Source organism: Scomber japonicus, chromosome 13 (genome assembly GCF_027409825.1).
Source record: "Scomber japonicus isolate fScoJap1 chromosome 13, fScoJap1.pri, whole genome shotgun sequence".
In the NCBI taxonomy this organism is placed as follows: Eukaryota; Metazoa; Chordata; class Actinopteri; order Scombriformes; family Scombridae; genus Scomber; species Scomber japonicus.
The window spans coordinates 8,003,315-8,075,403 of NC_070590.1; the positions used below are offsets into that span (position 1 = coordinate 8,003,315).

A 72,089-nucleotide genomic window follows, 5' to 3' on the forward strand; every position below is an offset into this window, starting at 1 on the left:
AAACCTATTAGGCTTCAGTGGAATTCAGTTTCCTTCTTACTCTAGAGTATTTGGACCAGGTTGTCTCTGTGTTGCATGCAGCGATTTAGGTTTTTAGGTTCTTCTCCATTTTTAACACACAAGATAACAACCAGGGTTAAAAGTCAGTAATGGTCATGTTACAAAGTAAGTGTTTTCCACCAAATACCTAAATATTAAAGTTCAGTTTTGTTTATATCTGTTTGCATAATTAGACTGATGAAAGAGTAAAATCTATTATATTTATGTCATTTGCATGATTGTGTAATGTTTGAATGAATATTTGAAAGGGGACATGCAGGGATGGAAAGGATAATTGAAAACACTAGAAAGGTCAGACGCCCACATTGAAATATTAACCCCCCACCCCCACAAAAAAAACTGTTTTTTATCTCTAACATTCAATTGCTTTCCCTCAGTAAATGTTGTGTAAATGCCAATTGCATAACAAGAATTTCCCATCCTGTCTCCTTAACTGCAAAAACGTGTTGCTTTGCATTTTAAATGATGCTGTAGATGTACTGAATCACTGATCAAAGTGAGTGTTTGATCAGTAATGGAAGTGCAGCACTGCAGACTCCACCTCAATTCATTAATTCATTTTCTGGCAATTGGTAGAAAATTAATCAGCAACTATTTTGATATAATAATGATAATCATGTTGGTAATTTATTAAGCAAATATGCCAAACATTTCCTGGTTTCTGCTTCTCATTTGTGATGATGTAATGCTTTCTTTGTCTTACATGATAGGACACTGATCATATTTAGGCTTTGGCAGGGAATGAAATGAAGGGAAATAATTGGCAGATTCATCAAAAACTTTATACTGAATTCTTACAGTGGTTTGTGTGGGGAAAAATAATTCTGCAATCATTTGGGATATGCAAGACCAACCTCCTCTTCCTGTAAATCCTGATATACTGTGTACATGTAAGTGTTTTCATCTCTGTTTCATTATACACTTACTGAGGCTTGTATGCATACGGCATGCATGTCAGATTGTAAAAAAACTGAGATCATGCCATGAAAATGACATTAGCTAGTCTGTTTTAAGGTAGATCATAGCATACTGTATGGAAACATCATTAAAATGTTATTTTTTTCAGTGGGAACTTGTTAGAAGATCTGTTGCGGTTGACCTCACTTGTATAACGTGCCATTAATAAGTAATAGGCTGCTGATACAGGTGTGTTGATCAGTCTATCAGCTCTGTTTTATTAAGGGTAATGTATTTAAACTGAGATTTTGACGTAAGAAAAACAAAAAACAACAAAAGAAGGCTCTGTGATGCAGTGACCTGGGTTCAGTCTGTGGCTGCTTTGCTTCTGGCACAACTAAATTGGGATAAAACATGAAGGAACATTTAGAAAAAGCTGCTCCTCTCTCTCTTATGAAATTATGAATGCTTCAGTGCTGCTTACATGCTTTGGATATTGTGCCATAATCATACATATTGTGCCATGTAAATAGCCCTCTGTGGGCACAGAAGGTTACTGTTGGCAAAGCTGTATTGCAACTGTAAATCACTCATTACTTTATCTGTATGAGACCCAGTGTGACTACAAGAAGATTAAAGTCCAGTGGACATATTACATCGTTCTCTCTGCCTGGCTTTCTCACCACTGCAGTCACAGCTGCTACCCGCTTCCATTCAAGTTAGAGATCACATGAATTAATTGCAAGGCGAAGACTGGGTGACCCATTTTATGGTGGAGCAGTTGAACTGTGAAGTGCAGGGGGGGAGAACAGAGTATTCTGGCGAGCTCCACTGCAACACGTCTAGCTCAGCAAGGGTTTTTTTTTCTTTTAAACCCGTTGAGTTTATTGTTTTAAGGGGAATTGTTACATTATTTTTACAGCCCTTGGAGATTGTTTTGATAGTTTTAGTTTCAGTTATTTTATGGCCCTGTGCTGTTGTCTGACTCACAAACAATGCAAATAAATTTGACATCAGGTCAAATGAAAGATTACATTATCATTTCAAGAGAAGTTTCCTGCCTTTGTGTGGAAAGAGAGACAACACAGTGACGGTGTGTCTGTTGATATTCAGATCAAGTTTGGTGATGAAACATTGCCACAAAGTTGACAGAGTTAAATTGTGGTAAAGAGCTTTTAAATAATAATTCACCTCATAAAAAGATCATAGTTCTGAGGTGGCATCACTTTAAAAAGGTACTAAAAATATGCTCAAAACTTATCTAACACTCACATTTCTGACCTTAAATCCTCTCAAAACATGACTTGCAGAATAAATACCATTCACATGTATTATTTGCTTTTGACCATGAAAATTGGATGTTTAGATAAAATGCTGTCCTCAGTGCAACTGTGCAGCAGTGCATTTAAAACATGCTTATTTGCAAGTGTGGATGGAGAAAATAATGGTTTTAGTAAATTCAGATGATGATAGCTGCTGGCTGAAGTGGTCTGTTCATGTCTAGTAGAGAGGAGTTTCTTTCTATTGTTTTAGGTGTTTTATGTGGATTAACTTAACAATAGGTTGGCTCATTTTTGTCTTCACTGCTTTGGTGAAATTTACATGACTTATATGTATGCAGGTATTAGACTAAATGAAGTGCTCACACTAATCAAAATAGAAAGCGTGTTAGAGATATGGCTCTACTGTCATGTGATCAGAGCTAATCACAAAATTTGCTTTGATCAAACTTCATTTCTACTCCTTAAAAATCCACAAAGTAACTAACACGTACAGTCATGTGACTTGTGAACAGCTTAGTGTTGACAGTTCATCCTTGTGATACTGAGCTGTGTCCATATTTCTCCCTCCAAAATTAGCATCTGTGTTTCAGTATGACGTATTAAGACTAGTTTTGTTTTCGTCCACTGGGTAATGAGCTGCTACACATCCTCCTTCTTAAGCTAATCACGCTATCCTCATTTCAGAAGGTTTTTTTTTCTCTCCTTCTCTTCCCTGTTTTTTTCTCTCTTCCTCAGTCTCTTTCTCTCTCTCTCAGATCACAGAGCTCACAGGAGTCCAGAGAGGTTTTTCTTCTCTTGTTTTTTTTTTCCTATTGGAGTTCAGCCTTTCAGTCTCTTCTTTTGGGGATTTTGCAAAGAGTTGTGGGTTTAATCTGAGCGACCGTGAAAAGAGAGCAGAGCAGAGGAGAGGAGAGTGGAAGGGAAAAAAAAAACACATAAGAGAACGGAGGAGAATAGAGAAATACGAGAGCGAGTAGGTGGAAACGAAACGAACGAGGGATGAGAGGGTGAGGTGGGAAGAAGCAAGGGTGTGGTTGATGTACAGAGTGAGAGATGCTGGAAGGAGAGGCGGGGGTGTGGGAGAGAAAGGTGAGAGGTGTGGTTAGAAAAAAAAAGAGTGGTGCTGAAAGAGGGAGAGAGAGAGAGAGAGAAAAAAAAGGGGAGGTGGGGTGAGGTGATGGAAAGATGAACGGACTAGGAGGGAAAAGGAAGGGAGTTGGTGGGTGGGTGAACGAGTGGAAAACATGGAGTCAGCTGATAGCTCCCAGTTTCCATGGCAACGCTAGGCCTTTCCCACCCACTCTCTTTCTCTCTCATGTCTTTTCTCTCGTCTCTGCCTCACCCACTCCCTCACTTCTTTCACACTTCATTTTCTTTTCAGTTTTTTTTTTTTTTTTCCCCTCTCCCTATAATCATGTTAAGGCCCTCGCCAATCTCCCTTTTTTGTCCTTCCTCGTTCCTCCCTCATCTTCCTCTCCCTGGCTCACTTTTCCTTTTCCTTTTTGCCTATAATAGCTCCTTAAATTCTTCCTTTTCTCAGCCAAGTTTGGTGCAGGTTCTATGTGCTTTTTTTGTGTGTGTGTTGTCAAAGCCTTCCTTGTTCCTCATTTATCTCCTGTGCTCCTTCAATTGCTTTCCTCCTTGCCTCAATCAAGTTTTGGTGCAGGTTCATGGCTTTTCTTTTTCAGTGTTTTCAATGCTAATTAAGCAGCAGAAGCACAATTCAGAATTTTTTTCTTGGGCACCGTTACAAAAGAAGTCAGTCCTTGCACCTGCATTACCACATCAGATTAATGCTTCTGCAGAACTTGAGCTTGCAGAGACTAGTTCCACATCTGCAAATCGACTTTCTCAGGAGCAAAGAAATACACAAGAAGCCACCAGCTAAAAAAAACCCCAAAAACCAACATGATGTGTAGCGACCTGTAATGCATGACTCAGCTTAAATGGTGGTTATTTGCATATGTGCTGTTTGTTAGCTGCAAGGAGGTTGTTGTGAAGCAGCCTTGATATTATTTGCGTCTTCGTTACGACAGCCGCGTGCACGGCCCAGCCTCCAGCTGAACTGCGTGACCCGATAAAAGGGCGTAGCAGAGTCTCCACCCTCTCCTCCTCACCCAGAGCCAAGCTACGCTCAGCTGAACTGGACGGAGGCCAATTCCTTGACTGGGGGCTCGCTGCTGCTCCCTCTCTCATTCCATTTCTCCTGTCTCTCTTTCACTTTTCGTCTCTCTCTCGCTTTCTCTCTCTCAGTCAGTACCAGTCTCTCTCTATACCCGTCCAGCCCTTCTCTCTCTTTCTGTCTCTCTCTCCTTCTCCTCCACCTCCTCTCCCCCCAGTGTCCCACACAGCAGCCATTGTTCCCTGTGCTTTCGAGCTATACGGCAGCTGAACCCTGGGTGGTTGTAGAGGCGAACAGGGAGCTTGGATCCTGGGAGGAGGCTGAGAAAACTAGGGCGTAGTATCAAAAAGCCTGATGCAAGTTATACGAAAGCTTCAATCCAGGATGAAGCGCTTTCTCATAGTGAACTTTGCAATCCAGTCACTCTTTATTCGGATCTGACTAGAAGAATTAAGAATTCACATCATGAACCTGTGTGGAGTTGTGCTCGTTACTATGGTAGTTTATCCCCCTGTACATTTTCCTCATGTTCCACCTATATATAGAAACACATGAATTATGTGTGGGGGGGTCACAAATGAGAATAAACCAATTAATGTGGAAAATCAGAGCAGGTGTAAATTTAAAATTCTTTGTTGTTACAATTATTAACAAATGCTGGTTTCAGCCAACATTGACATTGACAGTCTGAGACTGCGTCATCTTTATCTTACGTACATTTAACTGAATTGTTCTTTGGTTGAGTGTTTTATACATTATTTTCATACCAAAATCCACCATGGAAGTTCCCTTCATGAGTTTTTTTTATTTACACAGGCTTGTTCTTGACTTCCTCATCTTTTATGTTGATGATTGAACAAGGGTGGGATATTCATGTCTATCCATTCTAACAGCCAGTCTCCTAACACTGTCTGTATTTCAGGAACCCTGGAAATAACTACTTCTTACTTTGCACGTCTACAATATATAGCAATATTTCAGTTTTGGCATCACATCCATTGCCACAGTTAGTAACAGCCATGTGACCGTGTAGCCAGCAGAGACAGGATTTTTAACAAACCCTTCCTGCTTTGTTTCCTCCTGTGCTGTGTCTCCCTCTCAGTCTCACAGCACGGAAGAAAAATAATGAAATAATTTCTGGTGGATAGTTTGGCTCCTGCTGGCTTTTCCACACAATAAAGCAGTGTGTATCAGCAGTTTTTGGCATGCTACACTTAACTGTGATTACATCTGTCAAATTAATACATCAGTTTGCCAATAAAATTAGGCCTATGCTGTCCTTCCAAAGTAAGAAATCTGATTATGTTGAGGAGATGGGTTGACTCAGCCAATTTCACAGAGTCGTTGTGTAAAATCTGAAATGAAACCTGCCTCACCCTGACTTACGGAGTTACTAACCAACTGAAGAATTTCATTAGCAAGGTGTCAGTGTGAAAAATATGTAAATGCTTTTTTTAAAGGTTTTTCAATGCTCACAAAAGTCAATAAAGTTGATCTTTCTTTTATTGCCATGGAAATAACATGATCAAATTCCTAACCTGCTACCCCGTCTCCTGCCCCCCCCTTTTCTCTCCATCAGGCGGATATAGGTGAAGACTGCTCACAACCGACAGATCTAAAGGTGAAGACAGAGTTGGCAAGTTGTAAGACGGAGCCCTCTTTGCCCCAGCCGTGCCCTGCAGAGGACCAAACTGAACCTGTTGACTTGTCACTCAACAAGCCCCGCTCCTCTTCGCTCCCCACTTCTACGACAAACACCACAGTCAATCCGGCACCCAGTGGTATTGTGACCCAGCCCAGCCTGTCGGCCACACCGGTTCCCTCCACGGTACAATCGATAGGCTCCATGGTAACCACAACTTTCTTCTCCATTTTTAAAGTGAATCTGTATTAAAATGTTCTCAGCAGGGATAAAGCAACCTATCATATTTCTTTCCAGGTCCTCTCTCCAGGTTCCATTTTGGCCACGCAGGGCGCCGGCGGCCAGCAGATCCTCCACGTCATCCACACCATCCCCTCTGTCAGCATGCCCAGCAAGGTGGGCCAGCTACAGACCATCCCGGTGGTGGTGCAATCTCTACCTGTTGTGTACACAACCATGCCAACAGACGGCGTCGCAACAGCAGCCATTACAGTACCGCTCATTGGCAGCGACGGGCGCTCAGAAGGATCTGGTGAGTGTTTGCAGGATGATACTATAATGGAGGACAGCTGTATTATTGATATATTAAGACTACTACCACAGTATAATGACTACTTTTCAACCACATTAGCTGCTGCAGCATGGGATGTTGTCATTTTTCTGGGTGTGACACACAAGCACGACATCCCCATTCTTAATTCAGCCCACAAAGCTTGATTAGTTTGGTTGTTTGTCCAACAAAACAACACCAGTCCGAGCTGAATCACTGAAATAGTGTGGGCAGAGAATCAGAAGTCTGGGGCCAGGTTGGCTTCTTCACATATTAGCACACACCAACAGCACTGAGTCATGTAGTGTGACAGAACAGGCAACAGTGCTATTTTCAAACTTGTTCCCTCAGTTAGATACTGCACCTTGATTTCTACTCTTGTCAAAGTGATGACATGTTTGTGGCCCTCAGTCCCAGCTATATAAAGATAACATTTTGAAAAATTTCTATTGAGTCAGAGCTGGAGAGGTGAATAAATAACACAAACGACCCCATTACATCACTTTGACCTTACTTTATGTTATATATTATGTTTCATATGTTGTAAGCCTCCAATGCGCAATATGGGTGTCAATTGATGAACATGATATGAATGGGAGAACACTACTACAACTGGATGTTCTTCTGTGTTGCTACCACAGTTTTTTAGGCTAGTATGACCACTAAAAATCATATAGCAAATTAAAACTTGATGGGAAGGTATTGGAAGTCAAAATGGGACAGTGTTTTTAAAGCATCTTTCTTCCTTAAATAGGATATCTCATGCTTTTTAGGACTTCCTGTCATTTATATACTGTTATAATATGGGATGTCTTTGTTAAACATGGTTAAACATCCAAGAATTGAGGTGAAAGTATTTAAAAAGTCTCCCTGAAAGTCAAAAGCTAGGGCTTCAGCTTGCTCTGAATGCTTCGATTGCAATGTTATCTCTATTTCCCCATCGAACAGACATCAGATTGTTCACTCATGTCCACTGAGGCTTTTTTGTCCACTTGCATATTCCAGACCGGATTTTGGCTCGAACATGTATGGATGTATTTGAGAAGACACAAGAGGAAAAAAAAAGAGGCATGAGCTCAAATGACCTGTTTAAAACAGAGGCAGGACTGAGTAGCTTCATAAAGTATAGCCAGTATAAGATAAGTAAGAAGTTTTGAACTGTAACTCCTGCAAAGATATTCCGGTAGATTCCCAGAACCTCAATATAGACCCGGACGTGCAAATGTCACGTGTATCATGTTAAAACAAAATGATTGGGCAGTAACAGTTCATAGCACGGTCAGGATTTGTTTTTAAAATGTACAAAGCAATAATAGTTAAGTTAAATTGTAATTAGATTACTAGAGCTCCTCTCTCCTCTGTCATTCTGTCATATCTTTGACTGTCACACCCAGCATTGTTCTTCTATGGTTCTGTCCCTCTTGCTCACACAGTCGTTTATGGGGAGCGCTCGGTCTCTCAGAGGAGTACAGCGTGTCTCCCGAGGGAGATGGTGTGTGTTTGTGGTTAGTGCTATCTTAGACTTGCCATCTGTCTGCCTGTCTATCTTTGACTTTCTGGAAGCTCTCCATATGTGCCAGATGATTGATATTCCCACTTAAACGACTAAACCTGTGGAAAAGAAATGTTACATATGTTGGAGGGAAATGTTCTGTCTGTCATTCTGTCAACATTTCTTCAGCTGATTCTGTCTTTTGATATTTTGTAACATACATGCTCATAGAAGCTTCCAGTGTGGTTTTTCTGTGAAGGTAGGGTCACACAGGGCTGCTGAATAATTATTATCATGTTATTTTTAACTTACTTAATCATGTTGACCTTTTACTGAGACTGATGAGATGAATTAGTGTGTGTGATATGATGATCAATACTGACGAATCAGTAAGAGGAAAGCCTTCATATCAAACCACTCACTAAAGAAAATTTTTCATGATGTCAGCTGTTTAGTCAGGAGCGCCTTAAACACTCCAAGCAATTTGGTCAAATCATGTTAAACGGACAAGGAGCAGAGAGGTTGAAGGAGGTGTAATCCATCACTGAGTAAACACAAGGGGGAAGCTCGACAAGCTGGCAAAACAGGCCTCCACCCTTTTGACAAACTGCAGTAAAGTCCCTCCGTAAATTCAGTATAGTTCACCTTGGTCTCTAATCCAAACCAGCGTCCTCCACTCAGGAATGTAAACAGGGGATGCAGTGACTCAAAAAGAACTTCTAGGAGAAACTCAGGCATACAAACTGGCCTGAAGATGCTCTCACATTCTTCAACCTTAACAGTCTTTTGATATTTAACATATGGTCACAAGTTCTGTTATTTACTTCTTGGATTTTTGTGTGTGACTTGAACAAATTCATCACAGCCTCCCTCTTCTACTTTTCTTCATTTCACAGCATGGATTTCAAAAATCATTGTACAGTAGTTTTTAGGGTGTCCAGGTCCATGTGAGGACATAATATCATTTCCATCATTTAATACAAGAATCTAGTCTTCAAAAGCTTGTATCATCATCAGCTTCACAAATACTGCAAGCTGCTGGTTAATTGTATGGGATTGCTTTACACAGCTGTTCATATAATTGTATTCACCTCCTGCAGGCAGAGAAACAGTGATAAGAACAGCAATATATAGTAACACAGAAACAATAACATGTTCACACTGATGTACTCTTGATGTTCAGTTGGTAAAATGCAGCACAAAGTCTAATGTCTTCTATTTGCATCAGCACTTTAAAGCGGCTTCAATCAATATTTTGACAGTGTGTAATGTGAGATGCGTCACTCCCAGTGATGAACCTACATCAGTGACTCTGAGTTTCGGCTCATTGTTTAGCTGTCTGGCTGCAACTTTACCGCTTTGGTTAGCTCTCAGTGCTCTCATAGAGTCATTATCAGCCGCAGCAGGCAGCTATTTTCAGGACAAAGCTCTAAAAAGCCACTGTACACTACCTGCTCAGCACCAAACAGCAGACACCATTAGCTGTAGACTAGCTGATGAATATAGTGGAGCATTATACCATTAGTTAGAGAGATATTTCCCTCTAAATGAGCTTAAAGAGAGTGGATATTGAACTTGCGTGCAACAGGTGGGCAGAAACATGCCTCCAAATGACTTATAATGCTGCACATCACGACTGTTAGATGTGATAAATAAGCTGCTGTATGCTAACAGGTTCAACATATCAACTTAAAAAGTGATGATGTTAAATTTTCAGTTCCCAACTTGTTTCCAGTGACCCTACAAAATGCAATTATTGCAGATTTAAACATCCCGTTAGACAGGCATGTTGGAACTTCTTAGAAAACAGTGTATATTCAGTGGTGACCTCATGCTGTACTAGTAGGTGTAACTAAAGCGTCTAGCTATTAAAGCATCACAAATTTTCCAACACCACCCATCTGAACACACTAAAACTTTCTTTCTGTCTATAGTTTATAGCCCACTAGTTAATACGATTTATCTCTCACTGTTTAATGTACCACCCTAACATCATGTTTCGCAAGGAATTACATCACTTTAAGTAAGTACTGATATCATTTAATGGGGCATTTAAAACAGCAGCTTTGCTCATTTCAATGGTTATAAATGTCACCACATGCAAACAGTGATCTCTCGCTAGTGAACATAACACTAGGTTGGGTTTCACAGTGTCCACCTGTAACCACACCTAACAGTGTTGTCATGGTTTGCTGACACACCCTGCAATTCAGTGCAGCAAGCTGAATAATGAAAACATTTGAAGTCAACAAAAATAAGACTTTTAGCTGTTGTGGTATGAGTTTGGTTCTCTTGTGGTTCATTTGTGAAGTTTTGAACATCATTTCTATGAAATATGATGAGAACATTGCTACAACAAAGTCCATCAGGACAAGATGAAACAGGTTGTAAGCAAGCCAATAGTTTATTTACCTTATCTAAACCACCTTATTTAGGAGATTTAACTGAAAGTGAACACACCCAAAACTTTGGTTGTAATTTCTCATTGTGCAAGAAACTGTGTGCAGCACAGAAGGTCAAAGAGAAGCAAAATGGACTGTTTGGATAATCATTGTTGTTGTGTGCCTTTGTTTTCTCAGAAAAATACGTCATGCTAACTTTAATATAGTTTAAAACCTGATTGTATTTCTTGCCTGTCTGACTTCTTTTCAGTAACATACCCATATCTCAGAAATTAACTTTAATTACAGTGATAGGAATGACAGGCGAAACTATGAAAATAAGAACCAATATGTAATAAATAGGGCTCTGTAAGTGAACTGCACACAGTACACTAAAGTTAACCAACTTGGCCGGTCTGCGTCCTATATAACCAAGAATATGATCTCACCTTGCTAAGACTGGAGGTTTGAGTACTATGATACAGTAGCTGAAAAGTAGTAAAGTGACTGCTTACATAATTTCCTCACAGGGATCATTCAAGCTTCTCCAAAAGTGATGTAATCTAATATCATCTTATCTTGTGAGCAGGGCTGGGTGGATTCTGAGGGGCTCAGTTGTCAGCAAAGGAGCTGCATGGCAGTGTTGAGGAGTACAACACTAAAAAAAAAAAAGAGAGAAGATGTGAACCAGATGAGAGCAGAGAGGGAGAAGGAGAGAGGAGAGATGGGAGCTTTGATATTTTCTTCTGGTACCTGCAAAGAGAACAAGCAGGAGACGGTTGACATTTGCTGTACTGTTGCGCTGTGTGGGTGGGAAAGGAGAGGGAGGGAGGGTTGGATAGGTAGACACAGAGGGAGAAAGGAAGTGAGACTGGGTGGGTGAGGTAGAGGTGGGGGTGGGGTCGAGTATGTTGCAGGGGTGAGATAGGATGAGGAGGATAGGGTGTAGGGGTCGAGAGGAGAGGAGATGGGTCGTTTTGCCTTTGAAAGAGGAAGGCTGCAATGGCGTAGGGGTGGGGGCTGCTTAATTGTCTCCAGAGACAAAGAACACTTCTTTTGGTGTGTGACCCCCCCCCCCCCCCCCCCCCCACCCACCACCACCACCACCACACACACACAGACACACACACACACACACAGACACACACACACACAAATACTCCACCCAAATTCCTTGCGTCACCCTTCCAACCGCTCCACCCCTCCTCGCCCTCTCCAGGCTGGGTGGACTTTGAACAGTATGGCTACCACATTCCAGCACGGATGAGAAAGGGGAGGGCGGGGACACTTGTGATTTTATTCATTATGTTTCCCGACCAAGTTTTTGACATAATTCTTTGTTGCCTTAAGTCTTGTTTTTCACTTTTTTTTAAAATAGTGTTTCACGTAAAGCAGCAGCCAGAGAGCCAAGAGGTAGTGATGGAGGAGAGAAAGGGGAAATGTGAGAGAGAGAGAGAGGGAGAGAGCGAGCTTAATGGCTCCAATAGATTAAATGAATGACTGCTACTGTCTGACCCAGACCCAGATAATCTGACCACAGAGAAAATGATATCGACAGTAATGGTAGTGTAAGGGTAAGAATACATATTTTCATTTGACAGATTGCTGGTAATTAAAAAGTGATAATTATCATGTTATCATGCCAATCATTCTGTCCCAACGCCAGACATTTCACAGACATGTTTGGATGTTTATGATCTATCATAATATATTGTAATTATATGTAATAGAAGATGACACCACATGGTATAATGTTCATTGTTAGCAGGACGTCAGACACAATAACTACCAACACAGTAGGACACTTCTTCTATGTATACATGCAACCACATTTAACTAGATTCATTTGTTTGTGTTCATATGATTGCATGTAGATTGTCACCACTTAATATAAAGCTGAAATGTTACTTCCACTGCACTAAACGCTCATGTCCTTGAGGGTCTGCATGGATCATGTGTGGACTAATGCAGTATAAACAGGTGGGCGTGCACATTATAATACATTATACAGTTTGTTTTAAGATATATTAACCATACCCATACATTTAAAAAATAACAGTGCTGAAGACTTACTTGCCATTACACCAAAACCGGATTTCTATTAATTTGATTAAAAATTAAACTACTACAATTTGTTACTAAATAAATATAAAACTATAAACTTGTTTTGACATGCAAAGGAGGACCCAAAAATTCCCAGTCATTATAAATCTTTCAGTAGCGCCTCTCCCATTCCTAGAAACATTTCCTGTAGTCATCTTTTGTCATTAATTTATTCATCCTGCAGAAATGGCGGACATTAGCACATTCATTTGGAGTCTTTCTGACCACCTGATCAATGCCCTGGTTTTGGTCTCCACCGATTCCTGGAGGAGACATCTGGCTCTTAAGCAGTTCAATGCTTCAATGCTTCAATGCAGCTGCTGCTATGCAGCTCATTATATCAGCTGCAACATAGCTGAAGTGAAAATGAATTTACACAGAAATGTCTTGCCAGCAATTACTCCCAACTATCAAGGATTCAAAAAGTAAGAGCACAGCCGCACAGTGACGGTCCTCCCTGGTGAAAAAACCTCAATGCGTTAGAAAATTATACCAGCTTGCCAAAAACTTGAGGACGACCAGCGGAGACTTGAGATAGCCTCGAGAGATTTGTCTTTCAGTTAATTGCTAATTAGCATTGTCTGTGAGTACTGCCGAATATTTTTCATTAGCATCTGTTCACATTGTTTTCCTTGTGCTTTTGACATTGTGAAAGGTTCTTGAAATTGGAGAGAAAGAAGGAAAGAGGGACTGCTGAAATACTTTCTTAAAAAAAAAAAGAAGAAGAAATTTGACACTAGAACAGGATTAGATACTTTGACAAAGATGGAGAGGAGACGAAGTTTGGCCTTAAATTTGATCTATCAGTTCTGGAGCCTAGCAGACCACATCTAACTGCACACAGACACACACAGACACACACACACACACACACACACACACACACACACACACACACACACACACACACGGAGCAAGTCTTTGTCTTGCTAAGTTGCTGGAATCCAGGCATCGTTGTTAAGAAGTTATTAAACCCCTGCTGTTCTCTTCTGTCTGTTTCCACTCGGCTTCTCCTTCTTTTATTCTCTTGCTTTTCCCATTTCACGGATTTATCTCTTTCTTTGGACCTTATGTTCTCCATCATCCTCTTCCCCAATTTCTTTTCCGTTTCACCATCTTCCACTGGTTCTGTCCCTCCTTTCCGTCCATCGTTCTATCATCATTCCCTCATCCTGTCCTTTCACATTGAGTGCAGTATCTGTAGAGGGAGTGTATCTTCACCCCATCTGTCACCAGTGCTGTGGCCATTATTCTCTCATCTTATCATTTCAATATTGATATAAATTGTCACTTTCAACCTGTCACTGACACATCCATGTCTCTAGCTGCAATGTGTAAATATTTTTTATTCTATTTTTATTTTTGGGGCATCATATATCGATTTAATGAAAAATGTCCTTCTCTATGCTGCTTTTCTGTTGCATTGAGCATGTTGTGGCACTAGAATTTCATTTCTTTCTTATCTTCTTCTCATCTTTTTATCTCTGCAGTTCGTATTAAGCCAGGTTCAACGTCTCCGGTGGAGTATCAGAGTGAAAGCGACGCAGAGAGCGGTACGGAGTCCGGATCGGCCTCCCTCAGCGCCCAGAGCCTCTACTCAGGGTGAGTCCACGCCACAGATGGACACAACAAACAGCTCAATATCACATATTTAGAGAAAAAATGCAGACATGAAAGTGGTACACTCTAGTATGTAAAGCTTGGTTCACTGTGACATCTTGTTCTTATATGTCTCAGACAATTTGAACTGGAGGTCTTTGTATTAGTAGATAGTGAAGGTGGAGCAGAGATACAGAGGACTGTCTTACTCCTACTTGAAACATTTGATTGTATTTGTTAGTTGGGCCTTGATATCAGCTTACTTCACTTTATTTTGTGGCCTTATCTACCAAAAGTTAAGCAAACGCTGTATCCTTCAGTTTCCTGAAGTTGCACATATGGACAGCTGGTGGCAGTAATGTGTCATAAACAGTAGCAGCACATTATTAAAAGACCAGAAGAAGACAAGGTTTACAACATTAATTAATACTTTTTTTATGAGATGGGATGTACAATTGTCTTAAAGGAGCAATTTAACATTTTGGGAAATACAATGAAAAGATGAGAAGAGTTTAAAACAATTACCTATCAATACTTCCAAAGCTTAGTAGTTAACTCTGTTTAACTTTGACAAAAACAGGAATGCAACCATGACAGTTTTTTAGCTACACATATGTATTGGATTAATATTTTAGGAATAACAGTTTATCCATCTGCCCAGCACATCTGTGCAGCATCTTTAGCAGGAGCAGGAGCAGGAGCACCTGATTTGGTTTTGGACTCAGTAAAAGTGTGATAATGTCAAACATGATCATATCACTGGGATGAGAAGACTCCAGGACGTTGAGTACATTCACTGCTCCTAGCAACTCCATTTGTCAGAAAATAGTTATAGTATGCAACTCCCCCCTAAAACTACTAATTGTCATTTTACATTTCTGTTTACTTATGGATTAAACAATTATAATGTTAATGTTAAACTACACTAAAGACATTCTGACTTCCGCTCCATAAGACTGTAAGACTGATATTGTACTTCTCACTTGGAAACAATGTGAATAATTCCTTTAAGGACAGACAGTGTATTTGGGTGAGAAACAGTAAATGAAAACAAAGCTATCTTTGTTAGAGTGGAATATGGCATTGAGAAAGAATTTTCTCTCCACAGAGTGCCAACATAAAACAAATGCAAAACTGTTGACATCATATAAGAACCATAAACCATGTGTGATGTCATCTCAGCATGAAGCCCATGATACGAGTCGTCAGGGCCAGGGAGAGAGAGACATTAATGCACAGCAGGGTTTATGGGAAATGCGGTCTTTTTAGTGGATCACCTCCCTCGCCTGCAGCCTCCGGACTAATTACATTACTGCAGTGCTACCATGACTGGACACTTATATAACCTTATATAACCCACTGTACAGCACTGGAGACGCCCTGGCTGTTTCACAAGGAGACAAGTGTGTGCATGTGTTGGTGTGCACACATGTGTATACATGCTAACTGCACACTTCACAAATGAGGACATTTGGTCCTCTTAAGGAAGGTGTAGACATTTGAGAGGTTGTTAAGACTTAAGGCTACAGAGTGAAGGTTAGGATTCCACAGAAGGAACAACAATACTTAAGTGTGTGTGTGTGTGTCCGGTGTGTTTATTAGTAAATCAGGACGGAGCTCCTGCCACACCCAGAGGGCGAGGCTGCCTGGCTATGACTTAAAATCAGGGTGTGGACACTGACGGTTGGCCTAATGCTGTAATCTTGCTTGTGTGTGCGTGTGTGAGGGATAAAGAAAGAAAGAGTGAGAGACAATGACTATTAGAAACAAAGTGTTTTTGTGGATATTGTGTGTGTGTGCATGTATGTGTGTGTGTGTGTGTGTGTGCGTGTGTGCGTGTGTGCGTGTGTGTGTGTGTGTGTGCATGTGTGTGTGTGTTGCTGGGCAGGGCTGTCCCAGAACTGGGGTGTAAACAAGGTTACGTAATGCAGCTTGCCGTCACACCTCCCTGTAAAATGGCTCGAGAGAGAAAGAGAGGCTCTCTTTTCAAGTCAGCTTTATTTACATTCTGATTATCACATGAATATTAAATAAATTGAATAAATTTGTCACAGTGTAGATAAGTCGATCCTGGACATCTGAATAATAATTCAGGAGACGGGAGGGAGGATGAGAGAAATAAAAAAGGACAATGAGACATAGTTAAGAGTTCATTGGTTTGTCATCTTCTGTTTGTCACTGTGGGGGGTGGGGGTAAAAAAATGAGAGAGAGAGAGAGAGAGGGAGGGAGGGAGGGAGGGAGAGAGAGGTAGAGAGAGAGAGGGAGAGAGGGAGGGAGGGAGGGAGGGAGGGGGAGAGAGAGATGTTGTGTAGCTGTGTTGAAGACAATGTGACTCTCTATCGCCCCCCGGTGGTCCTAAGCAGCCCATAACATCACTTTCAAATCAACCCTGAACTTGATGAGAGACAATAAAATTTGTATCATAATAGTATCATGTGAAAAAGGTCCAAACATTAAACCTGATTACTAGTTGCTTCTGTTTATTTAAGTCAAGACCATATTAATGTGGTATGGAGCACAAACTGTGCCAACAAAGATGATGGCCGGCAGCAGGGGAAAAATGTGTCACATAATTTAATTGGTCAAGCGTAAAACATTCCTCATGGAGACACCTAAATTACAAATTACACAATTTAAATAGTAATGATCAAGTACTCTTGCATTCTTAAATTCGGCAAGTCAGTTCTTTATATATTTTATTTAAATGTTTGTCAGCCTTCTTATTTTGGGTAACGAGAAATGCGTCATGTCTTTTTTTGGAGGAATCAGGACAATATGCTGACTTCGTATTCTTTTTTCCTTTCTTGTGTCTCAGATCCGTTATGGACTTGGAGCCAGTCGATCCAGATTCACCAGACATCAAGAGGAGGCGGATCCACATGTGTGACTATGAAGGCTGTAAAAAAGTTTACACCAAGAGTTCCCACCTCAAAGCCCACAGAAGGATACACACAGGTGAGATCTGAGCAGACCACACACACACACACACACACAAGACAACAAAATCCATCCCAGTGGTCATGGTATCCAAAACGTTGTGTACAAGTTGAACCAGCTGAAACTCCAGGAAGTTGCCTCTTTTCAGTCTTTGTACTAAGCTAAGCTAACAGGCTGCTCTCTGTAGTTTCATATTTACCATACAGACATGAGAGTGGGATCAATATTCTCAACTAACTCTCAGTACAGAAGGGGTTAAGTATGTTTTCCAAAATGTTGAACTATTTCTTTAAAAAATGACAGTGATGTTTCCATAACCTTTGTGCAAGTTTGGTTGCTTGATTGCAAATGATCATTTTTCTGCAGTCTGTACAGCAAAAACGCTGCCATGAGTTATTGGAAATGATGGGAAATGTCATCTGTAGTAGGATTACATGGCTTTTGAGGGCTTCTTTCCGTTAATCTTTTTATGAAATATTTGTATCTAGCAGTATCTCAAGTCTTCCTCCCATCTTTTCCTCTCCCTTAACTCTTCTCTTTGTTTCCTGCCTCTTTGCAGGAGAGAAGCCCTACCACTGTACCTGGGAGGGCTGCACCTGGCGCTTCGCCCGCTCCGACGAGTTGACCCGACACTTCCGCAAGCACACAGGAATCAAACCTTTCCGCTGCACCGAGTGCGACCGCTCCTTCTCCCGGTCCGACCACCTCTCTCTGCACCGCCGCCGCCACGTCATGATGTGAACTCTGACTCTCCCTCCTCCCTTCTCCCATCCCAAACACCCACAAACTCCTCATCAACCTTCCCTACACACCGACCTCTCGACCCTCTCAAAGTCCCTCACAGCACATCTTGTACCAGTTCGCCCAACTATATATCCCCCTCCTCTCCTCTGCTGCCTCTCACCTCCCACAGGATGTTAACAGCAGATATCTTCTTCTTCCTCCTCTTCCTCATCTTGAAAATCACAGGAACATCAGGAATGTGTCTGTGTTTGTGTGTGTGTGTGTGTGTGTGTGTGTGTGTGTGTGTGTGTGTGTGTGTGTGTGCGTGTGTGTGCAGTGGAGGTGACAGGATTTTAACTGTGTGTGTTTCAACACATAATCATCATTACCGTCCACCCAACTACCCACCCCCCCACCATCTTTCAACTCAATCCCGACCCCCTCACAGAACACGTCCCCTCCTCAGAAAGAGAAGGATGGACAAATGGACCTCAAACAGCAGGGACGTTCATCCATCCATCACATGCATCCATCCATCCATCTGGAGCAGAGGAGGAAGATGAAGGGACAAGAGGAGGAATGATGTGTGTATTGTTTCTAAACTTACATGAGAAGGAGAATATTAATCCTGAGGTCACTTCAGCTGCTCTTTTCTTTTTAACAATATTAATTCTGTACATATCCAGAGTTGGAAAGTGATGCAACTCCAAAACTAGATTAAATTATTAGATAAAATGACTCAATAACCCTTTTCCACATAGGAGTATTTCTTGGAAGTTGGAACTTTTTTTTAGGAACACAGGAACTTTACCTTTCTTTCTAACTTTACTGTTTTGACCGGAGGAAATTGGTAAATTATGATCTAAATCAGGAACTTTGTGATTTAAAAAAACCCAAATATGAACCAGACTTTCCACTTTCTAACCACTGGTACTTGAAAGTTCTTGATACTTGTTCAGTGCTATCGGCCCATTTAGTAGTAATAGAGTATTTATGTTGATACCCTACTCTAATCCTGAGCCATAGATCCTGACCTCCGTGTCTTCTCTAAGGGACAAGGAACTATCTGGGTGGCACAGAAAAAGAAAAAAAAAACACAACAAACTCAGCAGATCTTTTTAGCCTCCCTTTCCACCTCTGCACATCTCCTTGTTCAAACATCATGGTTGTGATACTGTAAACTACGAAGTACATCGCAATGACTGAAAGTAATTTTGCACATGTCAAACCACAACATAAAGGTACTTCTAGTTCCTGTTATTCCTTGGTTCATGCTAACAAATGCTAAAACAACAAAAAACTAAGTTGGATTATATAAATTTGTAATTCCAACTTTTAGATGAGGCATTTACTAAACTCTAGATTTTTGAAAGGATAGACTTCCCAACCTTGTGCATATCAGTGTGTGAGTCTGTACATGTGTGTGTGTGTGTGTGTGTGTGTGTGTGTAGTGAGCAGCTGAAGTGACATCAAACACACATTTCCTCCAAACATCTGTCTGAGGTTAAGAAAAAGTAGTTAATTTTCCTGACTCCTACATCAACCCCCAGAACCTATCAACCCCCACCCCCAACCCCCAACCCCATCCCAACCCCTGGTTCAAGGAGCTTCAAGACTGTGAACTTTATAAAGATTCATTTGTTTTCATTGTATCAATCACATTATTGTTATTTGCGTGTTCTCCCCCCCCCCCCCCCCACCCCCCCCTGCACAGACCTTTCTGACTTGTTCTTCGATAACAGTATTTGCTTTTTATGCGTCGTTGTTGCTGTTGTTTTATGAAATAAGGCCTTCATTTTTTTTTTCTTTTTTTTTTCACCCCTCTTTGCCAGATTTGGCGCTCTTAACAAAAAAAATAGCATTTTGGAAAAAAAAAAAAAAAAGATTTCAGATCCTTTGGTTGTGTTCTGAGGCTGTGAAAAAAAGCAGAGGAGACACAAGTAGTTTGAGATTACAAGTAAAAACTCTTGCGCAGGGAATAGGGGGACTTTTCTGAGTGTGTGTTTTTTGCGCGTGTTGTTCGTGTGCGTGTCTGCGAGTGAGTGTGCATGTTTTGAGACAAACGCATAATCAGAATTTAAGATTTTTACGAGTGTGTGTTCCGGGCACTTGTTCTTTTACCTCTTGCCCGTTGAGCCTTAATAACTGAAGTCAATCTGTAAAGGGCGAAAACCAGAACCACTGACAGAGGGCGGTTGGCCAAAGAAGCTACTTTCCGAGACACTGACCAACTCGATCTTGTGGAAAAGATGGTTTTAGCGTACAGAGAAGCTCAAAAGTGCTATTTAAGTAGTCAAATACTCAATATTGGGATGTTTGGCCAGGAAATCTGTTGAATTGCTGCACAGCACAAATCAGGAAGAGGGCACTGTTCCTCCAGAGCAAGCAGATTTAAGGGGCTTTGATAATAGCAGAGGGGGAAAGTCACTGCTTCTTTAAAGTCAAGTAAAGAAAAAGTGATCTTAATTCTGAGAAATTCTAGCAGTGACAATATCACCACTGTCTATTTGACAGTTTGATTTCTAGAAATGCTACCTGTAACCTGTAATAGAAACAGAAACAGACACTTTTTGCCATAATGCTAAAACAACCAACATTGTACCAATGGAGCCAACATGGCTGCCACTGAAAGCGACACAGTGGCCAGGCCCTCTGTCAGTGGTTCTGGGAGAAACCAGGCACTGTGTCGGGCTGTCAGGGTCTGTAGTGCCAGGGTTTAAAACAAGGGGGAACTAAGCTCTCTCCTCACTAGCATTTCTATACGGGTGAGGGGGTCAATTCTCTTTCGACTGAGCTTGTTTTCCATTGTGGTAGAACTTAATTTAATGCCTCAAAAACTAACTACCAATACATTTTAATAGATAGTCATGTTTTTCTGCCTTTTCCATGAAGTCAGGTGTCTAAAACCTTCCTGGCATAACTCCCCAACCTTTACTGAACCGAATCTAATCAGAAAACGTCTCAAACTAAACTTTTTAAAAACATATTTAGGCAGTTGGAACAGAATTGACCCGCCTTTGACCCTGTTCTGTAACCCACAGTGTCCATGTCTTAAGTGGGCTGTTTTTCAGCACCTGATCTGGGCTGAACTTGATTATGCAACATAACACGACCTCGCTCCAAGCGCTGTTCTGAACTCAGTAGTAGAGCACTATAGCTGGTAGTTGTACTGCTGATATGCAGCTCACATAGGTTGTAACAAAAAACCTTAAAAAGGGAGGTCAGGATGTGTAGAAGCCTGTGCTGTTGACCACTGAATAAAGCGCCCACATAAAACACTCTGAAGCAAAAAAAGACAGACAGGAACTCATGTGTTGTGATGTCTTAAGCGAGGGTATGTGATCAATGGAACAATAATCTTTTTATAATCCTGATGTGTCCCTTTACAAAATAAAAAAGAAATGGCAGAAGATATTTTACTTTAAAGAAAAAATAGGGAGTGCTGCACTGGGTCAAGAAACATAGTGTTGGTGAAGTAAAAATGTAGGCGCTCTTCCAAGTATAGGGCAAATAGTCGATTAAGAATAAAGAAAGCTTGGACAGACTTTTTGCTGGGCGGTGGCGCTGTTCTTGTTAGCAATTCAGAGTTGTTGTTGTGGTCATTTTGAACGCTGGCAAAATGTTAGACTTTTCATAGAGCTGAGATGGACGTGCAGGCTTCCTGTCAGCTGACTGCATGCCATGAACAGGGCAGATTGTTATATGGTCTGCACACTGCAAAATAATCCCTCTTAGCAAGTAACTGAATCTGGTTCAGGACTTTGATATCGTATTTTTCATAAATAAGATCAGCCTAATTGAAAGATATTACCACTCATATCAATAAAAGTCTAGGATATTTTTTTCCATCGTATTGAGAATCTGAACTAAATTCAGTCACTTGTTCTGAAGGATTTTTCCTTTTTTTGCAGTGCTGAGCAATGCAATGTTCCCATTTCTCTTAACATCCCCCTCTGCTTCAACTAAAAAAAAAAAAAGTTACTAAGCACATCTTTCTAGAAGAGTATATGCATTTGATTGCAATTTTCTTTCTTTTGTAAACTGTTGATAAAGACATTAAGGACAATGACAAATAATTAAGAGAAATCCATGTACATAAATGTATATAATCAAAAAGTGCAGAGTAAATGTAACGGGTGAATTTCTATTTTTAACACTGACTAGATAATGTGAAAAAAACATTTTTTTCTCCTTCCTCCTCTGTTGGTTTGATGAAATGTGTTTCATCATGTGTTATTCTTTTCAAATCTAACAATACATTTGTTTTGTAGTTTTCTTAAAAAAAAAAAATTGGTCCCACTTGTGTTGTGCACACTTGTGTTGCATGGAGAGTAGCCTTCTTGTTTTCTTATAGTGACGTTGGTGAGCATGTCAGTGTGTGTGAGACAGTGGGGTTCCCTTAACATTAAAGACCCAAGGAAAAATAAAACACCTCACTGAGAAATCATGTTAAAAAATGAATAACTAGATCCATTTATTACAACAGAGCTTGACATTTCTGCACTGCACCTGATTAAAAATATCACTAAAACCAATCAGTTAAATGCAATATTTAGCAGGTTTGGGTCAGAAAACATTTTTTACTCCCATCTTCAGGTGTTCAGACAGAACATTTCAGGTCAGATAGGGCTAAAGAATCAATGTTTTTGGCTATTTTTGGTACACTGACGTGAGTAGATTTCCCAATTCACTCCTGACTCATAGCAAATTGATTATTTTGACAAGTTACAATAGTAGTAGATCCAAACATATCCAACCCCTATTACATCTTCTATTACATAAAACAAGAAAGAATCCATAGTTGCCTACAGAAAACCAGCTTGCTGTTATTTTATTGCAGCTGAGTTTAATCAGTCAAGTTCCCAAATAAAATATAGACAAATTATGCTAGTATCTTTGCTCCCATTTAAAATTCAAACATTAACAAACTTTAGCGTGCGTCATTGGTAGGCTAGATAATTCACTCAGGTGTCCATGCTAACATTTTAGCGTGCTAACATTGTAGGATAAATGAGTATCTACGGCTATATTGATAACATATCCCATGAGGCCTTGACTGTCTGCCAGTGGTTAAAATTCCTGGGATATGTTCTTGTCGTTGAATGCTAACAAAATAAATGTTGATATAACTACATTAAAATAAAGAGGTGTTTGCATTTACCAATCCAGTATGGTTGTAGATACCCATTTATCTCAGAATACGGACAGAGCTTTGTCGAAACATTGTCCCGCTTTGTGAAAACGCACTGAAGCTAACGGAGCAGAAGCTAGCAAGAGACATGACAGGACTTTAGCTCTAAATAGTTTTAAGTTGGTTTAATAAACTATGGAACAGTTTATATCTAATTTTCCTACCCAAAACAATCAGTTCATCCACAAATTAAAAAACCTCTACTTTACCTCTAGTCATATGTAGCGACGCAATGTAGCCTAGCTTTGGTGTTATTTACCCAGTGTTTGAGAAATCTGTTAAGAACAAGATATAATGAAGGTGAATGGAATTTGTGGTTCCTTTTAAAAAACATTAGCAACAACATCACCTTAACCAGTTTGTCAAAATAATTGGAAGTCAAGGTCCATTTGCTAGCTTTTTCCACCCTAAGCTTTCAACTAATTGCAATCTGATAGTAGGCTAATCCCCGTCTCTGTTCTAAAATGGTGTTTAGAAGTGGGAAATAATGGCCTATTGAACTTTCGTACTTTTTCTTCGATTGAGTATATGTGGGAAAGACACAGTCAATGTTTCTTTTTAGCACCACAAATTGAATTCCATACACCTCCATTATACTTGCATAGAGGCAGAAATCAGAGACATATATTTCAAAACACAGAAAAAAATAAAACCAAAGCTGTGCGACTAGATTCAAATGTTTGTATTTAACAAAATAAATCCCCTTTTATTTATAGGAACATGTACCACATGCCCATAACACACATGTGTGATTATGTAAATGAACATGATATTGATCCACTGCTTTACAAGCACACTGATCAGCTCTGGCGATCATCATAGCAGCTAAATCGGTAAACACACACACACTTAAAGCCTTCAGTGTCAAAAGGAGGACAGTGAGTTATTACATTTCAGAGCCTGTTGATGATGACCCTAACAAAGCCTTTTCACTGGGTTTTAGCGTTAGAGCTGGGAGACTGATGCATGTGTATGTGTTTTTTCCTGCTTCTTTGTTGGTTTTTCACCATTTGTGCAAGCTTGTTTTACTCTGTACTCTTCTAAATCTTCTGTTCGTGTGCAAAGCAGGACACAGAAACATTTGAAAGGTTTTGTATCCTTGCTTAAACTTTAACCTGGGATAGAGCTCACATGTAAGGGTGACGTCACTGACCGTGTCCGTCTGTGTGCGAGTGCCTCGACTCACCACAAATCATTTCCTCTGCAAAATCAGAACTTTTAGGTATTTTCTATTGAATGCAGTAACTTATGGGCCAGTACTATATTTACTCAGTGCAATGCAGTTATCATTATAATAATAAAATTATTAATAATATGTTTTCTTTCTTTTTATTTTGTATTTGTACAGAACAAATGTGTAAAGATCAGTGAGGAAAACGTGAGCTTTTTGATACTGTGACTCATAGTGTTGAAAAGTCAGTTTCTCCCTGTACAGTTGTGATTTATCCCCCCTTCCTCCCTTCTTCTTTTATAGAATAAAAAATGTTTTTGGTGCAATTTATTTCGGTGTCTCTGTGTTATTTCTTTTGGATTAACAGTAGGCCATCGATGTTACGGGAGAGGTCAAATTTCAAAAGATCATGTAATAAAGAAAATGAGAAAGCACAGAAGATTGAAAGACAGTTTTTAATAAGAAACAAACCTCTGTCCTTGAGGATGGAATTTCATATCAGTGACAATTAAAGATTACATGAAAAAACATGGGGACAAGGGATATCTATCTATCTATTTATCTATCTATCTATCTATCTATCTATCTATCTATCTATCTATCTATCTACATTTCAGGATACACAACAACTTTTCTCACAAATTAAAATTAGAAATTAAAAGAAATAAACATTTAAAATTTAAATAATTATTTTAACAACACTACTAGGAATAATCAACAATCAGGAATAATAAACAAATTAAACTTTGAAAAGGAACATTTAAAATGGAAATGCTCAAACTACAACCATGTGTCATTTCACGTTTTAAATTTCAACTTTCCCATTTTCCATTTGGCTTTTCAAGTTGTGTGTAAATAAGTAGGTGTGCACCAAAGGCTGCAGGGAGGGTTTGAAACGGCTGGACGCTGAAGAGCACAGTGAGTTCGGCGGAGAGGTTTGAGTCAATACTAAAAGAGGAACCGGACCACGCTCTAATGTCCACATTGGCAAACCCAGAGCTAACTTCATGGCTGAGACTGGGTCTCATATGAGGATACAAGACAGTCTGAGCCACCAACATGTTGTAAAGTGATCAGCATAAACACTATTTGAGAAGTGGGTAAATGGTGTTTATATGCGTTTATCTTCCACTACAGCCCTGATTAGACATCACAACATACTGTTTATGAGAATACAGGACAGCAGCCTGCTTCATACAGATGCAGTGATATTTAGAGCTCAACTCATCAGTAGCCAAACTGGCCAGTAACTTTACAACATTACCTGCCACAGTGAATTTTTACCCTATTTGGTGTGTTAGCAGGTGTTTCAAGGATTTCAAGCCCTGGTGATCATGGTTGTTCGCTTTGAGCTTTGAGCTGGTTTTGGATATATTTTCACTTTCTTTATTTTTCAGACCCTCACTTTCCAGTTGACTGTTTAACTGGCATCTGATCAAGACATGCCTCCAGTTTCAGTCCACAGGTCAATTACCTTGGTAAAAACTGTGATCACACAGGATAAAGATTTCCTGGAGGCTGTGTGTATTTCTGTATGCAGCCATTGTAGTCAGTCAGTCAGACAGACAGACAGACAGACATCATAGCTGTACCTATAGGGACAAACATCCAACAGCATCTTTACATGCCGAATTCTACAGATACATTTTACCCCATTTGGTGTGTTGGCAGGTGTTGATTTCAAGCCCTGGTGATCATGGTTGTCCGCTTTGAGCTCAACTATCTGAACAGTTAACTTGGTGAGGATAAGATCAAAACTGATCCGTAGACATTAAATAACTCAGCAAACAACCATCCAACCGTATGATTGTGAGTGCGACAGATGTCTGCTTTAATGAATCTGTCGCTATTTTAGGTTGAGCCCCCGATGCAGACAGGAGGAGACCAGTTGGTAGGGGCAAAGACGGTCTGCATTTCACCAAAGTATATAAAGGTGAAGAGAAACCAGGTGACCAGGTGAAAGGGTGGCAGGCAGACAGGATCCGTGGCACAAATTGGCAGTTAGGAAACCTTTCAAAAAGTTGCTTAACCAGTAGTTTAGAGCTTGAGTTGGCACTTCCGTAAAATGAGTAATATGACAATCTGGCAGAGATCTGTGCAATCTTTGCTGGCTTCTTAATTACAGGCAAGTGTTTTTCTCTCAGGATGCATAGCAGGTGTGTGGAGAGCAGACTGAGGAAGAGAGAAATGCACATTTGTCGTGTACAGCAGGTCAGTCCAAGCCACTGGCTGACCTGATATTTTCTGAGTGACACCCTGACGTGGTGTACTATCAACTTGAAGTGAGATTGTTAATTAATTAATTAATATTGATGTGAATTCAGAGGAAATATAGCTCAGATATGTTATTTTATAGGACTTTAAATTTGAAATTCCACATCAGAATGCCATGATTTTTATATATGATGATATAGATGATGATATAAATGACATCTATGATAAAGGAAAATAAAAAAGAATCTGAAACTGAAAAATCAATTATGAACACACTTTTACAAAATTAATTTTTTTAGAGGACTTATTGTTTCTGACATCTGAATCACAACTCAATAACCCAAACACTGTAAAAAAGATACCAGATATGTGTGTGAGCATTAATAGATCAAATAAACATCTTGCAATATAAAGAATGATATTCATTTGTTTATTTTTTGAAACTACTAACATTAATTTTATTGAGAATGCTGGGAGAACTAAAAGTAAAGTGTTTTTTAAATGTATATTATAATGACTGTCACAGGTTGGCACATGCATATTTAATGTTTTAATTACATAACTGATAAATACCACATAAAGTCAGCGTGGTGTGACACAATACACTCGTACATTGAACTGTCCGCCACCAGAGGGCGCACTTTAACAGAGAATGAGAGGAAAACTGAAGGAATCCTGTCAAGGAGGAAAAAGAGCCAAAACATCTAAAGTCAGGTTGAAGTCAGCAGAGGAAAAGTTACAGGTGTAAACATCTATGTAATAACTTAGTCCTTTAAAATGTAGGTAACTGCCTTTTATAATTATCTGACTTTTATTTTTAAATAATGAAAAGATTAGAGAGGTTCCTTCATTTGCAATCCAAACAGAGGGAGAAGATAGAGATCAAACTTGGTTAATAGATAAAAAAGAACTCAAAGAATAAAGTAGAACCAAGTCATAAAAACCTTTTCCTTGTGTGTGTGTGTGTGTGTGTGTGTGTGTGTGTGTGTGTGTGTGTGTGTGTGTGTGTGTGTGTGTGTGTGTGTGTTGGCTCTAGATGTAACTGTCACTGCTTTGCCGTTTGCTCTAAATAGGTTTATTGGCCTCATGAAGTCATGTTCAGGCCAATCATTAACACACAGTGACAGCCGTTTGATCCATCTATGTGGAGACAGACAGGCACTATATAAATGTGATAAAGAGCAAAACCTTGCTGCTTTATGTGATTGGGCGGCATGCAGAACAACGCTTAGTCAGGACAGGAAGGGACTTGTACACTGCCGAGCTCAGCTGCTGTAGCCTCATGATCTGATTTACTTATTTTGTCATGTTTGTGAGTTCCACTGTAATGAATCATAGGCTACTAGCTCACAGCTCATTTCGGCCACAAAAACTGTTTTTACTTCCCAAAGCAGAACCTCCATTTAATCTTCATATTTGTTTGTATGTAATATTTAATCTCATTCATTTTACAGAATATATTTTAAGAGCAAGGTTCATGTGATTTTCTAAGACAGTAAAGGTGCTGTAAAGGCGGAGACACAGATAATGTAATATTTGGGACAGATATAAATAATGGGTGTTATATCTGGGAACAGCATCTAGGTTTATTGCAGTAACTATACTTATGCAATTAGGATGATTCTCTTCAACTCCACCACTACTACAGCAAAAATGAAAAAGTGCCACACAACCACCTGGGAACAAAAACAAGGCTTTAAACTGCTTCAAATATCTGTGGTGTGCTTCTTTGCAGTTTTGAAGCTACAGTATCACCAACACTTTGAACATCACTACTTTGGAAAAGCCTCAAAGCTCTGTTGTCATGTGTAACATCAACACTTTGAGGGGTTTTTTGGGGGGCTTTTTTTTTTGTGCCAATACTTGTTTACACTTTTTTTGCTCCATGAATTCATGCAGGATTAGCTGTTAGTATTTCCTGTTATGATTATGATGATCAGGGCAGGTTTATGGACTTTTATCCAAAACTGACATAGGAGATATCAATTTCCACCAGAAAGCATAAGTCATTTTGAATCTGAGTACATTTGTACCAGGTCTGTGTGTTAAGATTTGATTGATTTATGAAGACTGAGTTTGATTTTTTGATGCTAAATCACTTTAAGTAGGCACTAAAGGCGAATGAAAGTACAGGCTGGTTTCTGATACATTTTCACTTTCTTTATTTTTTGGACCCTCACTTTCCAGTTGACTGTTTAACTGGCATCTGATCTATTTCAAGACATGCCTTCAGTTTCAGTCCACAGGTCAATTACCTTTGGCAAAAACTGTGATCACACAGGATAAAGATTTCCTGGAGGCTGTGTGTATTTCTGTATGCAGCCATTGTAGCCAGACAGACAGACAGACAGACATCCAGCAGCACCTTTACATGCCGAATTCTACAGATACATTTTAAATGAGAAATGCATGTAGAGCAGTATAAGGCAGACACTCACTCATAATTAAAATTCAAAAGAGAGCACTCAAATGTTTTAAATCCACCTTAAATCCAGCTCTCTCTCAGACACACTCTGACTAGTCTCACACCAACACTGCCTTCCAAAACAACAATCAGATTAAACCAAAACATAACACGATGTTAAGAAAAAAGAAAAAAAAGAGGAAGAAAAAAACCTATTTGGAACATTGTGAAGAAGAAACTAAAAGTCAAAGTAGATCCAAATACTATTTATGAGTTGGCAGAATATCTCTCTACTGTCACAGGTAGAAAGCAGAGATGGATCCTAACCAAATACAGGCTCAGTGACCACAAACTGGATGACACACAAGAAAAAAGGCAACCAAAAGGAAACAGAAGCTGTTCAAGGTGAGGTTGAGACAGAGATGTACTTCCTCCTACAAGGTGAAAACGTTCAATGAAATAAAGAACATTTACTTTAAAAAGCTCAACTCTCAACTCAATTTCAAAGAGCTTATTGATGTCTAAAAAAAAAAATCCTAGGAGAAGGAGACAGGGCAATAGCTAGCTGCCTAATATGTATCCACATGCCATAAGCCAGGGGTGTCAAACTCATATTCATTCAAGGGCCACATACAGACCAATTTGATCTCATGTTGGCCGGATCATTAAATAGATGGAGGGAAGAAAGGAAGGAAATAAGAAGGGAAGGAAGGAAAGAGAGACAAAAGGAAAGAGAGAAGAAAGGTAGGAAGGACAGACAGAAGGAAGGAAGGAAAGAAGGAAGGACAGATGGAAGACACGGAGGAACGAATGAACAAACAAAGAAAGGAAAACAGGAAGGTAGGAAGGATAGATGGCAGGAAGGACAGAAGGAAGAAACGGAGGAAGGAAGAAAGGGAGGAAGGACAGATGGAAGGAAGAAAGGAAAAAAGGAAGGTAGGAAGGACAGATGGAAGGAATGAAAAAAGGATAAAAGGAAGGTAGGGAGGAAGGACAGATGGAAGGAAGAAAGGAAGGAAGGAAAAGAACACAGAAAGGAAAGCGGGCCGGTTCTGGCCCACGGGCTGCATGTTTGACACCCCTGCCATAAGCTGAGGGACAGTGAAATGACCTCGAAAATATTGTTGCAGTCATGACAATAAAGCAAATTTGAGTTTCACAGACAGAGCTTTGTATGAGACTTCTGACCTGTCTGTACAATACAACTGCTATAGATAGACTGTTCTTACTTCATAATACAGTATACACTTTGTGGGTTTGGCGAGACTTGTCCGAGCAGCTCTTTTCCTAAACCGTAAAGCCAAGTGAACACTACAGCTGATCCCTGCATGTCTGTGTGAGTGACAAGTCACAGTCTGCAGGTGCTATGGGTTGTTTTGACATCTACGTTGGCTCGCTTTCCCTTTTCCATTTTCACACATATCATGTAGGCATGGCATGATGTGCAGGTAGCTTTTGTCTAAAACATTGTATGAAAAATGTTAGCGGTTGAAACAACGCCTACGTACAGTGATACCAGTTCAGCCACGTTAACAAAAGATGTCAAAGCAATTCAATTGAGGTATTTGTAATAAACAGAAATCCTCACCTGCACTTTGACAGACATCACTGTGAGATCCTGTTGTCTCAATTCTATGATTATAGTTACTTTGCCTAACGTGTAGCAAGCAAAAATGATTGAATTATGAGATTTCTTGCAGATGCCAGATGAGGCAATCTTAGGGAATTTCATCCCAAACATGTCAAGTGATGTTCTCTGGCTTATGTCGTAACAAGTCATTAATTTCTCTACCTTGTAAAAATTTCTGTCAAGTCTGAAATCCTGGTACAAGTTACACAACGCAAAAATACATCTTTCTGATTCTCTAAAAAAAGATGCAGCACACATCTTTGATCAACTTGGAGTGTTTTAATGTGAATGCTGCAGATCTTGTCATCCACTATTAACTGATACAATGAACATCAAAGCTTAATGTTCTTCACTGCGAATTCCCCAAAGAGATGTTTAAGAGAGAGGCTGCAGAATCAGACGGACAAGTTTTAACAGGAGTTTTTACTGCTGTGGCTGTGGAATGAGCTGCAAGTGGTACAGCCAGCGTCACCAGGCCCTCAGGTGAACGTTCAAGGAGACACAGGCCAAAGAAAATGTACCTGAACAGAAAATGGAAAAGCATCTGATTGTAGATAAACAGGTGAGTCATCTGAGTTCCTGCAGGGAACAGTTTGTTGCACTATTTTGCCAAATTTGAATGCATGTTAACATCTGGGAACATCTGGACAGGCTGCACAATGATAAGATATTTCCTATTGGACTTCTTATTTGAATGATCCACCATAAAATTAGTATTATAAAATGATTTCTTGTTGAAGCTCTATCAAATTTTTGTGGCTCATCAAACATAAAGTAAACATCCGCATAAACATCCCACCCTTATCTCAAACTACAGAAAAACCTGAATAAAACTAAACAAAAACATCAGCCATGCTAGCTGCTCTTTGAGGCTGAGCTGTAGTGCTTTGAGATAAATGCTAACACCATCATGCTAACAGGTTCAAATTATAGTTAATGTGTGCTAACATTAGCACTAAACTCTATCTGATTATGGTGCTAGAAGATAAATCAAGGGATTCACCACACTTACTAGAGTTGCTCCTGAAGGGGACATGCATGTCTGCACCAAATTTAATGGCAATCCATCAAATCATTCTATTAAGAGGAAACATCATGGAGTGGAGGCAAAATGGAAGAGAAGTCAAAGGATCACCAAAGGAATCAGGCGACTGTCACTTGGGAAACATAAATGGATGTACAAAACTTTTAGCCAATCCATCAAGTAGAAATATTTCACTGGTTGAATAAAAACTTCATCAAAGATTCCTCCATTCATTTGAAAAATTATACATTTTATCTATATATGTGAAGTAAACAAAATATGTGTGTGCTTGTTCCACCATTAAAAATGATGCTTTATTCGATAGGAATATGCAAACACTGAAAACTCAGTTTTTATGCTTAATACATCTTTTTCTATCTATTTTTGTTCATAATTACACCTGACATACAGCATTTGTAAACTCTTTGACCTTGAGTAAAATCAAAAAAAAATATTGTGGGGTTGAACAGCACAAAATGTATCTAAAAACAATGTGTTTAGCAGGATAAAGGAGATTAAACAGTGTGGAAAAATATTGTGATGCAGCATTTTCCTTTAAGTCTTGTACATAAAAAAGTAAAAAGATTACTGCAGAAAAAAAACCACATTCAGCTGCACACATTGTAGATTAACAGGTATTCACACAAAAGACATTTCTTGGTGATTCATAATGCATATAATGTAGGTAATACACCCTTGCACGCACACAGAGTACATAAAGGGCGTTGTCCCAAAATGATGAGGCAAATCTCTGAGGCTGGCTGCTGAAAGCATCTTGGCACAAACATAATGATTATTTTCCCCTGCAAGCAAAATGCAGCGGCGTCTCCAGTCTAAACTTTTAACTGTCTTATTCTTCTTGCTTAATTGTTGACTTTTTTTTTTTTTTTTTTTTTGTCCGTCAAACCGGCAGCTTCTTTTGTGTCATGCAGCCCCAGCAGAGCCGCCTGGCAGGGTTTACCTTTCACCTGCCACGTCACACAAAGACAATCAGCTATCTCAAAATGTGCAGAGCCTTAACGGAGGAGTCAATACAGGAACAATGATTGACTCTGTTTCTGTTAAAAACTGTCAATAACCTCTTTTTAATATTTTACCAAATCTTTCATATCCTCATAGATGTTATCTTCTTCGTCTGGCAAAAAAATCTGCAATAAAATCAAATCTTGACATGACATGAATAAATGTTATTTCAAGCCAAGATTCATGGCTCATATAAAAATATTGCCAGCTGCTTGATCATTGGTCGGAGTGTATTAAGTGAACAACACATGTAAAGGAAGTGTCCATTTATATTAGTTAAAGTTTAATTAGATGGGGAAATATTTACTCTTTGAAGAAGCTGTTAAAGTATCAGAGCAGTAACAAGGATCCTGCAGGAAGGTAATGTCCCTTAATAAACATATATGAACAGGAATTCATAGTAAAATGAACTAAGCCAAAAGCTTTGCATGTAATATAACAAGAAGTATCAGGTTATAAATGCTCCCTTCTATACGTGTCTGAATATAAAGACATGCATGCACAGGCCCCTCAGTATAGTCTGTCTTGAAAAGGCTGTTTTAGACCCTTTCTATTTAAGTCCCAACCCCCTGAATGAGCGTACTCTGTTCTGATTGGACAGCCCTAACCCTAACCCTAACCCTTAGAAGACTTCTGCCAGCTCTGGATGATACATAAAAAAACAATAGCAATAGGATTTAACCTCTTTTGTTCACTCAAAATGTCAACTTATGAAATACTTCTGTACGTGTCAGAGCTGAAATGTGAGTACAACAAAGGCCACAGCATGCAAAAACAATCTGACATCAGTTCAGTGGGGATATCATTTTTGTAAATCAATCATTCAGGGAAGACTGAAGCCCTGCCTTTGACTCGAAGGCAGCTTTTACACATACATTCATCTCATATTTTGGAACTTAGACTGATATGAATAACATGTACGACATATATAAATGATAGAAAGTGACAAAAAAAAAAAGAGTAAAATTGCCACTGATTTTTGTTTGCCCACTTAGAGGCAGTGCAAGAAGTCCTAACACACTGCAGTTAGGTGATTCATCTCCCACTATGAGAATCATTTGATCCATTATTAACATACAAATATTGATAGTGCAGCTCTGAGTGTCCAGACTTCCCAGTTTGACTAACACATTTCCAGTTTTACGTTTACATTTATGCAAAATACAAAAACTTTCAACAAATGTTGCTTTAATGTTTCCTGAATAATTCTCATGTTCCTTTCTGCTCGATATTTAAACAATCAGCCCAGACTAAGAGCTTTGAGAACTTCCAAATCATTTCATTCAACAGAGTAGAGGACAGATATATCATCAATTTGGTTGAGTGACAGTAGCTAATAGTTTACACAGTATACGAGGGGCTTATGTGCTAAATAATGTTCTGTCATCTCACTATTTACTTCTTCAGTTTGACTAAAAACTCCTATTTTCGAGGAAGATTGCTCTCAAAGAACAATGACACAAGAAAACTATCTATTATTTTGTGAATTATTTTATTTCATTGCAGCATCAAACAGAAAACAGATAAAAATAGCATTGTTGTTCTTATTAATTTGTACATACAATGATGAATTCTTGTACACACATTAAGTATCAAAACCAAAGAAAATTAAAAACACAAATTCCATACGTCCGATCTAAAATCCCATTATTGAAAAAAATAAGAAAAAAATACAATATTAATATTATATTGCAAACAAACAAGTATTTACAGTCGGTTCTGTTGAACTTAAAACTAGTTATGTACACTGTGTGTGGCCAGTGCTCCCTCCATGAGAGAGACAGGAGAACTTGTTTCCTTAGGAAGGGAAAAAAAAAAAAGAGAAAAAATCCATAGTGTTGAAATAACAGGATGTGTTTCCCCTGCATGGAAACAAGTCAGACAGATCTGAGCCAATTGAGGCTTGACGCTTGTTTTATGCTACATGGAGTTCCAGGTAGGCAATATAAACAGCTTGAATTAAATTTACATGAAAATGTTTATGTGACTGTTAAAATGTTCTGTACTCATTACAAATATGAAGTATATAATTTTTTTTTCAATTTCTCAAATCAATTCTTTGGTGTCATTTTTCCTCAACGCCTCGACGAGTGAATGTTAACCTGCCGTTCATCGACTTACGAGGACTGTGTCTGCTGTACACCGTACATTAAAACAATCACGAAAACAATCTTGATTACATAACAGGTCGATCCACCCATCTCTGTCTTTCTTGAGTGTAAGTGTTGAACAAATACAGGCAAAAAAAAAATAGAGGATAAAAAAAAAAAAAAGCACTGAATAGAAACTGCAAGCAAACCGCCAACTGTCGTCAAAGGAGCTCGGTCGCCGTGGGAACGGGTAATGTCATGGATACAAACATTGGCAAATCGCTCTGCTCTCTGAGCTCGCCAGGTATTACCTGTGCTGAAATAACTGGGCGATTATTAACTTTTCCATTGAAAGCTTTCAGATTTAGTCTGTTGATTATTTGTTTTTGTTTTGTTACCTTAAAGGAAGTGGAATGTGTCCTATTTCTCACATTAAGAATAGCTTGATGAAAAAAAAACAAAGAAACAAAAACAAGTTGTCAAGTATGAATCTCAATACATTCATTGTATTCTCACACACACACGCACACACACACACACACACACACATATATATATATACATAGGTATTTACAAAAGCAGTACAGAGTAAGTGTCCGCTCGACGTCTTGTTTCCGCGTCTCCTTGAAAGTTCAAAATGATCAGAGACGGTGACGATGATGATGAAGTTGGCAGCAGATTTGTACAAAACAAATAGTTCATGTTGTTGTTGTTATGTACAGAAGAAGAAAACGTTTCCAGGATGTAATCAGAAAGAATCCCGAACGTGTTGTAGGAGCCTGACACCACAGTTCTCATGACGGCAACATTTGTGATAGTTTCATTATGCATGTCAAGTGCTCGAGTGTGTGTTTGTAGGGCATGGGTGTACTGTGTGTGTGTACTGCATGTTTATTCAAATCAACATACTAGGTTATTTCCTGATTATTGTTGAGAACAGGCACCGAAATCATCTCATAGTTTCTGGTAGATCATTAGCTCAAGTGCTAAGACTTCAGCAAACACTGTGCTGACTGATAACAGGTGGCCAATAAAGGAGACAATGAGAAAATTAAGGGACTATGAAGCTAAACAGCAAGAACCTTTGCATGATGTACACTGTGGCTAAGTCATTAGTTAAAAGTAATGACAGATATACTGACCATTAAAAGATCCCCTTATAAATGTGCTTACAATCGATTGTAATTGATGGAGGCCAAAATCCACAGTCCTTGTTTTATGCAAAAAAGGTACCTAAAAAGACAGTTGATCAACTATGGTGGATATCGTCCATAGTTAGCCTTTTCAGTTTCCCTGGGCAGTGTTTTCCTGTAATAAAAAGGGAATTTGACACTAAAAAGACAGGTTTATGTGATGCTGTTAATGCTCGTCTTGGTGCATGTAACATTACCTCTGATGATGTATCAGTCTTGTATGAATAAACTGTGGTGCATCCTGCCAAGTAAAGTTGTAATGGCCTTTTTTTTGGCTATCATATGCATTTCAGAACCTATAAAGAATGATTGGGTCTTCCTCTGTGCCCACCCACACAGATGCTATTAGCTTCACATAAACATTTAAATACATTTTTGCACAAATAAGACTGTATATAAAGGGATCTTCTAATGGTCAGTGGAAGAAAAACCTCTCAATGTTCATCTGGGAATCTTAATATTGTTTTAAGATCATTCAAATACGTGCGTTCATTTTCTCTTTTTTTTCTTTTTCCATTGTTCACATCACATTCCTATTGGCCTGTGGAAGGTGTAAACCACCAAACGACTCAGGTGACACACCTGCTTCTTTTCACTTGCCAGAGAAGAGTTTCACCAGGAGATCAAGAAGCGTAACAAGATCACGCTCTATCTCCCTCAGACTCACTCACTGAACAGGAACCAACCAGCATATGTCTGCAAGTGTAACAACAAGGATATGATACCCACCTGCAAACACCAGTTGTGGCATTTGTAGGAGAACCAGAATAAACGCAGGTCGACAGGGATGATTTTGGAGCTGTATCTGGTCATGATTCCTTTAATGCTGTTAGGTTGGGGTGGACTGTCATGTGTGTGGATACTGTAATATTTGTGTGTGTGAATATGTATGTTTGTATGTATATATAAGTATGTCTGTGTTAATTCTGGTGGCGCTTCATGTGCAGGGCCAGGTGGTCGGAGCGTGAGAAGCAGCGGCTGCAGGCGACACATTTGAAGGGTTTGGCTCCGGTGTGTTTCCGGTAGTGTCTGGTGAGCTCGTCCGATCGGGCGAAACGCCAGTCGCAGTTCTCCCATGTACAGCGGTAGGGCTTCTCGCCTGCAAAAGAGAGGAAGAGAAGATGTCTGCATAAGACAAGAAGTTTCCTTTTCTTTTTTATATCTTTACATCAACCACCCACATTTGACCAACACACACCATGATTTTGAAGGAAATTTGTTTTTGTTTCCCATCCTGGATTGTACTTTTATCCATCACTTCTATCAGCTGACATTTTAATCACAATATAAATTGCTGAAATCTTTCAGTTTGTTTCCTATCAGCCTGTTCCTGCATTACTGGACGTAGCCGTACATCTAAATGGGGATATAATCAGTATTTGGGCATTGTTAAATGGCAGTTAGCTGTGTGAGTGAGAGACTGTGCGCTTGTGGTTTTCACAGCTCCCTACTGTAAACACTCTGCTCGTTTCCATGAAGCTGAACAGCGAGATAAAAATTGCATGGTGCAACATTTTAGATATGGGCTCCACTATTGTGTCAGGTGTCATGGACCCATATACACACAGATATCAAGACTGTTTTGCTGTGTTAATAGACAGAACTTTATTTACGGAGTGATATTTTTCATTATTGAGCCAAGTGTGTCTAATTTTGGGTGAGTAAGAGAGAGAAAGAGTCAGAAGGAAGGAGAGAGGGAGAAGGAGCGGGAGAGAGGGAGAGAGAATAGAAAAACATTGTAAGTCTAATTCAAGGGTTTTCAACTCAATCAACAAAAGATGAGGTCACTTCATTCACAAACCATAGCAGAATTTAAAAAATACACAGCCGCAAGATGCTCTCATTAAATTCTTGACAATGTGACAAGCTGACAGCACTAACCGCTCTGTGAGTGTGTGTGTGTGTGTGTGTGTGTGTGTGTGTGTGTGTGTGTGTGTGTGTGTGTGTGTGTGTGTGTGTGTGTATGTGTGTGTGCCATCACAGCTTACTTTGTTAATAAAGTGTAGAGGTAATGGACACACCTTTATTTACAGTCACATTTGTCATCATTAGACCTAGTGTTTGTGGTTGCATGTGCCCCAGGTTAGGCAATCCTCAAGTAAAAAGAAATAATGTCTTGAAGCAGGTTACACCTGACGCCAGGAGCAACTATTAATCAGCTCTAACTGCAGTCAGTCTGCAGTTTTATTCTCTCTGATAATCAAAGGCAACGTGATTAATTCAATTATTTCAACATATTTCATCATCAATGAGTTCTTGCAAAGTTACTAATTCATAATAAAGATCACTTTCATTTTTCACAAGAAGGCATCTAATTAAGTAATGTCTTATTTATAAGGGGATCTTTTAATGGTCATTATCCCTGGTAGATGTCATTATCTCTGGGGGTTTTGCCTCCAACTAGAGAAAAACTTCCTGTATGCAAGAAAATGTGCACACTGCCTTGTGATTGTGATTGTTACAAACTTATTAAAATCAGTATGTGCTTCTTTTAATAGAGAAATACTATACTGTCATGTCCTGCATGAAAATTGTCTTTGGTCTCACTGATAAGAATGATTTGAAAGCAAATCATTATTTTATGCTGCCATCTTATATTTAATGCTCTATTCTAGCATTTTATTTCTCTCTTTCTATTTTTCTGTACTTTGTTTTTATTATTAGTGTGGGGGGTTGATTGTATGTTTTAATGTTTCTCAAATTGCATGTTTTTCTGTTTTCTGTTTAGCACACTGAGTTGCCAATGCGCTATAATAAAACTGCCATGCCTTGCCCTAGCCTTCAGACATGCGGGACCTGGACCAACAAGCCCTCAAAACTAAATGACAAAATGAGTTATTTGTTTTATAACTGCTTTGTTAAAAGGTACCGTGTGAAGTTTTTTTTGCAATGTTTAATGAGTGACGTGTATGCAAATGCGCATGCAGGTAATGCAATACACATATGAGCCAATGGTATCATACTCTGATGGACAGGTGGTGGTAATGAACCAAAAAGAGTAGTATGACACCATCAAAACAAAAAGGGAGGATGACTACAAGCACAAGCTAACAAACCATCTTTGCAAGTGAGGATGGAAGTGCATTCATTGTTTTTGTGAATATAAACAGAACAGAAAACCTAACTTTTTAATATGAAGAATGCTGATTAGAGGAGCTTTAAAAATGAGCCCCATACTGACCATTCACAGTGTGCTCTGGAATGAACATTTGCTTATTGTACATGTGATGTTGAACATCTTGGAAATAAAGTGTGTCCCACTGTTACAAAATTATGACGTGGTTCGGCATAAGAAGGTATGAAGAGAAAAGGCACTGAAGACTAAAACTAACAAGATACACCCAAACATTGACATTTCTCTGCCTCAACGTGCTTTGCCAAACAGTGAGCTAATCATCAACAAAGAGGGGGAAAAAAGGCTCTGTTGAATAGGCCAACATGCAAACAACAGGGGAAAAAATGTCATTTTTCATAGTTGAGCTGGAAATTAATGTCTGAGGATCAATGTGAGGAATGAGTACAAACAAAACTCAGAAGGAGATAACTAAACAATGAAGCCAGGTTCCTTTACTGAGTACTTTTCTGAGCCAAAAGTAAAAAAGAGTCCATGTCTTGAACAAAATATTAAATGCTGCTTATTTGTTTAAACATAAAAATAAAAATTTGAACCAGGATATAAAGGATCCGGTCTGTGATCCAGTCTTGGTTCCTTTGAACCAAAGTGTTGTTAGCTGTGTTTTCATTTTGAATGCCTCAAAAGGGAATTTCTACATTGTGTCCTTGGCTGAAACCACTTGAGAAAACCCCTCTATCAGTCAGTGTCATGGGAGTGTGACTGTCTTTGACCATTCGTGTCATCGAGTGCTCATTACCAGCATTGGCCCTTTTAGTGCTGATTAGATAGCTTCTGCAATTGACCATCAATCACCATCTGATAGCCATTACCAAAGCGAAGGGGTCCAAAGAGCAAAGGGGGGAAGCAGGTGACAAGAAAAACAAGGATAAAAAGAAAGGCTACATTTGTGTGTGAATTAATGTTAACACTTTTTTAACTTCAATTGGCATATTTCTAAAATACCCCATCCACAGTAATCTCATAACTATTATAACATATTAGGATGACTGAAAAAGTTAAAAATGGTATTTCACAAATGTTTTTCAGTAAACAAAATGTGTTTTTTAACAGCTAGAAATATGAGAAAAGCTTTAAAAGCACCCCTTTCCCCACAATTAAACCTAAAAAGTTTTTTATGTTATTTTTAATCCAACAAGAACCGAAACCCCACATCAAAGGCTCAGAAGCACAGCAAAGCCTCCTATCTGGACAATATCCTGTTTCTAGACTTAACCGCTCTTAATGTGTGTGTAGAGGTGGAGTACAAATGTCACCATATAAAGGGGTTGAGGCTCTCAACCTGCAGGTGTGTTTGGTTTTTGCTCTATAGCTGCGCTGTTGGGGTCAAAAGCACAGCCGCTTCACTCAGACTATTATCCCTGAGGGCTAGTAAACAGGCTGGTGAAATACGACACATACGCACACTGAACAAACACACTTGACTGGTATATATTTCTAAACAAGCTGCCAAAAAGGTCAGGTGCAAGCCTACCCTCGATTCATCCATCCATTCCTTTTACTTTAGTGTAAAGTTTTGGGGAAATGTTACTTGTTGGTCAACTTATTACCTGTGAGAACAAGGACACCAGCATCATTTTGTGCATGTTGAAAGACCCTGCCAACAGTAGTGCACATTTAAAAAGTTAAAATGTATAGTTTTTCATCAGTTACATTGTTTAAGACAACTTAAAACTGAGCTCTACCTCAACAAAATGCAGTAGATCAATTTGACACAATGCTTTTGCACTATTATGGAGAACATCAACTGACACTGACGGCATAATAACTGCCGTCAGTGCCGTGTGTAAAACCTTTCACAAACACAGACGATAGCAAACACCAACGTGCACTTTTTCCAGGAATCAGTCTTTGGCATTTTTTTTTTCACACAATAATAATTTTAGTGTCTATGATATCATTTCTTAACATGTAAGATCACCACAGCTTCTAACCATGCATACATATTCCTCAAAACTAAAAATGATACCAGTATTCGTGGGCTTTTACAAGCAGACAGACAGCAGCTGTTTGATCAGGTGGCTGATTAGAAACAACCACGCTATTATGTCTTTCTGAAATACACACACACACTAATGTAGTATGAGTGCACGTATGAACACATCATGAACAATAATAGACAAATTTCATCCAAACAAATGATGAAAAACACACTCAAATGTACAGCTACAGTGCCATTGATCATTCAGGGATACAAAAGGCTTTTGTTTCTGGCTGTTCTGCAGACCATGTACTGTATATTTGTACTGTATATTTACTCTATAAGAGGCTTCAAATCTCTAATCCTTCTGGATTAAAACAAAGTGACTCCTCCTTTGATTCCAGGTGATTCTACTATTACTACTACTATTATTAATATTACTGCATCATTAAATGCCACCAACAGCAACCAGTCCGAGGTCAGAATCACATTATTATGTGTTCATCAAACATGAATAATAGACATTTCTCTAAAAGAAAGAACAATTGAGAAAACGTCCAAGATTTCTGGACATTTTGATCAACGTAAACCATTCATGGCATAAATGACTACACCCAGTTTAGTAGAATGTGTTTTACTGTGTCAAAGAGCAAACACTCACAGGCTCTCCAGGACGCCCATAAAGTCTTTGTGGACCTCTTAGCTTTATCAGCTCAGTTAGTGTTTGTGAAGAGGGCTGAAGGGTTCCTTAATCAGAGTGATAGTACTCTACTCTTTACACACACACACATGATTACAAAAGTCAATGTGCAGACCTCTGATGGCTGTTGAGGCCATGGTCATGGTTGGCTCCACATAGGAGGGGCAGATTGTTGTGATAGTAGAGCTGACAATGACCCCAGTGATGCAGTCCAACAACACGTACAACTACAGCACCCTGCAATCTCAATCTGTCTTTTGAATCTGTTTTGTTTACCATTTGCTTTCTTCCTTAATTAAACTTTTACTTATCGAGGTATTAAGTTGACTCATGCTCATTTATATGTTTTGCATCCACATTTGCTGTCACGGGAGCTGGTTCAATGCATTTCGACAATCGGAGGCATCTCAGCAGTAGTCGCTGAGGGAGGGCAGAGTTATGTCATGTTCATATCATCGAGAGTTATCGTAATCATGAGTTTCTGACTTGTAAATAGCATTCCCTTTAACCTCTAATGTGTAATTATGACTGGGTAACTGATTTAAGTGTCAATCACAAGTTTGGACACAATTTCTCATACAACCTGTAACAAGATTGCAAGTAGATATTGCTTCATTTTAAGGGTTCCTAGTCAAACCGGTTGGGAACCAGTGCTCTTTTGAAACTGTTGAGCATGCTCATTTCAACTATGTGTGTCTGTCACTAAGTCCGTAATGGGATATTCACTGTCAACTAATCACCTCACAGCCACGCAACCACAACGAAGACCCATGCCTACAGGGAACTCATTTCCGAAACAGGTGGAATAAGCACACATTAATAACAAAACCTCCTTCTGGTGACAAATGGTTTCATAGCTGTGTATTGAAAATGAGTAACATAAATATCCAAACTTGCATTTGTTATGAAAGGGTCAAAGATCATGTAGAATTGCTCTGCTCTCACATTGCTTTACACTATTGTATTGTTTACGATTCTCACTGCACATTTTACTGTCTATTTGTTTTCTTGTGCTGCTTTATTCCATTCTCCAACTTCCCCACTGGGGATCTATAAAGTTTCATCTTATCTCTTTATGACTACAGTGGGATCTATTTTATTTGCACATTCATATTATCGCTCTTTCTCATTGTCACTCAAACCCCCCCCCCCCCCCCCCCCCCCCCCCCCATGCTGATATCATCTCCAAACTCCAGGTCTGTGGCTGCTGGGAATCCACAGGTTTCATTTTACAGAAGGGAAACACATCGCCCCCCCCCCAATCCTCTGAAAAGGGACTGAAAAGCAGGAGTAACTGGTTGGTTTGGCCTTCGTTTTAATAGCGTGACTTCCCTCCTTCCCTTTTCCCCTTTCCTTCATCCTCCCCTCCTCCCTCCTTTCTTTGTTCTCTCTCACTCTCTCTCTCTCTCTGGGGAAGTGCAGAGGACAGGTACGAGCATGTATAAAACATGATTGAGAAACAAAAAAGAAAAACTCTTAAGCAAACAAATGTCACTTCTATGTTTTTTTTTCCCTTTTTATTGTTATTCATCTCTATTATAGTTGCTGGGCGGATCGAAACTGGCAATGTGATAAAATATGTGGTATACAAATGAATAAACTGAAGTCAGCCAACTGAACTCTGCACTTAATGGTTACACAGGTGAGATTGTGACTAGATGGCAGCTGGTTTGAACTTTAGGATTAATTCGGAAAATGTGGACAGAAAGAAACTTGAAAATGTGAGCAACCTCATACATATTAATGACTCCAGAGCTTAAAATTGGTTGGATTGCACCTAATATAATATAACATAATATAATATTATTGTTTTAAATCAGATAGCCATCTATCAGTGACTGAAACTCTAACTAGATAATCCAGTCACATGTTGCAACTGTTGGATGAGCTTAATCAGACCTAAAATCACTGTGGTTATCTTCCAGTGTGTTAAATGGCTGCTAAAATCAATTGACAAAAGTGTCTCTGACTGTACGAATACAAAGAAGGATGTTCAGCAAACCTGCCCTGAATTAAGAAAAATGTAGGAAGCAAAGTAAAAGCAGGAGGAACTGATGACTCCGATTTACCCGTCAGAAAGTTAATGCGCAGTGATGTGAAAATTGCAGTATATATATCATGGTAAATAAACACAGGCAGATAATATCTAATTTCAGTTTTTCTTACCTGTGTGTGTCCTTTGGTGTGCCTTCAGGTGAGAGCTCTTTGTGTAAACTTTGGAGCAGCCTGTAAAGAAGGAAAACAGAGAGAAACCATGAGCCAAGGAGAAACGTGTGATCCAAGTGTGTGCTGTCTCTGAGTTGTTTGTTTGCAATTTACTGAGTTGTTGTGCCAAGTCCATGAAAATCCTGTAAGAACCCAGTGAAAGAAGGGTTTGAGAAGAAGATCCTTGCCCCCAGTGACGGTTTATTCCCTCATTCTATGAATTCTTTTTCTTAAATTAAGACAAACATATAGGGAGATATAGTGCATGAGCAGTGAGAGGTAAATTAACCACAACAGACCTGGATAGTCACAAAAGTGGATCCTCCTTTTCTCCAACTCAGGGTTGTTCCGCCTGTTGTATTTGGGACCTGTCAGGACACCCTGGCCATGTGTCATCAGCATGGCGTGAGGAGACATCCCCGGCACCTTTAGCCCTGGCAAACGCTGCTGGTATGGCGGCGGAAGCTGGGGCGCTAAACTGAGCAGCTCAGCCTGACCGTCTGGGCTCCCTGGCTGGGAGTTTGGAGGTGAAGGTGGCAGGCTGTGGGGAGCCGTGTGGTGGGATGAGTTGTTAATTGAGGCCTGGTAATAGCCATGGTGCTGCGGTAGCTGGTGCTCTGCCATCATGTAGTTTCCATTTGATGTAGGCAATGTGGCACTGCTGAGGTTCAGCATGGTCCTGCCGTTGGACCCAGACGTGGTTGGGCTGGCGTGGGACAAGGTCATGGTGAGGTCAGCACAGCTGCTGATGGGCATGTGGTAGACCTGCGGCTGGGGAGCTGGGGGTCCAATGTGAAGCTCTGTGTCTAAATTCGGCTGCTGCTGGGAAACTGTGGCCACGCTGACCACTCCTTCAGCGCTCATGTCTGGTTTGATGAAAACGTTGTTGACTACAGGCGGCACACTAAAGACGGAGGTGAAGTCTGGCAGTGCCTGGGTGGCACTGGTGGGGATGGAGCAGGGCACCTCCAATCCAGGTTCTGTCTTGATCTGCTGGGGTGTAAGGGTCTTGGTGTTGGGCCGGTAGAGGCCTGTGCGGAGGTGAGTGGTGCTGGGAAGGATGACGTTGATGTTGAGGCTGTAAGGGGCTGTTTTGTCATCTGAGAAGTACTCGTCAACCACAGAGGCACTCTCTCGTCTGTATTTCTTGTCACCAGTGTCTATCATGGGACTCAAGTGAGGACCGTTGATCTGGGGAAGGTATTTGTCCATCTCCAACCGGATCTAAACAGAAGAGAGGAGGATAAAGGAGGAATTTAATGTGTGTAATGAAACTGCAAGTTACTACAATGCGTCACTCACACTCAATTTCTTTAGTCAAATGTTTATTGATGAATCCATCTTGCTCTTTCCTCCACCCCAAGCGGCTTTATATCAACTCGATAAGCCATTTCCAAATTTCCTAGAATGCCTTTGAACTTACAAACGAGGAGGAGCATGAACTTGTTCTCAATCAAAGGTGAGCATACTTCCATGTAAACAGACACAAGCCATGAACACTGAGGTGTGTCCAGGATTGTGGCTATACAAACATATAAACCCCACCTGTCTAGGATTTGCAGTGGACTCAGCAGCAACTTGAGAAACTATAAACAAAACAAACTTCCCGTTTTCTAAGGAATTAACACTAAACTTTGCTGCACCGTCACTGCTATAATTCGGGGTTCTACCTCTCCTTTAGATAAGAGCATACTAATGCCAATTGAATGATGACATTTAAAATTGGAAATACAAAATCCAGAGCGGCAGCAGCTACTATTTGGTATTTGTTTAACACTGACAGAGTATTTGTTTAACCGCTGCAATTTTTGTCAGATTAATCGACTGCAGATGATGAAAAAGTGGTTGTGGCGTGGTTCATTCATTCATCGGGAAAAAAAGGATATAAAAAGGAGTGAAAGAAAAGTTTGGTGATGTTGGTACCAGGTCTTCCTACTCCATCATCCTCCCTTCTTTCATAGCTCACATTCCTGTTTTCCAGTGGAGCTCACTGCCCTGACAAACAACCAGGATCAGAACTCCTGTTATGTCCTGTTGTCTCGAGGGCTGCCATGAGTTTCATAACTAAGTAAATGCTCATGTGAATGGTTGGAATCAAAGCTGTCAATTCATAAGCTTAAGACCTATTGGTGTTACTGCTCTCTCTTTAATGTAATGAATAGGCTGATACTTAGATGATCCTGAACTTTTCATACAACTATACAATTGAGATAAAGTAAAGTCTTTATCTCAATTGTATAGTTGTACTAGGAGCTACTGACACTGACTGTACAACAGGCTTTTTCCAGGAGGAGAGATCTGGAAGAGATGTGTTTTTGTTCCTGGTCTCAATAAACACCAAGATATCAAACACAAAAACAATATACAAAGTGGGGTTTCCTGTTTGAGGGCAGAAACTAGCATGCAGAGAGCATACTAACCAAATGACAACCAAGACTTTCTTCTGGTAAATGAACAAACTCATGTAATTAAAGTAAATTAAAATTACTAGAAGCAGCAACTTTCATCTCTTAAACATTGTATTGCAACTAGAAATGACGGGTTTTACAGTAACACATTACCACTGTCTGCTAAATATAAAACCACACAGGTTATGTTACATGAAACCTATCTGTATTCTTCTAACTGGTGAAGTTAGAAGAATGAAGTAGGCGGGGCCTCATTGGAAAAGGTTATTTTCATGCACCGATCTGGATTTTGAGAACAGAGGAATGGGAAACTGATGACATTTGTTGCTTGTTTTCTTTTGTTGCTAAACACAACTGCCAGATCTGATCAAATGTACCTGTGTGACAGTTGTGGAAGTTGTGCCTTTGTACGAGGAAATTTTGTTAAGCGACATGACTAGACAGGTAGAGTGCACAAGAAAATAAATTGCAGGTATTTTTCTCTTTCGTAATCCTGATGAACTGGTGTGTGTGTTTTTTTTCATCTATGAAGCAGACAAGTCACTCCTTTAGAGGTGCACAAGCCGTTAAGTGAAGAATTTGATCTACAGACCACACACACACGAACACACACACACACACACACACACACACAAGCATGCACAAGCACGCACACACACACAATAATAAATGCATATGCCACGAAAATGCAAAAAACCCCCCCAAATGTATGCATGTGCACACAAATGCACACAAGTAGTAGCATGCTGATTCACACTCATTTATTGACACGCTCAACTACAGACCTGCATACACACATACACAAACGGATAGAGAGTTACCTGTATGGGTGTGGCATGTAAGTGGTGATGCATGAACAAGAAAAGGACAGAGAAAAAAAAAACACTCCAGCCAAAACAAAAACGACTGTAGGCATGAGAAAGATGCAGTGAAACCTAAACACTGTCAGGTAAAAATAGACCTGCCAGACAAATATGATCCTCACATACGCTGAAGAATGGATGGAAGGCAAGACAAAGGGGAAGAGGGAGAGGGTGGAGAGATAGTGAAAGAATAATAGCCTCAGAAGGATATGAGAGAGAACAAATCAGCAAGAAAGAGAGAGTGAGAAAACCATGAGAAAAGAAAGTGCAACTAATTATGAAATTGATACCGATGTATGAATGAAGGAGATAATCTGATGGTGACATCTGAATAGATTTAAAGTCGCCGTTGATCAGGATGCCGAGCCGAAACTACAGATGGGAATTCTGTGTTTCTAAGGAATCTAGAAAAATAATACCTACCAAGTGGTAATTAAGAGAAACACAGTGTTTAATTATGCTGCTGCACAGATGTAACAACTTTTTTAGTTTTCAGTTTGAACAAAACACTCATTGTTCTCTGTTGTGTAACTGTGAATTCATGTTGAATTTAGGGCAGTAACTCTTCATACCTGATTATAACCCTAACCCTGACCCTAACCCTAACCCTGATTTAACCCTAACCCTAACCTAACCCATTTTACCAGTTATTGATAAAATGTCAAAAATAATGACAAAAGGATAAAATTATTTAAAAAACTGCTTACATGAGTGACCTGCAGCACCAAACTAAACTATTAAATAAATTACAAAACTTGATCATTACAACAACAAAAATATTACTTTTCTGATGATCATCATTTCAGCAGTTAACGATTATGTTACGTGATTAAATAATTATAGTATTTTAATATATTACATTAGTTGCAATGATTAGTCCATTTATTATCAACTATTATATTAATTGCCAACTATTTTGATAAAGAATGACTCTATTAAGAAAGAAAGTCTAAATTATCTGGTTTCAGCCCCCAAAACCTGATTATTCTCTGGTTTCAGTGACATGATTAATATCTCTAACTATTTTCTGACATTTTATAAACTAAACTAATCGAATAATCGAGAGTTACTAAGTTGACTTGACTTATCAGTGAGAGCTGAACTATATGAATACAATCCCCCCCCAAAGTAATTAGAACCCGGAGAGTACAGTGGAGTCCTGGACTGAATCGTTCATCGGATTTGGGACAAATGACCTAACGAGGTGCTGATGTGCTCGAGGTCAGGTCCAGCAGCTGAAAAGGCGGCACAAAGGAGCAGAGAGGGGCCCCATTTCAACGCTGTTATTCTGCAGCACTGCTTCAAGTGCCAGCATGTCACCACACAGACACACACACTCAAACACACACATCCCTCTTTTTATATCCTGCTGATATATTTTCATACAAAAACTTTAACGGCTGTTCTTCTACATGTGTATATTGTATAAACGTATTTGTATTTATTTGTAAGTGCACATTTATGGATTATTGGTTTCCATTATATCACTTGTTTTAATTTAGTTTAATTTTTCCAATGGATTTTTTTTATTTTAATTGTTCCTTTTGAATGTGAGTGCATGAGTAAGCAAAAGTCAGTCAGTGAGTTGGTTTATGTACATTTATGCACATTTGCATCACTGTATTTTACATCCGTATATGTATCTGCATGTATGTATTGAGTGCTGCTCCCAATGCCTAAAAAGTGTCCGTCATTCATCGCTGGTGAACTCACGCAGCCTTGTCACCAGTGCAATCTGAGCGCTTGGTGAAATTAAAGCATTGGGTATTTACTGAGGAAAAAAGAAAACAAAAACAGCCTCTCTGTTTCATGTCCACTGAGAGCTCCTGTGTGCCTTTCAGGATGGGACACAAACAGGCCCTGTGCTGCTGGGGTGCTGGCAGCTGTAACCCTTGGGTGCCCTTGGCCATGTCCCCTGCTGGCGTGCTATTGATCCTGCTTGTTGTCAGCTTCTGCCGTCTGATTGCAATATTTTGTGCATAAAGCTGACATTATCTGGCTTGTAGTTTCCTAAAAAGCACCAAATGTTTGAATAAATCTAGCATTACAGATACCTTTATCATGTATCTGCATGCAGTTTAGGAGGTATGCTGAAAGGTGATGTTAGCCTGATTCATTCACAGATTTCTACAGGAACTATCAACAAAAAATCTCCAATGACTGAAGATCTAACTGAGCCACACTTTGTAATTCACATATTATTGAAGTCACTAACATTGCACACATGCTCAGCAAACCAGATGTAATAAAAACACCATCCTTAAAAATCATAAATCATTTCAAATGAGTCCCTGCTCTAAGGGATTACCTCCTTTCCCTCCCTTTCCACTACAGAAATTAAAATCTCTGGTCTGGACATGCAGACTTCAAGAATAGTTTGACTTCACATTTTCAGTCTTCAAAGGAAACTTCAGTCATAATTTAAACAGCTAAAAAGGGAACTTTGGCATTTTGACATCCGTTTATTTGGGGTATTTGTTTTACAAGTACAAAAGAAATAATGATAATGTTAACTAGAGGCATGACAAACTCAAAAGGGAACTAGTTGATGAACTGCACTTCAAAATGTCTTGGTATTGTTTCATGAAGTAAATGAGGAGAATATCTTGGGGCCAAGACTGAGTCAGTTAATAATTGGAGAACATATACAACTGCTATTCTATGAATACTTCAGCCCGATAACAACAGTACGAGCCTCTTATCAGCTCTACTCAGGTTTATTGGATATAGTGGGAGTTTCCACACTTCCAGTTGATCTAACATCCATACTTGAATGGTCTCCAGAAAAACTTTACACTGTTAGACATTTGACATTTTTCTTCTCATATTGCTTGCAGCTATTGTTCTCTGTTCAGTGCACTGTATGCAAATAAGCTTGGAGAGGCTTAGAACTGTACAAAATAGTAATTCACCACCCTCAACGCTCTATAAATGTCAGACGTAAAGCTGTTAATTAATGTCATGAATTAACTAAAGGATTAGGTTTCAGCATCCATCTGAACTCCTCTATCCTCATGGACCCTCCGTCCTTATCACCAAAAACATATAACTCCTATGAATTAAGCTGATGATGAGAACCCTACTTAACAGCAAGGCTGCAAGTAAGAATTATTAACACCATCAATTAATCTGCCATTTATTTTCTCAATTCATCAATTAAGCATTTAATTTGTAAAACGTTTTAGAAAAAATGTCAGAAAATGGCATTCACAATTTTTGAAGAGTTTTGTTTTCCATTTGCAACTTTTTTTTCTGAGCAACAGTGCAAAACCTAAAGATTTGACAAGGAAAAAGCATCAAATCCTCAGATTTCAGAGGCTATTTCATACATTTGGTACTATATTTCATACTGAACAATGTATCAGAAGAGAAACCGCCAAAGCAGCCCTCTGAGCTAAAAGTTTCAGAACGACAAGGTCTGCTGCGTTGGAGGGGTTCTTATGCTAACTGAGAAACAAATGCCTGCGTCTGCACACTAGTTATCCTTTATGACTCTTAGGAATGCAAAGAAACAGTGGTCATTTGCCTTTGGATCTCAATAAAAACAAGACTGATAGCGCCGGGGCCTCTCAGTCTGCTCGCTGTGAATCAACGAAGCAAAAATCATGACAGGGTCATCAGAGGAAAAAACAAAACCTTTGAGACTGTGGTGATGTTTTATGACCGCTGATGGAGGGAGAGATAAAGGGGCTTGTTTTGGCTTCTCAGGATAGTGACTGGTGAAGCCAAGAGTTACTACCGTTCAAGTGCAGCTCGTCTGCGAACATCTGGTTTACAATGAAGACGACACATCAAATTTCAACTAAAGTTGCTAAAGAGTGAGCGTGTGTATGATGGTGAGGCTACCCGTAAGCAGTGCAGTGTAGGCTATTTGTCAGTGAATAAATGCTACAACTCCTGAAGACCCAGGCCTGTCTTGCTTGCCACCTGCTTATTAAGGTGACGGGGTTAGCCCCGAAGTTAGCGACAATGGATTAGCCTAATCTGGACAGGCTCACCTAAAGTGGACTGATCCTACAAAGCTGGGCAAAATCACCTAACCCTACTATAGACCACAGGTATTAGAAAAAAAGGTGATTAACAATGGACTGTCTGCGGGCAACATGTGCTGTCTGGTACAGAGATAGAAGGCATGATGAGAACGGATGACATCAGCAGACCAAATAACTCACACAGAGATCAGCATGAGTCAAATGATGAATCTGCTTTGGTTTCTGTCAGCCTGTTGGTAAAGGGATTATTCTGTTGTAGGATGAAACTGATTTATGTGTTTCCAGATACATGCAATTCATATTAAATACTTGTTTATTGGTCAGTCATGTTATCTATTACCAAAATAATGCAGGTAAATCACTGCTGAATAAAACTCAGAAAAAAGAGCAAACAATTCACATTCTTGTGCGGAAAAGCCTATTTTATAATTCAGCCATTTAAACAGATTACTTTGCAGAACAGTTGAAACCAACTTATTTTACTTGTGGTATTAGTTTTGCTGTTGCTCTATTTTTCTCCCCAGAAGAACCAGCTATTCGGCTCATTTTCTAAACACACTGTTTTGCATCTGCTTCAGTTTGTCATCTGGTCCTGCATATCACCATACTCCGATTACATCTGAATTCATGACAGAAACACACAATGATACTCAAAACAACTAAAAAAATATCCATCTGTGAGCATCTGTGGGCTTTAAGTTGGCCACAAAATAACCAGACAGATAACTATCAACATCAAGGGAGGGGCGAAATGAATAAAAATGCAGCACTGACAGACATCAACTCAAGTTAACTTTATTAACATTGCCTAATATCACAAATTTGTGTCAATCTTTTCCAATCTGTACAGTAATATAACATCCTCTGTCCTTAGACCTCAAGACAAGCAACAAAGTAGGGAATCCCTCTCCCTGACAGACGTGAAATTGATCTGGGTACAGAATGGGACGCAACAAAATCCAAACTACAATACATTTGAGATAAATAAATAAAATAAAAAACTCAGCTGTCATCGATATGACATTTTCTACCAAATGAATCATTTTGTTTACCCAATCTCTGTGGGATTATACAAGCTCAGACTTGTTAGCAGACACTTGCTCAGATGCAAATCAGCTGCATGTGTTGTCCTGGAAGTCAAATCATTAGTCAAACAAAAACCATTTCAGCATTGCTTAAAAAAAAACAACCAGCAAGAGTGGCTTAAAAAGACGTGGAGATGTAGGATTTTACACTAACAAAGGGTTGCCATGACACAAAACATGTGGAAAAAGCTCCGTCTAGTCAAAACAATGACATAAGAAGGACCAACTAAAACACAACAAGCTCCAACTACAATACCAGGATCTTAAAAAAACATCTTTAAACCCCTGAGACAAGTCATTTTAAACCATATCTTAATATTGATCTCCAGGAATCATTAGGCGTGACTGGCGACATGCTCTTGATCTGTACGCCATCAAGTTACTCTGTAACTTCGCCTGTCGTCTGTGCTCAGTCTTACAGGAAACCCATTGCTGATATAATGACAAAAGAATCTGGAAATAGGTTTCATATCAGTAACTTATTCTGTCATTACTGCTCAAGGAACATGAACAGATTCTTCAACAATACTTCTCTCGCAGAGACCGACATAAAATTGTAACAAACTGTCCTTGGCTGACAAAATGTTGGCATTTGTACAGACTGGATCCTGTGCAATATAATGATAAGTCTGCAAATCATTTCTAAAGGAAAATTATGAAAGTTTCTATGGTCCAGCTTCTTTAACGTGGGCATTTGCAGTTTTTTTGTGTTTTATATCATTGTAAATTGAATATATTTGAGTTTTGCACTGTTGAAGAGGGAGTGATCTGACATGTGCAAGAAAGAAGTAATAGGCTGTGCACTGATGAAATTAATTAAATAAAATGAATTGGAATGAAATGGTTTACACACTGTTTCTTTTTCCTAATGACAGACAGTTGACTTCACAAACAATAATAACACATTTTAGCTTTGAGTTTGGACTTTCTCATGTTTTACTGTTTGTTGACACTGAATGTAATGAGCTGGAGGGCACACCCCCTATCCCAAATTTCACCCATTCTCATCTGGTCACCTACAAATGGAACAGTAATGCAAATCTATTCGTAACCCTTTATGCTGTGAATTCCTCCAGTGACTCAGACATAACTGCTTATAGCTGCATAAATCAATATTTTTATCTTATCATATGGATCAAATAAATCAATGTGTAATGTGAAAGGGCTTGTAGTGATGTAATTAAGTGTTATGGCATCTTTTAGCTCACTTTATATTAGTTGCCCAACATTAAACTGGAGACAGGCAAGTCTGTGAAAAGCTGATGAACATCGTGGAGCACTTAGAAGATACTGAGCCACGTGTTTTTTCCTCAAGAGATGGTGGAGACAAAACCAGAGCAAAAAGAAGAGTTTTTATGTTGGACATTCAACTTTGCTCCAGATGAAAGGAAAAAATGTTTCCTATGCGCTTGATGTGTTAACAGGTAAGTGCTTAACTCATTCACCATAACAACTTTATGAGCTGATAATATGTCAATGTTTACAACCCGTTACACTGTCCCCAAGTGGCCAAGAACACCACTTCAGTTGTATGAAAAAGACTGCAAGTTTGCCAGGTTTAATTTCACACCAGTTTTCTCACAGACTTTGAGACACAATTAAAAACAACGGTAGCCAAAAGATCAGTTACAGACAGGTTTTTGACCAAATCACTCAGCAGTAAGGGGAAATGTTTTGACATACACAAGGACAACACTACATGATACCAAAGACCTGCATGTGACTTTTGTGTGTGGAGCCTCATCACCCTTTTTTACTGCTGCTGTAACTTTCTCATGAGGTCGACCTTTATCATCCTGTTGCCTCGAGGCAGCTTATGGAGATGTGGGCCCTGCTCAGACAGGTCGGGCAACATACTGCTGTCACGACACCAGCTCAGTTAAGCGGCCTTTAACACACCAACACAATGGCACAAAGACATGTCTCAGACAAAAAAAATAAAATGGAAAAGGCAAGAGACAGGCTATTTCTGTACCTATAACTTCCTGTAGTGCTTTGCTTTAGTCAGAAACAGTGTTTGAAATGAAATAATAGATAAAAGAATAAAGCATGAAATGGAGAGTAAAAAAAAGGGTGACAGTGAAAGACATGGAAGGCAAACAGAAAGTGACTTCTGTGGAATGTGTTAAAGAAAGCATCAACATGCACCATCATGGTGAATCAAGAGCATATAAGGTAAACCCTCTCAGATGGCGGTTGATATTAATCTGCCTGTGGGGTAACTATTTCACTTAACCTGCCTTCTTTGTTCTTGACAAAGTCATGCTTTGCATAACAAGCACTGCATGTTACAGCAGAAAGAAGCAAGAGAAAAGCAGCTGGACGTACGCCATTTTGTCTCAGGCAAAAATGTTACTATATTAATTTGTAAGTTCTCATCATACTTCATTTGACAACAATGAATAGAATAGAAAAGTATGCCAATTAAGTGTTTTCTGGTTCCTTTAGGCTTTTATAATAAGAAACTGAATTTCTTTGGGTTTACCGACTGTTGGTCGGGGCAAAACAAAATATTTAAGGTGGCTTTGGGAAATACCATTCACTATTTTCTGACATTTTGCAGACCATAACATAGTCAACAGATGAATTGATGATGAAAGTAATTAGTTGCTGCATCAGATAATTTCCACACAAATAAGCAATTTTGTCTTATAATGCTCAAGTCAATAATTGACAGCTAAAACCTGCTTTCAGCTACTTAACATATGAAGATCACAAACCATTTTATTTAGGTTATAAAATATCTTCAAAAGCCTCATTACTGAGAATGCCATGATAGAAAAAAACCTAGGAAAAAAATGACTAAGCTTTTTCATGCTGAGAGAAGGGCTTCAGACTTCACCTTTTCAGTCATTTTAATGTACTGATTTAATATATTCTGGGTGAATGAGGACTTGTGTAGGTTATGTCTTTTTTTCTTAAGCCTAAAGCTTTAATTATATGCAATGTAATTATAGCTTATAATCAGAATTATTCAAAATTGGTTGGTATAGATGGAAGAAAGCAAGCGTAAATGAGCACATGCACATCCATATATTTCTGCAGGCGCTGGTGAACAAACATTACACAAAAATAACAAGAAAGTACCCGCACACTGACAACGTGTCGACTACTATGAGACATCTTCAGGTCAAATGTTTTCCTGAAGAAATAATAACACCAATATAAGACTGCTGCTGCTGGACAATGCTCACTTAGCCTGATACTGACCGTTTCAGAGAGATGTACAATAGTTTCTTGGACTGTTGAGTGGACACTGCCGAAGAAGTCGGTTCAAAAGTGATCCACCATGTGACCACTTTACTTCCATGTTTGCATGGAAAATCAACAGCACAAGCCCGGCCCATTCTCCAACGCTTGTTGCTTTGTATGGAATATGTTGCACGCATGTACACACACACATGAAGAAGAGTGCATCATATCCATATGCATCAACACTGCCAGACAAAAAAAAGCCAACAAAGAGCACCAAGAACCTTTCACCTTTGAAATCCACTATAGGTGTACAGCATTGGTGTTCGTGAGAATAGCTTTGGGTCTCGGTGTCAGCTCCCTGTTTACCAAACACCTGGCAGCACGCCAATTTCAGCACCGTCCAAAGGCATCCGGTTTCAGTTTGTGCAGTGTTGTGATCAGTCAGGGCCAGCGTACAATCCACGGGCATTTAACTTTAATGCAGCTGTCATGTCTCTGCAGTGATCAGTTGTTTACATTTAACAAAAGAGGTCACAAAAAGCTGTTCATACTCTTTTGTTTAACTTATTTTCTATGATTGATTGGCATGTCGACCTGCTATAACGTCAACGCCTCCTACTTCCTGAAACGTTCGGGGCACATTTCTGGCAGTGGAGCGACGAGTGTTCACAAGCTATCTTGGATAGACAAGATGTGCAAAGGAGTGCGAGAATTGATCAAGAAGAAGCCATTTTGCAAGACTAAAATTCAGCCTGCTATTCCATCATGTGATCATATCCCATGACTTCTGTAGGCAGGGACGGCCATCATAATTTAAAGAAACAAGCAGGAAACCACAGAGCACATGCACTCAGGTTATATCTAGTTGAATGTAGGCTACTAGGTGTTTAATTCAAATTAAGGCCAGCAGGGTATTGACTTTGCAATGTATTGATATCAACAACACAGCATGCATAAACTGTATTTGTTTTAACCACAACAAACAACACCTTAATCAACTACCATGAGCTTGTTCTTGCTCTTCAGTGATGGAGTGTATCACCATTTCTGTATCCATAAATCATTCCCCATTTGAAATCAATGAGATGACTAAAACCTACAAATAGGCCTAAATAAAGTTTATTAAATACTACAGAGCTGCCACTAGTTGCTCCAAACAGCTTAATGAGTTCACTTCACTTGCATTGTCTCACATGTCAGGTGTCTGTGTAGGACTTTAACCTGCCTGCATGTACAGGTGAGCTGCTTTCCCTCACAAAGGTAAAAACAGTCTAACATTTCTGGGGGACAGTATGCTACAACTTCTCAATGGTAATTAAATTGATATTAACAGCTTTTGTATGTAGCCTGCAAAAGCGACTCCCTGTTTTTTCTGAAGCACCACCTGCAGCCACGTTGTCTGTTTTAGGCGTGAATGTGAAGGGGGGAAATAAAGTTATTAAAACACCCGGAGGGGCCGAAGCTCCGGTTCACCGGTAGCTTGGCCGAACCTCAGCGGGGAAGCAGTGACTCTCACCCCGGGTTTGACGTCCTCGAATACGGACGAGTCCTCCGCGCCGTCCGTTCCCGACATCCTCACCGGCTTCAGCTGAGTGAAAACCACCCTTTCTTCTGTCGTGTGCGGCGGATTAATGGCCAGGCCTATACTCGTTGCCATTTAACTTAATTGGTCACTTAACCAAATGTATTTTTTCACAGTTTGGTTTAGCCTAAAAGTACATATACACTTCTAATATTTACTGCGCCTTTTTTTGTTGTTGTTTGGAGCTGAAAGCTACACAGTAAGTCCACGACCCTCCCCACTCTGCCTCCCAGGTAGGTTTTACCTGAGCTCAAATATGGACCTGCTACCTGAAGGCTGCGAAGTACACACGACAGCCAATCAGAATAGAGGATGGTCGTTGTCCAATCCGTGCCCAATGTTGAGGGAGGCGGGACTCACCTGAGAGACTCCAGGAAAGGAGGAAAACAACTAGAAGGTATAATGCATATAAGTATTCTCTCTCTCTCTCTCTCTCTCTCTCTCTCTCTCTCTCTCTCTCTCTCTCTCTCTCTCTCTCTCTCTCACACACACACACACACACACACACACACAATTATAATTTTATAATTTAACAAGGCTGTAAGAAGCCCGATAAGGTTGATCTCAATCTATATGTGACAAATACACCCCCCAAAAAGTGATGAAAGCCATAAAGCAGATTTTTATTTAGTTTTTTCTTAATATAATAAACCAGTTCCCAAAGACAACTTTTAATTTCTTCCTGGGAATGTTTCAGATTTCTGCAATAACGTGTTGCCCCATCACACAAAATTAATGAGTCATATCTATAAAGATCAATTGTGTCTATGCACACAGGTAAAGCCTACTGTATTCCACAAAAATCTATCAGGTGAAATCTGCAGACAATAGACTGATATGTCTAGTATTTTTCTAATCAATAATCTAACATCTAACAGGATGTGATGGCTCTTCCTTAGGCATCTCTCCTTTTCATCTTTTTCTTTTCTTTTTTTCTCACCTGTGTGCACATGAACACACAGGAAGTTACCGTGACTGTGTGTTTTATTACGCCTTATGACAGGAACTGATGAGACTCATGGATAGTAATAACAGTAATATAATAGAATAGAGGAATAAAAGAGGAAATCAACTTATAGATATGTAAAGAAGATCCTGTGTTATAATATTTCGTATGTTTTTTTACACAAGTCAGTGCTCTATACGAGACAAGACAGACCCTCATTCATTTCATTTCCTTCAATGAAGTTATTGCTGCTCATTTAAAGTTCATATATGACAAGATCAGTATTCTGGGCATCTTCTCCTGTGAGTCAATTACACCACCATGGGGGGCAGATTTTTCATTTATACTGTGAGAAAATTTAATTAGTTGCTAAGTAATATTTTTAAAGTGTAACACATGTCCAGTTTTGTAATTTCCTTGAAGTTTCAGAGACTCCAGCTCGATGCAGCTGAACATATTTGTAGAAAACCACTGTGTGCATTAAGATGCTTTATTCTTTCTTCTTTAGTCTCTTCAATACAAATGGACGAGGGATGGCACAGATATTGTTAGGACAGGACTAACAGAGAGACTCATTGCCAAAACATTTTTTTCTCTACACTCACCCGTGGCATTTGCTCCTCCCTTTCAAAAGTGGTTTGCTTTGTCCAGTTATTTTTTTTAGCTGCACCCAAGTGTCACAAGATTTTTACTGATTTGGCACAACATTTATACCATATAATAATAATACTAAACTTTATTTTCTCTTTATTTCTTCTCTTTTCATTTCTTCTTTTCCAAACTGAATTACAAGCTGCTTCACTTAATACAATATACACCAAGTAAAATAAAATGAACAGAATAACATCTACAAAAACATAATAAAAAACAATAGTTAACTATAAATAGATGAAATGTTAAACAATAAAACAACAAACAGCTTTCAAATATAACTTTTCAGCCCATTGTTGCAGGGGACACACTGTTCTCAACTCTTGTACTGAACAACAGCAGACAATGGGAAGAGACGCACTGTATATTATGATTCCCCAGTTCAATTCCCACCTGGAATTTTTGTTGCACGTCATTACTCCATAACTTGCCCGAATATTTGACACTATACCAACTTTACACTATACCCAAACATGAGTTACATCATATATTTAATTTTAATATGAGATGCTAGCAGAGTCTTATGGGTAACAAGCACAACAGGTATGACATAAAACCTTAAAAGTTCATAATAGTGGTGGTGCTTTTGCTGAAAGGAAGCAACATGAATCAGATTAAAGTCTTTAGTCTTCATATAAAAAAAAAAGTTACTGACCTTTATACCTTGCTTGTGGTTTCAGACAGACGCCTCAGAACTAATTTAAGGGAGGTTGTGTTAAATGTTTGGCAGGTAGAAAATGTCCTTGACGCACACCAGAATCATAAACGGCACTAATGAACGAAGAGGGTTGGGCTTATTAAAACTAATGACGAGATTACCAAAATATGAATCATGGACGGAGTTAATTCAGATTGGTTATAAAGTTGTTTTCACTATTTAGGGCCATCAACCTCCAAACGCATGCCCACTTACTTTTAATTTCTGACTTTTATCTATCACTGCAATACTTCTTATTATAGGTACTAAACTGTTATATATGATACAGTTTAGTTTATTTCACCAACCACTTCATCATACAGCTTGTGCATCTTGTCTTCTCAACATGACATGGACACTTTTTTTTTTTTGACAGTTTGTAATAACAGGTGTTGGTGTACTTGTTAAACCTGGTTGGGACACTTTGTTGCCATGTGAGTTAAAAAAACATACAACTGGGGTGTTATTTTCTCATCACGTCGGTTTATGGCCTGACTAAGATCACCAACCGTGAGAAAATTCAGTACTGATGTAGATTCTGTTTATACTGAATATAATAGCAGCAGCTTTTCTGCTCTGGTCTGGTTCGTCCCACTGGTCGGCCTGCATATTTTCAAAGTATAAATAGCACAGTAAAGCATGACAAGCTGTGACAAAAGAGCTGATACAATACCCAGCGAGCTATTAAAAATACAAGCTGAGTGTTGCTCAATCCATCACATTCGTCACTACCAGCATGGCGGTCCACCCAGCAGTGTCTAGACTCTGAAGCGAAAACTGGACCGGTTCTGCTGGCATTATTTTATATATTTCTTATTTTCAACAAAAACAGTGAAAAGATAAAAAATCATGCTCGTTGTTTGCTGGTTTTGTTTTTTCAAACGTGAGGATTTTTAAGGATTTCTCTGTTTTCTGTGATCTTTTGACTGTTTCTTGGACAAAATGAAACATTTGAAGACTTTTTGAAGAATTCTGAAGAGAATTTTTTTATATTTTAGAGATAAAAATGAAAAAAAAACAGGTTTAAAATAGTGTAATTTGAGATAATGAAAGAACATGTCAGTTTGTGTAATGATCTGGGTCATTTATGTGATTTAATCTTTTTTGTGTGTTTGGTTTTTTTTGTTTTGTTTTGTTTTACAGCAAAAATGGAGACATGCAGTATAACTAAAATAAATAAGCTATATCAACCAATACACATGTTGTTAATCGAGGTAATGGAGTGAGGAATAAAGAGTCAAATCTATGTTGTTTTGTTAAGATAATAAAATAAAATAAAGTCAAATAAATCTTAAAATAAAATAATAAGAAATGTTAACAATAATTGATTAAGATTACATCACAATAATTAATCAAAACAAATTGAAGTTTTTGATTGAAAGCTAAATTGTGCAACAGATATCACAACCCAGATGAGCTTGTGAGCAGGTGTGTGTGAGCATCCTCCTGTTCATTTACATCCTGCTTTTGTAATCATTTGACTACACACTTGGAGTCCATCCAGCCTCCAATGGAGCACAACTACAATTAACACATACATATTTCATCTCATACAAGCAGAGCGAACAGTATACTGTGGCGACAGGGTGACACAGGAGAGGATCATAAGACGATCATGACAACTGAAACATTAGAACAAGTTACAGTAAATAATAACAGCGTATTTAATGCTTTTTATCACTATAGTATTTATAAAGATCAATACATTTACAATAAAGTCTAAATAATCAAACACAAATATTTCATCAACATCTCATATCTCGTGCTTCTCAGATTTCATGTTCAGGTTGCGACAGGTATGAAACATCTTTTAAACAAAGTCATAATGAACTCATCCTGTGTAATAAGACATTGTTCAAACCCACAGACATTCAATTCATCTCAGTGTCTGAAAAAATACCAAATACGTCAGACTGATTTTAGAGAAAGTGTGAGTGAAATAATTCAGAAGGCATCTGGAGTATTTCTATCTGATGGAATTATGTAGCCATGAAAGCATGCAGTCTTGTGTAACATCACTTAGCGTCAACGAGGAGCTGGACAAAACAGGTATAGAATGTACTTTGTATGAAACTGTCAGACAATTTACAACAAAAACTGGAAAGCAAACAAGCCATACAAAGATGGAATGTCTTTATTTCTTACTTTCACTGATGATGATGAAGGGCATTTTGAATATTGCGTCTCTAAGACAAATAACTCATAAGCCTGTCATGACTGAATCTCAGACATTTGCTCCAGGCGTGTTCCTTCTTACCAGCTTCATGCTGAGTCTATCTCTGATCTCTTGCATCACTCTCTGATTTATCATATTATGCAGATTGGAAGTGATCAGAGGGGTCTTCGCTGTAAAACTATATGCAAAGACCCCTCTGGTGCATAAAACATGATTGAGAGGATTCTGTAGATGCACATATATAGGGAGGATGCTGTTTCTAATAAGAACATTAAATAAATATATATATATAAAAATACAAGCTTCTTTTTTTCATTTAATGTTTTTTCAAATGTCTCTGTGATCCTGCCTGACGTCCTGTACTGGAAACCGTTTATTCCTCAACAATGTTTTTTTACATGGAAGTCAAATGAATACAAGATCGCATGACTTGATAAGGCTGCTGATTTTCCAGTTGTGCAGCTGAAACTCTGTTCGCTTGTATCAGGTGACACAAAACACTAAAAGCAAATCAAACAAAAAACACAACAATGGAATCAAACCAAGCAAAAACCTGTAGAGCAGCCTAACTTTTGTCAATCGTAATTTTTGCATGTATTTGTGTGTGTGGGCAGAGTAAAAGGGTTAGGGTTAAAAACAGAAAGGTGCTGAGGAGAAGTGAAAGAAAGATAGAAAGATAAGGAAATACAGGAGTATTTCATTTGTTTTTTCAAACTCTGTCACTTATTCGGTGAGGGAGCAACACCTGAGGATGAGAGAGAAGAAACTGGATACGCTGCATTCCTCTCTGTCTCTTTCTCTCTCTCTCTCTCTCTCTCTCTCTCTCTCTCTAGCGGCAGCAGGTTATTATTAGGCAAAGGGCAGATGAGGACATACAACCTCCAGACCTCTAATGACAAGATTTAGTGTTAAGAGGAAACATTTATGAATTTTCATGCCTTAATACAGTATATCTGCAAGAAAGGTATACGTGTGTTGATTGGTACTAGTAGCGGATTGATTATTGTGAAGTTTGAATTTTAGGGTTTAGGAGTCATTTTGTGAACCATGATGTCAAGTAATACAATGCAAATGAGATGTAGTTGAGTGAATAGCAGTGAATAAGTAACACATCATTCACTTATAGTAGATGCTTCTCAATGAAAGAAGCAGTGCCACCTGATGACAAACAGAAAAGACATGCATGGAGGCACATGGTAATCGCCTGCATGTCATGTCAGCTCATGTGTGCTGCTGACTGCATGGTGAGAATATCTTTAGAGGAAACTGCTTATCAGTCAAATGAGTTGTGTGTCATAATTTCTTTACAAAGTGAGTTTAAGTTGTCCATTTAATACATTTAATGTTTGACAAAAGCAAAAAAAAAAAAAACCCAGTATCTTACAGACGGATGGGGGGTGGGAGGGAAAGGAGGGATTGGACACTGAGAGTTGTTTTATGTTTAATGACTGCCCAATGAACACTGATATAATTAAATAATATAAGAATACAACATATTTAAGAAATATATTTATGGAAATGTTTTACTTAGGTGCACATGAGATAACTAGGATTTTATTTTTCACATCTCATTTTCCACTCCTGCTTGTTTAAGAGGTTAATATACTTAATGGTATATTTTTTTGCATTTGGCCATGACGGCTGTTTCAGGTGGTAGTTTCTGTATTTATTTTTGGTCTGGACTTTATGCTTTAAGTGATGTATAAATAAATAACATACACAGCTTGCCCCAATATATGTTGTCCTCATTTACCAAAATCTCTTAACAGAGCTGGCTAGAACCAGGCGGGGAGTTCCGGTCCTCTGAAATGAGGCCAACGCGGAAGTAACTTAGAGCTGCATTCTATCAAAAGGCCACCAGGGGGCGACCGTTTTGTGTTCAAAAGGACTTCCGTCTCTATAAAAGTCAATTGAGAATTCACCAATTTCTCACTCGATTTCTAACCTCAGTAAACGTTTTCAAAATGTGTTTATGGTCTCAATCGCTAGTTTAAAGCCTTCTTCAATGCAGTATGATGTTCATTTGTGAAATTTTGGCCTCCCTGATTTTATATTTGACGATAAAGCAGGGTATGCATTAGGGCGTGGCTACGTCGTGATTGACAGGTTGATTGACCAATGTCCTCGAGATCCAGCCCTTGCAACCATAGCAACCTCCCCACTCCGCCTCATGCCCATATAAGTAGAATCCGTGTTCTTTTTTTCCCGGCATGCACCTGAAATTTTCAAGATGGCGCTGCCTAGATTCGAAACTATTGGCTTCTGAGCAGCAGTCCACAAACCAATGGGTGAAGTCACGGATGTTACGTCCATTTCTTCTATACAGTCTATGGCTAGAACACAGTTAGCATGACCCATGGAGCCACAAAGGCTATACATTTATAGGAAAGTTGAAATAAACCAGAAATTCACTTCAAAGAAAGGTCTTAGCTTTAATGTGTTTGTAACAATGTATTTTCCCTTAAAACATAAGACAGCGTGAGGCAGTGTGAATCACGTTATGAGTACATTTAAGCCATTTGGTGCGTCAGAGCTGTTGAAAGGTAGTAAATTTTGAGGTGCGGTGTTCTTAGAAACAGGACCCACCCCTTTTAATACCTATTTTTTATTATCCCTCGAAAGCATAAGCAAAAAGCTAGGTCTTCAAGTGATTGATCAATGGAATGATCAATCATAATTAAAGAGTATGGTCCAGACATGCTCTCTGTGAAACGGGCCCTAAGATTACTTCCGTTTTTTGCTTTTGGTGCGAAACAAATAAAATTGACTTAATATAAGAAATTATTATGTCCTTTACTCTAATACCAACAGTCATTTCAAATAGTTTCACTCAGTTTGTTCTGAAATCTAAACCTATTCTTCTTTCTCGAGTACACTGTGAAATGCACAGCATTGCGTGCCGCTATGAAACAAGATCTCTATTTGATTCTTTAACGAGAGCTTTCTGATGTTTGTGCCTTTTATTCAGTACAATAGTGAACCTTTGACACACAGCTTGTGCCACTACACCTTTGAATAGATGACTGACTGATGATTGGGTCACATTTGATTTACTGGAGAGAATTTCACAAGGTCTTCTGCAGAAATCCAAGCTATGACTCAACGTTCATTGTGGCTGAAAGTATCTAAAGGCATTCATCAGTTTGTGTCAACACTTACAGTGATTTACATACTTTCTTATGTAATCACATTATAGTATTAGAACAATATTAGAGATAAATTAACTCTAAAACTATAGTCAACTGCCATAAACACATGGTTTATTCCTGCCCAGATGGCCCATAGCTGTCAGCTGGTGCTGCTGCTGCTTTGAAGCGGATGGTGGAAGGTTGCCTGTTTGAGACCCCAAATTATATATGTACAGATGTATGAATGCCTGAATTTAAAAACTCATCTAGCTAAAGTGTTCCAATTAGACAATCTGTATTGCTCAAAGTTAAAGACAAGTTTTAGTTGAAACCAGCTGCAGTGAGGGACAGAACTCTGCATAGCACTTTAGGAAATGGGAATGGAAATAAATCTTTTGCAAACAAAAGTGCTCAGGTTTCTGGAAGGAATGGTGGTGCATATTTAAACTTCACTATCATTCATTCACTTTTCGAACCAGCTGGAATCACGAAATCACAACATGAGATCACGCGAGAATCTTGTGTCCGAATCACTGGTTATTCAGACCATTCTATACTCTATGAGGAATCACGCATGATCTCATGATCTTGCGCATCGAGCTGCCTCACAACGGCTGCACAGGAAAAACCAGACAAACCTGCAAGGCACGCATAACAGTGAACTTTTGATTGCTAAGCGTCAGCATAAAATAATAACTAAATATGAAACTAATAACTGACACTAAGACAAACCAAATTTAGAAAGAAAAAAATGTTTAAAAATAGTATCAGTTATTGTAGGAAAAAATATTTATGAAAGTAGAGTATAGCTGAAATAAAAGCAAAAATTTAGAAAAAAATGGGAGTAATAAAACACCAGGAAAGTAAACAGTTATTTATATGTGGAAGGGCTTGTACGAGACCCATTTCTTGCTTAGTAAGAGTAATGGGAACTAAATCTCCCTGAGTGGAGTGGACAGTGATTGTCTCAGACGATCAGTCGTTTTTTGGCTCCTGTTTGTTGGAGGGGAACCACTCACACTGATGCTATCTGCCACGTCTAGACACCAGACAGCCTCCAGTGTTAACCCCTGCTGTGAGGTGATGTTGGGGGGTCTGAACTTCCAAGCTGACCATAAATCAGTTCTTCTGCCTCAGTCTCTCTGACCATTATTTGAAAGCTTGCCTTTAAAGTGGAATGCTAACATGCCATTGAGCGTGCAGCCAGTCTGAGGGAGATGAAGGGAAAGTGACAGAAGCACAAACATTTCAGCAAGCCAATTTTTTAGATTTTAGATCAACAGACTGGGTGATTCTTTTTTCTTTTTTTGTGGAATATATTATTGTGGATTATGTTTCAGTGTTTGTTACAGGGCATGACTGTGGGACCTTTACTACATGGTATACAATTTTTGAAGATGTCCTCAGATGAACTATTTCTTCTCTCTGAATTTCGAAATGATTCCTTTTGACTCAAAGGTCTTTTTACGATTGTCTCTTTGATCGGTTTGCGCAACCAAACTAGAAGCCTTGACTCTCGATACCTTTGTTCAGTCAAGCACCAACATGTGCGTCAAACAGAAGAGAAATACTGGACCATGGAAAATCTCCAATTGCATTAAATAATGATGATTTTTAGTGTTCATTAACCATTTGTATCTCATACTCTACTGAACATTTGCTTTGCATATTTTTTTTATGTGCAGGTATGTTTTGTATCTAATGTACACCATTTTTATTATATCTACAGTATACCTGAATGACAGTTACAGTACGGTTGAACTATTCAGAAACACTTTATGTGGAATGACTGTGGTTAACAGAGCAGAAGGTCTGACAAGAAACATTAATTCTGATCTCTGGTGTTAGTGCAGTATGTTATATGTTCATCCACCACTCCGACATCCGCACACGTACTCTGACATAACTATTCTGCAATATCACCTTACTGGGCAATGCAGCCATTAAGCAATTTTGTAATTCATCTTTTGCAATTGCTTTTTGCAACCCACGTCTCCTCCTGTATACACAGCCAATGTCTTAGATTAATTTCCCCTTTCCTTCTCCTCCTGAGAGGTTTAACTGGTTGAGGATGCCATGTTATTGTAGGCATTTGTAAAGCCCTTTGAGACCAGAGATGTGACATGAACAAACTCCAATCCTGTAAAGTTGACTATAACTAATTATTCCCATTAAGTGAAATATATTGGGGTATTGGGGTTTTTCCCAGCCCTAAATGTCCTTGAATCAGTACAATCTAAGAAGCTGCTGTCATGAACGAATTTCCCCTCCGGGATAAAATAAATAAATTCGAGAGAGAAAAAAGCCGAATGATTTATCTAAGAACCAGGAAAAAATTGTGGTGACAGTAAATAAACTATAATTAACATTGGGCAATGAAAACACTTGGTTAAGGTTGAAGTTTAAATAGAAAAGTGAATATAAACTGTTGGATTGTGTCAGGATATGAACCTGCTCTTCCCTTTCATGAACATTGGCTCTGCAACACATAATCCTTTCCACACCCTTAATGTCTGCTGATTCTGTGTATTCATTTTAAAAAGCAGCTAAAGATACACATGTTTAGGCAGGCTTTTGTGTAACCACTATGCATTACGTATCAGAATTTTATCTTTTTCATTCTGTATTTTTATTGTGTATTGTGTTTTTTAATCATGTATCCTGGGTGTTCACTTTTTATTTATTTTTGTATGTGCCTTGTAAAGCACTTTGTGATTTATGTCATTGATAAGCACTGTGTATATACAATTTTTATCATGTTACTTCCTTTCATCTTGCTACTTAAAGTGTAACCTGTAGATGTAAAGTGTAACCTGTGGAAGCATCCAATACTTGCTAAAAATACTAAGCTTATCTGTACTGTGAGTATGTGGGAGTAATGTGCCTTGTAGCAACCAAACTTCAATTAAGAGTGTGTTTGTATTGAGTAATGTTTGTCTAGTTTTCGTTTTTTTTTTTTTTTGTTATCAATCATGGAAGAAAAGGATATTAACTGGATTAAAACAATATTACACAATGTTAACACAAATTAGTCATGATAGGGGTTACAGGAAACACATGTTGATGATTGTGATAATGATGATGATAGTAAAGGGGTAAATGGTTCTTTCGACTGTATCGGTGAGTGGTGGGTGTGATGAAATGAAAGACTCAGATTGGCTATTTGGACTCAGAGACCTCTTATTGACTAAGGGAGGAACCTGTGAACAGCCTCTGATTGTTCTCAGGAATGACGCGTCCAATAGAGGCCTATTTACCTTCCTTTAAGGTAAGAGCTTAAGCATTGATCCAAGCAAACTCTGAGCTGCTATACGTCATTAGGTCAGTTATCAGCAGTATGTACAGAGGTGACACCTTGTCAAGTTCAAGGTGGTGGGAGGAGGAGATGGGACAAAAGGAGGCAATAGAGATTTTTGTTCTGTTAGGTTTATCACAAGTGAATGAGGGGAGGCTGGCAGTGATGTTAAACATAAGCGGGCACACACGTTTGTCTTTATATCTTTGTGGGGACACTCATTGACATAATGCTTTCCCTAGCCCCTTATCTGAACCTTATTCACAACTTAATGCCTAAAACCCAACCCTTACCCTAAACCCGTAATCTCCTGTAAAACCCAGTCTTAACACTTAAATTGACTTTTGTCCTCAATGCTGATTGTTAGCTGAAATTGGTTCTCTCAAAAATAGAAAGACATGAATACACTTACACACACACACACACACACACACACACACACACACACACACACACACACACAGAAGCATCATCTTAATTTTTATCCAAATAGAAAAGCAAATGTCAAATCCTCACTTTCCATTTGTCATTAATGATGGATCTTATGGCTGTAAGAGGAAAGTAGGGGTCGCTTGAAGGTGAAGGGGCAAAACATTAGAAAATAATCACCCAACCAATGAAACACACTTCAATTAGCACAAAACAATGTAGTGAGAGTCTTCCTTGGGCTTGAGCCATTTAAGGAGTTACTGTATGTGGGCAGATGTCTTTACAACTTTACTGGCTCCCAGTCAAGGATTGAGCTTGTCAATCCAATTAAACAACTTTTAATCTATTTAACAGAAGTGTTCCCAGCTACTTTTTTTCAATTTTTTAAGAAGACGTGTAAGACACAAATTCAAACTTTTTTAGATTCAAGTCAAATATATATATTTTTGTATTCAGGGACAATAAAATGGACAACACTGCCTACTCTAATTAAGGGTTAGGACATCACATCTTTAATTAAACTTAAAGTCAAAGGCAAAACCATGGCTGCTAGATAGACAGTATCTTGATATGAAAATTATTTATTTTTCAAATGGTTTCTCTGTATTTTCCAAAGTCAACATTCATTGAATATTGTAATGCAGCAAGAGTTCACCCACCATTGGGAGAGAGCTGGCAAAATGGCATCCAATAGTGCTTAATCTTTATTATTTTAAACACATGAATTGCAACTGGTGTCAAGCAGCAAGCAGCAGAATTTAAAGAAATATCAAGATATGTGCACGGGATAAATGTCGAGAAAAGTCTAAGAAAATGAGGTAGTGTGTTACAGGATATGTGCCTGTGACTGTGACTGTGAGTGACTGAGTGGTGTTGTAACAAAGGATTCTCTTGAAGCATATCATAACCCAAATAAGAATTTAAATGACTATAGAATCTGGATATTTGCCAAGTGATCATAAAATGCTGACGCCACCTCACTTCCGATAATAAAAATGATTTGTCACTTTAGATTTCTTATCCACCCAGACATGACAATTTACTGATGAACGCTGCAATCATTTTATTGATAGTGTGTTTATGAGAGAGAGACAGACAGTTTATAGACATTATGACCTTCATTTCCAAATTTACAACCAAAAATTGTACCACACTGTTATCCACAGCAATGAGTGATTTCAAAGGAACAGATGTCATTAAATCTGTGGCAACATGCGCGTTTTAGATTAAGATCAAAACATACAGGCTGCTTTGGACTTTACACACAATCACAGTTAGATAATATTCACAATAAGCGACTATTCAAATCTGTAAATGTTTTATCATAAATAGGGCAGGTACTTCTTGATGAGGAGGAGTTTGAGTCTGTTGTAATGCTAGCTTCTTAACTGTAAAATAATAAGAATACACTGTACGCCTGCAGACTTGAGGAACTTGTTCATCCACTAACATTATGAGCACAGTTACTGACGTACGGTAGAACTTCTCATCAGGAAGGCAAGCAGTTTATGAGGTACCTCAGTATAACTGTCAGGGTCATATACATGAAGTTAGTAACACATTACAAAATGAGTCAAGGCTGAGAGAAAAAGGCTGACAATGCAATATACTTTCAGAATAATTATGTGTCTAGAAAATATATATTTCTTACAATTTCTAAATAATATAAAAAAATCCTCTGCCTATTATATGAAAATATAAGTTTTACTGTTGAAGCTGAAAATTGACACGTGTAAAATAGAGTTATCCTTGTGCATGTTGTAACTTAATGTATTCTGCATCACATATTTGAAATCATAGAGATAAAGCATATAAAAGTCACAAAGGCAACATTGTAAAAAAAGTAAAGAGGCTCATTCTGATTGTAACTGGTAGATTACAGACACCATTGAGATGTCACTCTTCTGATATGTGCGCTACAATGTCACATGACAGTGTATCCCTCTTGCCAAATGAAGCAAGGAGAGAGAAAAAAGTGTTTCACAACTCTGAAGTTGCTGATACTACTGCAGGAAGTGTGACCATATTTGGCTTTCAGGAAGTCCTGGAATTCCTTCAGGTGAGATATGAAGTCGATGACATCAACATGAAGAGGGCAATGGGGGAAGGAGGGAGTTAGATTACACTGTAAATGCTATGTTATTTGCTTCCTGTAACTGGGGCAACCCACACCACTCCAGCGCGTTATGTGATTCACTGAGACGCTCTAGTTATCTGTTAGATCTTGAGTGGAAAAATCCATCTTGCAAAAAAAATTATGTGCATAATAATGGCACCTTTCAAATGTTTCTGATATAGTGAAATCCATCCTATTTTTTCAGGTGTCATACACAGATGTATTTTTCCAGAGCCCCCCCCTCCTTGAATGTTATTTTAACCCCTGAAGACAAAGATCCCACCATATCAAATTACCCCTCCACCTGTTTGAGAGGGAGGGGGTCGAGAGAGAGACAACTACCAGGAGAAAAGAGAGGTGGGCTGAGCTATTATTAACTCTTCATTGTTGATGTGTAAAGCGGAAAACCTCCCCCAAAAGGGATCATATGGATTCCAACCCTCTGAAATGTGCAGGTTTATCCTGCTGATATGCGTCTTTCCAGCACCACTTGTGCAACAGGTCGGCTAAAATCTTGCTGTGTAATCCAGTTGTACTATTTAAGCTTGCATTAATTGTTTTATCGGCCACTATAATAAAACACTGACATATCATTGCCTTTTCGATTGATATGCTGAGCTAATTAGCAAACATTTGCTTATTTCCACAGCAGTCATGGAGACGCTTTATCACTCATTTGACGTGTTTCTGTCCTCCTGGGGAATGTAAGTCCAATATCACTCTCTTTTAGCTCTGTTTTTGCTCTCTGCTAACTCCTTAGGGAAATATAAGGCACTTTAGCTGCTAAATGCCCCATTATGTTCAACAGTTTCTCACTAACTAACTGAGCAGGAAGTATACCGGGGGGTTTTAGAGCATTTTTAAAAATGTTTTGTCCCACTCCTCTAATCTTTCTTGGACAACAGATAGTAACTGATAGAAAAACACTGATGCTTAGTCATTAGCAGACACAAGATCATAGTTTCATTTGAAAAATGTATGTATGCATAAATCACATATTCTCTTTATTCAGATGATTACCATATAAGCCTAAAGGAAACTTTCTTTGCTTTTCAATTTCTCACTTTCCAGCCTCATCTTTTAAAGTATCATTGAAAATTTACATTAAAACATAAAGTGGATACCTCCTGGCACGACACAATAGATCCAAATGTGGCTTTAACGTTAACTTACTTTTTCCACTCTCGATACATAATATGCACATTGAAATGACTGAAATGTTCAAAATAACAAAAAAAGGCTAATTTTTCTATGTTTGCAGTGACAAAGGGTTACAAAATTAAACATGGAATCTGATTTTTTTTTAAATCCTTCTTTCTTGTAATGATTTTTTTGTAGGTATAATCTATCTTGATAAAAATGTTAAACCTGGCAGCTGGCTTGTTCTGCCAAAGCCACTGATACTGTAATTCTAACATGCACCTACAAGCCTCACCTACAAGTAGCACCGACATTTGCTTCTGTAACCTTAAACAGAGGAAATGTGTTTCAACAGAGAAACCCATATTTGGTGTTGATGTAACTGTGTGTTGGTGTTTGCATTGCATTGTAAGTTTAAACACTACTTTTCTTCATTTGGAACCAGGGGAAAGTAATCATTGTCAAAGAAACTACTTATCAAGTCACCATAACAATTGAATAGATAAAGGATGAAGGATAGAAGGATGTTAACCCATTGCCTCAGTATTGTCGTATTGACAATACTGAGGCAATGGGTTTGTATTGAAGGTTACTCCCACATATTTAAACAATAAGGGAGATGGCTGGAGATACTTTGGCAGGGTGGGTGCTTCCAGAAACAAGATCATAAGAATCAGTAGAGTATTTCCTCCCCCAT

The 72,089-nt window shown here is 38.9% G+C and overlaps 2 protein-coding genes across 2 annotated transcripts in view; one reads left to right on the forward strand and one right to left on the reverse strand.

The window, feature by feature from the left end:
- The window catches only part of klf8 (Kruppel-like factor 8), a 48,543-nt gene extending 30,598 nt beyond the window's left edge, over positions 1-17,945 (forward strand). Inside the window, exons 2-6 of the mRNA XM_053332176.1 lie at positions 5,942-6,211; positions 6,302-6,536; positions 14,021-14,132; positions 16,946-17,085; positions 17,627-17,945. Coding sequence (XP_053188151.1) covers positions 5,942-6,211; positions 6,302-6,536; positions 14,021-14,132; positions 16,946-17,085; positions 17,627-17,808 — 939 coding nt within the window. The 3' untranslated portion in view covers positions 17,809-17,945. The remainder of the gene's footprint in view (positions 1-5,941; positions 6,212-6,301; positions 6,537-14,020; positions 14,133-16,945; positions 17,086-17,626) is intronic.
- An 18,705-nt stretch (positions 17,946-36,650) lies between these two features.
- On the reverse strand, positions 36,651-56,889 carry klf5l (Kruppel-like factor 5 like). Its single transcript, XM_053331817.1, has 4 exons — positions 56,749-56,889; positions 43,989-44,913; positions 43,651-43,710; positions 36,651-36,829 (listed from the first exon to the last, which is right to left on the reverse strand). The coding sequence occupies exons 1-4, from the start codon at positions 56,887-56,889 to the stop codon at positions 36,651-36,653; spliced, it is 1,305 nt and encodes a 434-aa protein (XP_053187792.1).
- Positions 56,890-72,089: the final 15,200 nt, after the last annotated feature.

Bases quoted from the DNA above. Each gene is read 5' to 3' on its own strand.
- klf5l (XM_053331817.1), bottom strand. From the start codon at position 56,889: ATGGCAACGAGTATAGGCCTGGCCATTAATCCGCCGCACACGACAGAA. The intron at 43,711-43,988 runs GTCTGTTGTGGT...CCTTCTTTACAG, and splicing joins CCACTTTTGTGACTATCCAG to GCTGCTCCAAAGTTTACACA. The intron at 36,830-43,650 runs GTAAGAAAAACT...TCTCTTTTGCAG, and splicing joins ACACCAAAGGACACACACAG to GCGAGAAGCCCTACCGCTGT.